Raw genomic sequence first — 69,707 nt, forward strand, 5'->3', positions numbered from 1 at the left:
GAAATGTCTTCCTAATGCCTAAGCTAAATGTACTCTCTTTAGGACTGAAGTTGTTACCACCTTGTCCTATTGCTGTACTCCCTTGTAAAAAGTCCCTCTGCAGGTTTCTTATAGGCACCCTTTACGTACCGTGAAGTCTGCTATAAGGTCTCCTGCAAAGCTGCATGCCGGTGAGGGGTCCTCGAAGGTGAGGCGGTTGTTGGCCGGGTCGGTGTTGAATAGCTAAGTGTTATGGGGCTGCTCGGTTAAGCATTTACCTTCTGTTCTGGAGGCGTTGTGTGGGCTATCTTTGAATTGGATGAGCGTTTGAGGTGAGCTGTGGATTAGTGAGGAGGAGCGGAGGGCTGTGGACTTCTCATGAGTGCCACACTAAGTTGGTGTCTCTCGGTACCTTAGGTACCACGAGTGAAGACGGCTGCAGGGCCTGAGACTGGAATGAGTGGGGAAGCGAACACAGCGGGACTTGTGAGGAGGGGGGAGATGGGGAAGTGGTTGGCGTTGGCCAGCGGGATGCTTACTCCCCTTTCTGATTTGTGGGTTTTTTTGTTTGTTTGTTTGTTACATTGCAGATGTTGAAGAGCAATGTGTCCCCTTGAGGAACATCCCGGTTAGCCCGTGTGTTTTTGTGGAGGATGGATTTGGACCCTCGGCCCTCTGAAAGCTAAGTTGAGGGACCCGGGCTGGGGAGCAGCTGGGAGGAAGGGACAAAGCTGGGAACTGCAGGGAGGGGTTTTACAGTTAGTGCAGGAGAGAGGGCTGTCCCAAACCAGTCACCTTTGCGCAGGTGAAGGGAGCGGGTTGCTTTTCAGCACGAGACCAGCGTGTGCCGGGCAGGACGGTTCCGGCCTGTGTGTGTGGTGGTGCGCGGTTTGTGTAGTCTGTCCTCCGTGGCTTAGACCTTCCTCAGATCTCAACGTCCTCGTCGCGCTTTGTGCCGGGGGAGCACGGCACGCGCTTTAGGCGCCGTCCCTAGGGTCTCGAATGCTCTTACTCATCGGCCCGGTGCCAATCGGGTGCTTCTTTTCTTGCATTTGGAGCTCTAAAGCATGGATTGGTCTCGGCAGATTCCAGTCGGTTCATTTTGTGGCGTTCTTTTGGGCCTCTTTGGCAGCTCCGCTCTCTAGCCGTCCGTTTTCTCAGACTGGGAGTTCTTCCCCGCATCCTGATGTTCCTAGGTCTTGATGACAGGCTTCTGGCGCATCCATCATCTCGGTTTTGACAGTACCATCTTGGTACAGGCTGTTACGTTGGACTCCTCGGGGGTCTGCCGTACAGCCTCCTCGCCTCAGCGTTTTGGACCCTCTAGGTCATCTTGCTGGACGGCACCTCCCGCTCGGGAGTCATTCTTCTTGCCGAGAGTGTCCTCTCTGAATCACCTTGTCTGTACTGTTCTGTCTTGTGTTGGTGTGTGCACAGGTGTGTTTGGCTTGGAGCCGCTCTGCCCGGGGCTGTAGAGTCGGGGTAGGTGGAACAGCGGTAAGAGTCTATGGGTGAAATGTTGATTTGCCTTAATTGTTTAGGCAAGGGTCGTACAGTCATCTGGGATCGAGCAGGCATTGGTGGGCTGTGTGGACGGCAACGTTGAGATTTCTTTATGGCAATGATTGTAGGCTTGTGGCAGAGGCTGTTGAGGGGTGGTGAAGTGGATTTGAGCCTCTAAGGTGTTGAGGCTTGCACGTGATGGGCTTAAATTTTGGCCCTGTTTTTTTTGTTGGTTTTGGGTTTTGTTTTTGAAAAAATGGCTGGTTGTAGCTGGAGTACTGGTATTCCTAGATGGAATCAATATCTCTGGAGTTGTTAGGCTCTTGCTCTGCATCCAGGATGACTCGTTCAATATGGGGTTTTTTTCAGATGTGGAGAGACAAGATGCGTGCCCCAGAGCGACGGAGGAGGGGAGCGGAGCGCCATAAGGAGGTGGGTCTGTGAGTGGAGTCGGAGGGAAGATGCGGCCGGTGGCTCTATGACTAGCTGATGGGGTTCTTTTTTTCTTTTATTTGGAAGGTGCAAAGCAAGGAGCGAAGCGGGCCATCAACACTGGAGGTGTCTCGGGCAAGGTGAGCTGTGACTACTGGGTTAAAGGAATCGTTCCTTTGGAGGTGTTGCATTGTTGGCAAAGTTGGAAGCATCCCTTGTTTGTTTTTTGCAGGTAGTACGTGTGCTTTGACATGGCAAGCTCTCGATGACAGAGCAGGGTAGTTTAGCGGCCAAGGTAAAGGAGAGGGAGTTGGGAATCGGTCTGGGCAGGCTGAGGGTTTCAGGCAGCCTCTCAGCATGCATATTCTGCTTTGGTTTTTGCAGGTGGCGCACGCAGCCTCAGAGGAGCCATGCCGCAGGCCAATGAGGAGTTTGAGAAGGTGAGCTGGTTGTGGGCTGAGTCGGTGTTGAATATCAAATATTACGTGGTTGCTTGGTTAAGCATTTATCTTTTGTGTTGCAGGCGCTATGCAGGCCACCTTTGGATTTGGATGAGCATTGGAGGTGAGCTGTGGATTAGGGAGGAGGAGAATGGGCCTGGTGAGTCTCACAACTGCTATGCTAATTTTGTGTGTCCTGCTGTCTCAGGTACCATGAGTGATGATGGCCGCAGGGTCTGACTCTGGAATAAGCAGGTAAGCATACCGCTGTGGTGTGTGTGATTAAGTGGGGGGTTGGGAAAGTAGTTGGTGTTGGCTGATGGGTTATTGCCTCTTCCGATTTTGTTGCTTTTTTTTTTTTTGTCTTTACTGCAGATGATGAAGAGGAGTCTGGCGACTGCCAGATCGTCCCAGTTAGCCCATGTGATTTTTGCGGAGGATGGATTCATACCCTTGGCCCTCTGAAAGTTAAGTTGAGGGACCCGGGCTGGGGAGAGGCTGGGAGGGAGGGACAAAGCTGGGAATTGACAGGAGGGGTTTTAAAGTTAGACTGGGAGGACAGGGCTGTCCAGGAGCAGTCCTGTTTGGGCAGATGAAGGGAGCGGGTTGCTCTTGAGCCCGAGACCAGCGTGTGCCAGGCAGGGCAGTTCCAGCCTGTGTCTGTGGTGGTGTGTAGTTTGTGTAGTCTGTCTTGTGTGCTTAGACCTTCCTCGGGTCTCAATGCCATGATCAGTCTTTGCGCTGGAGGAGCGTGGCATGCACTTCGGGCACCGTCCCTAGGGTCTCGAATGCCCTTACTCATCGGCACTGTGCCAGTCGGGTGCTTCTTTTCTTGCACTCGGAGCTCTAAAGCGTGGATTGGTGTTGGAAGGTTCCTGCTGGTTCTCTTTTGCGGCGCTCTTCCGGGCTGCTTTGGCAGCTCTGCTCTCTAGCTGTGTTTTGTCTTGGACTGGGAGTTCTTCCCTGCACCTTGATGTTCCTAGGTCTTGATGACAGGCTTCTGACGCATCCATCATCTTGGTTTTGACAGTACCATCTTGTAACGGGCTGTTACTTTTGCCTCTTCTTTGGGGCTGTTGTAGAGCCTCCTTGCTTCATGGTTTTGGGTGCTGTAGGTCAATTTGCCAGTTGGCACCTCCTGTCTGGGGGTCATTCTTCTTGTTGAGAGTTTTCTCTCTTTGAATCACCTTGTTGGTAGTGTTCTGTGTTGTGTTGGTCTGTGCACAGGTGCATTTGGCTTGGAGCTGCTCTGCCTGGGGCTGTAGAGTCAGGGGTAGGTGGAACAGCGATAAGAGTCTACGGGTGAAATGTTGATATGTGTAGATTGCTAGCATTGAGGGTTAAAAGATTTTTGAGTCATTGCATGCCAGTAGGGGAGTGGATTGCAAGTGGATTGTGAGGTAGAATATAGTAAGGCAGTAACTGGGCGTGGGTGTTTATGTGGACACTTTGTGGTAAGCTTCTCGAAATGGTTAAGGCATTGAGGTTTTTGTTTTTGGAATTGGTGGGAAGCAGGTGTTCGGAGCTGTGGAAGATTTCTTTTTATGCTGAGGGTGAAGTGCATATTCAAGAGTTTTGTGTGTTGGTTTTGCAGGGCATCACAGGCCACGAGGCGTTTGAAGGAACCTCGCATTTAGGTGATGTGGCTGCTACAGAGGTTGGACTGTGACATGCGCCGCTATGAAAGCTAAGTATCTGGTTGAAAATCTGTGTATGGTGCAGATGGTGTGTGTTGAAGCGTTGCTGTAATGGAAGGGTAGTTTGTGGGGAGCTTGGAAGGCGGTTGGGCTGGGGCTGGGGGTTTTGCAGGCAGGGTGATTTTTGAGGCCCCGGGTGCTGTGAGTAAGGGGCGATGGCCCCTTGACACCCTTTGGTGGTGGGATGGGTTAGTTGAGAGTGAGGGCTAGTGTGCATGTGATCTGAATGAGTGGTGTGTTGTGAATGTGTGTAACTTTGTGGGGTTACGTGGTTTAGCTTTTCAGTGGTCTCTTGCAGGGTGGATGTAGAGATGTTTGTTAGGCAATTAGGAAAAAAAAAATACAATTAGAATAAAAAATCCCCAGCCATGGGATTTTTTTTTCCCCCCAGCTGCGGTTTTTTTTTTTTCCCCCAGTTGTGGCCACTCTGTGAGGCGATGTTCATGGTCAATGTTCAGACCGGGGTTAGGCTTGGGCCAGGGTTTTGGCAGGCAGGGCGTTTTTTGAGGGCCCTGGTGCGGCAGGCACAGGGCAATGGCCCCTTGAGGGTGGCAGGCTGTTGGATGAGTTGAGAGTGAGGGCCGGTGTGCATGCGATGTCAATGTGTAGTGTGTTGTGAATGTGTGTAACCTTGTAGGGTTATGCGTTTTGACTTTTTAATGTTTTTTTTCCTTTCAGGTTGTACAGGTGAGATGGTTTCCAGGGAATTAGAATTGGAAAAAAAAAAATACAATTAGAATAAAAAAAAACTCTAGCTGAAGGATTTTTTTTTTTCCCCAGCCAGGGTTGTGGGTTTTGTTGTTCCCCCTGTCCCCGTCCCCCCCCCCCGTCCCTGCTGCGCTGTGAGGTGATGTTCATCGCCAATGTTCAGATGGGGGTCAGGCTCGGGCCGGGGTTTTGGCAGGCAGGGGGATTTTTTTCTAGGCGCCTGGGAACGGTGCTCCCCTGGAACATGGTCACTGCCAATTAGTGCAGGGAATTATGTTAGTCAGCGGATGGTCTTTGGAAGATAGTTGAGGATTTTGCGGGTGAAGGGTGGGGGGAGTTGGACTAGAGGGCTAGTATGGAGTAGGCCAGGGTTGTGAAGTGTGTGAGTGTAACTGTATTTTTCCTTGGTGTGTTTGTAAAATATTTGGGTGCTCTTTGTAGTTTGTGATGTAATGATATTTTTCGATTTCTGTTTTTGTGCCTAGGTGTGGAAGTGGACAGTCTGTGAAAAGGAGTGGAGCAACTCCTTTTCTATTTGAGAACAGGGCTTGTGGAGGTAATGTCACCTCGGGCAGTAAAACTTCTGGATGTGCAACAATGGAGATAATGGCAGTGAGGAATGTGGAAAAGACTGATATGTTGGAACATGGTTTGTGAACTCAGAACATGGTCTGTAAACTTTGTATTTAAATACCATGTGAAACAATAATAAAAAGGAGTAGGATATGGCACTGTCCCTGTGTGTAATTAAGAAAAAAAATAAAACATTTACCTTTATGGTGGAAGTCATTTTATATTGCAATTTTTGAATTTGCTGTTGTACAACTGTATTGTAAAACTGTATTGTAAAAATGTGAAGTTGCTATGGTGAAACTGTATTGTAAAACTTGAACACTGGTATAGCGAAACTTTGCAGTTGCTTTTGTGAAATCGTGTGGTGAAACTTGAACGTTGCTATCCTAAAACTGTACTGTGACAGTTGGACGTTGCCACTGTGACAGTTGGACGTTGCCACTGTGACAGTTGGACGTTGCCACTGTGACAGTTGGACGTTGCCACTGTGACAGTTGGACGTTGCCACTGTGACAGTTGGACGTTGCCACTGTGACAGTTGGACGTTGCCACTGTGACAGTTGGACGTTGCCACTGTGACAGTTGGACGTTGCCACTGTGACACTTAAATTTAAAACAAAAGAGCAGTAGCAGATGGTTCAGGCTCTGGGAGGAAAGAGTTATAAAATGAAGGTAAAAATTTACTCCCACGGCAGAAGCCATTTCCTACTGTAACTTTGCAGTACTGCTGCCCTTAACCTTAGATTTTGCAGTACTATAGCGCTTAAGCGCAGCAGTACTGCACAATCTGAACTTAACTGAAAATTAGCACTACTGCTGCGCTTAAATGTAATTTTAAGTTTAAAAGCAAACATTAAAAAAAAAAAAAAGCAGTAGAAATTGGTAAACTCCCTGGGAGCAGAAAGTTAAAAAAAAAAAAAAAAAACCAAAACAGGAAACACTTGCTCCTGGGCAGGAAGCCCATTTCTACTGCTGCACCAAACTTACATATTCTTAATATTTTTTTTTTATAGATTATCTCCACTTTCCCCACCTACCTACCACTTAATGAGGTAAGTCCACCCCCAAGCACCCACCCCTGGTGTTAGTGGGCTCCCCCAGCACCTGCCCTGGGATTAGCAGGCCCTGCCCCAAGCACCAGCCCCCTAATTAGCAGCCCCACCCCCAGTAGGTAATCCTTCCCCAACCCCCACCCCCTAATTAGGAGCCCTGCCCCCACTACCTACTCCCTCCCTGAGCCCCACCCCCTACTTTGCACACCTCTACACACCCCCCAATGCAATAATTAAAGTAAGCTAGAAGTCTCCCCATAGTAATCAATTAGGGTAATAGCTGCCACGTGCCCCACTCCTCCAGTTTTAGTTAGCTCAAGGTAGGGTTAGGGTACCATTGGGACCCAGAACCCCACCCTAACCCTACTGAGGGGGTACCCCCACATTACACCCCCTAGTGCTCTATGGTAAGGGGACCTCTTAGACGTAGAACCCCACCCTAACCCCAGTGGGGGACCCCCACTTAGGGCCCCCAATCCGTAGGGTTGTGGTTAGGGCTCTGCAGGGCTATGGTTAGGGGGGGTTAGGGGTCCCTGCGTTTGCAGGCACTCTAGACCCCAGGGACCCCTAACCCCAGACTGCCCTAACCCTACCTTGGGGCTCCCTGGCCACAACCCTAAACACCCATAATCCTAGCTTTGCGGAACCCCAGGCTGCACTACCCCATGTCCCCTGGAACCCTAGTCACTGGAAACCCTACTGTAGAGGAACCCTAATTAGGGTTACACCAAGTGGGCGGGGCCTCACTGGAGAGCAGTATGAGAGGTGGGACAGAGCCCTGTGGTGGCTGGATGTGGGTTAGGGATTAGGAGTTAGGGGCTAGGGTTAGTCTTAGGGCCGTTAGTGGTTAGGGTCAGAGTAGCGGGTTAGGGGTTATGGGGTCAAAGGTCACAGGGTCAAGGTCAAATATCATGGGGTCAAAGGTCATGGGGTTAAGTCAAAGGTCACTGGGCTCAGGTACCAAAGGTCAGAGGGCCAAAGGTAATGCTGCCAAGGGCTAAACTTCATGGAGGTCAGGGGTCCATGCTCACAGGTCAGGGGTCAAAGGGTTAGGATTAAGTTGTCAGTTTATGGTTAGGGGTTAGGGTTTAGGATTAGGATTACGGTGTCAGGTTAGGGTGTTGGGTTGTGTTGTGAGGTTAGGGTGTCGGGTTAGAGTTAGGGTGTTGTGTTAGGGTTAGGCTTAGGGGTTAGGGTGTTGGGTTAGGTGTTAGGGTGTCGGGTTAGGATTTAGGGTTAGAAGTTAGGGTTAATGTTAGCATATCACGTTACGTGTTAGGATGTCGGCTTAGGGTTAGAGCCATTAGGGTGTCAGGTTATGGTGTCGGTTTAGGGTCTTGGTTTACGGTATCGGGTTAGGGTGTCGGGTTAGGGTTAGGAGTTAGGGTAAGAGTTAAGGTTAGGGTTAGGACTTAGGGTTTGTATTAGGTTAGTTCTAAGGGCTAAGGTTAGGCTTAGGGTTAAGGTTGGGTTAGGATTAGGGTTAGGGTATGACTTAGGACTGGGGTTAGGCTTAGGGTTAGGGTTACAGTTAGGGGTTAGGGCTAGAGTTAGGGTTAGGAGTTAGGGTTAGGGTTTGTATTAGGTTAGTTTTAAGGGCTAAGGTTAGGATTAGGGTTAGGGTACGACTTAGGGTTAGGGTTTAGGGTTAGGGGTTAGGGTTACGGTTAGGGTTAGTGCTAGGGTTAGGGTAAGAGTTAGGGTTAGGTTAGGGTTAGGAGTTAGGGTTAGGGTTTGTATTAGGTTAGTTTTAAGGGCTAAGGTTAGGCTTAGGGTTAAGGTTGGGTTAGGGTTAGGATTAGGGTTAGTCTTAGGAGTTAGGGTTAGGGTGTTAGGGGTTAGGGTGTCGGGTTAGGGGTTAGGGCCCTGTCTTCCCTATTCCGCATTCTGGTCCCTCCCTGCCCCTCCCCGCCTCTCCCCTGGTCCCCTCTCTTTCCCACACCACTGCCTTTTTTGTTTGTTTGTTTGTTTGTTTTTCTTTCTTCCCTTGTACCCCTGATACTGAAAAGCCAGTCGAAGAAACTCCCTAAGACTCGTTTTGGAGTTTTAGAAAGCAGGCATTCTTCATTGCAGCGCTGGCTGCACGGGGGATAGTTCCACCTAGCGTGCATGCCACAGCTTTAGCACAAACAGGTTATACAGAATAACTAATTGCATGTTAATCAGATTAGTATACATATACATAAAAACGACGGCAACCGATTATCATAGTACTGCCTACGTCCGATCACGTGCAATGAAGGATCCATTTGAGACGAAGGGCTGCTTTTGCAACCACCGACCCATCTGAAGTTCTTGCTGGCTGTCCTCGAAGTCTTTATTCTTGTCCTTGTTCTTTGATCTTGAAGCTTAATGCAGGTTCAATCACACGTGGTCAGTTTCAGCATTGTTCTCATCCAGCGTACAGGAACATCTAGTCATAAGAGCAAAGAACTGCAAAACTTAGGAGTACCTACCTCTGCTAGTCGATTGCTTGGCTATACTTTTGTCTATTGTTTCAATCGTAGTGTTAGTGTAAGATTTCTAATAATTATTTACCAAATCTCACTTTTGCAGTCACCTAGCAGCAAACCAGTTTCCACAGCTGGTACAAAATATTAAAACCATCCCAATATTTAGACGTGCCATACAGAATGTATGGAAATAGGCTATCAGAGGTGTCCGAGGGGCAGAGGGAGCGCCGGGGGGCGCCCCGAGCCCCAGAGCAGACTCGCTGGCAGGACGCGATAGGCACGCGACTGACTGAATAAACGCTGGCCGCCCGTCCCCTTTGCCCTCCGGGCTGCGTTTGCGCTCCCTTTGCACGAGTGGAGGGGCCGTGAGGGAGCCCAGGGGAGGAGGAGGTGAGGCGCTGGGGGGGTCGGGCCGTGTCCCCCCTGTTCCTGCTGGGCTCCAGCTGTTGCAAATATTCCGGTAAAGAAATCAAAATTTAATCACATAGAAGAGTTAGGTTTGATTAAGAAGTAAAATTGTGAAGCATAACGTATAGGATCGTTAAGTTTGAAACGTAGCCATAGAAACTTTAGGAGGAGCTGTGTTACGCGTGACTCTAGGAACCTTAATATTGTTAAAGTTTGAAAGAGCTAACCCTAGAAACCTCACCAGGAAGTTACTGGTTCTCCTACCTTCTGTTTCAGGAAACTAAGGAAACCGTCGGGGACGCCAGTTTGCTGCTTGGAAACCCCCTTACCCTTCCCATCTCCATTTGAGGATCGAAGATGCCAGTCAGCAGAGCTAAGTGTAACTGACCAATGATTGTTTTTAAATAAGAATATTGATAAGGTTATATAATCAAAGGACCGATCATTATAAAGGTTAAATTTAAGAACGAGCATAGTATGCATTTTTACGGAAGGAGCTTAGGTAACAATGACCTGACAGGAAAAGTCTGTAAAAACTGATGGATTTTGATACTAAGCGGGACACGCCTTTGGAGGAGCGATCCCCCGTGTCCCCAGCGCTGCGATAAACAAAGTGCCCGCTGCTTAACTTCAGGTTGGTGTTAAGGAGTTTTATTCCGGATTTCGGGAACGGTTTTGGCGACCCAGATGGGACCTTGCGAGTGAGACTGGACGAGATCGAGTGTCGATCGAACTCCGGCCGGCACCGAGGTATTCTCGTGGAGAACCGTCACCCTCGACTCGCAAAGCTCCTCGCAGCGTTCCCTGGAAAAAAAGGTAAGGCGCCGCTGCTTTGGAATTTGTTTGGAAAGCCTGCCCGTGAGGCGCGGCGAAAGCTTCGCAGGGTTGGGGCTTGGAGGGTACCCGTCTGCAGTGGAAGCCTAGGCGTCTGCCCGTAAGTCATAAGCGAAAGCTATTGCTGGGTTGGACTTTGTGTATTATTTGGGACAACTGTCATTTGCATTTGTTTGGTATTTGGTATTTGAATGTATAGAAGTATAAAGGCATCAGCAAAATTGTTTAAGAATAAGAGTGCAGGAAATGGAACCGCTGATGAAAAGTTACCAAAACCATCACCGTTGGGACGTTTATTGGCACATTGGGGTGAATTGCAGGAAAAATGGTAAACAAACAGAACTTTGAGTTACAATACTATATTGCAATTACTGTTGTTTTGTAGGAGAGAGAGAGTAAATGGAATAAAGTGCCATAGGTAGATTTGTTCTTTTTAAGTGAACGTATCTGACGGGGAGTCTCCCAGCAGAACCTCTGGTTACAGCTAAACCGGGAGAACAGAAAATGGAATTTGAATTGACACTAGAGTCACCTTTTCAGTTTTAAATACCTTAGAGGGAGAGTTAAGTTTTGAAGAAATTGGTGGTGTCGGTGCAACAAGTGAACGAGAAACTAGACCCTTCTTTAAATCTTTAACAATGAAATTAGGAAAGCAATGGGTCACTCAGCAGTTTTTGTATGTGCCAGATTCTCCTAAAACCCTGTTAAGGAGAGATCTATTTGAGAACTTAGAGGCAGAAGTTAAATTAAAAAATGGAGAGATTAAAACTTCAATTCCAGAAACTAAACGTATCGAAGCAGTGGCTTTGTTGTTAACAGGATGGTTACCGAAAGCAGAAGATTATACCAGTCAAAGTCTAATGCTGTAATTCCAATCGTCTGGACTGGGAAGTTCCTGGTAAATCCAAAAAGCAGAACCTGTGAGAGTTGATTTAAAGCCAGGATGGAATCCGGTAAGAATTAAACAATACCCCCTAAGACCGGAAAGTCGGAAAGGGTTAGCAATGGTAATACAAACATTTTTAAGATACAAATTGTTAATAGAATGCGAATCCAGATATAACACCCCGATCTTGCCTGTTAAAAGGCTAATGAAAAAGATGGTAGATTAGTTCAAGACCTCCTCAGAGCAATAAATCAAATAGTACAAGATATTCATCCGGTAGTAGCAAATCCTTATACTTTGTTAGCAACCCTAACGGAGAAACAAGAATGGTTCACAGTGTTAGACCGAAAAGATGCCTTTTTCCGTATTCCCTTGGATCCCAGTAGTCAAGGGGTTTTTGCTTTGGAATGGGAAAATCCTGAGACTGGGAGAAAAACACAATATACGCGGACAGTCTTGCCTCAAGGCTTTAAGAATAGTCTTACCATTTTTGGAAATCAATTGGCACGAGAATTAGAGATTTGGAAGAAAGAAAATAATCAAGAAATCTTGCTGAAATATATGGATGATCTGTTAATTGTAGCTGAGACGGAAGAACAATGCACAAAGCTAACTATTAACTTTTTGAACTTTTGGGGAATCGGTGGATATCGAGCGTCAAAAGAAAAAAACCCAAATAACCCAGAAAGAAGAAACTTATTTAAATGAGTTTTAAAATCCTAAAAGGACAGAGACAATTGGGAACTGAGAGAAAAGAGGCAATTTGTCGTCTCCCCGAACCTAAGACGAAAAAAATTAATGACGAGCGTTGCCGGGAATGGTCGAGTGGTGTCACCTGTAGATTATAAATTGTGGCTTGCTGGCCCGACCTTTATAGGAGCAGCTCAAAACCTCAAACGATGGATTGGACCGATGCCGAGAAAGCTACTTTCCAAGAACTGAAACAGGCTGTAAGAGGGGTGCCAGCCCTAGGCCTGCCAGATCTCACAAAGAAGACACTTGAACTTTTTGCTCGTGAAAGAAGAGGTATAGCTCTGGGTATCCTGGCCCAATACGTAGGGCCAAGTGGGCGAGCTGTGGCCTACTTCTCGAAGCGATTAGGTAATGTGAGTCTGGGATGCTCTGGTCGTCCGAGAGCCGTCGCTGCAACTGTGCTACTGATCCAGGAAGCTCGTAAGTTCACCTGAGGACAAAGGATTAGAGGACAAAGGATTACTGTACGTTTCCCATATGATAACTGTTGTGCTAAAACAGAGAGGGGGGCATTGGGTAGCCCCTAGCAGGATGCTGAAATACCAAGTGGTGTGGCTGGAACAAGATGATGTTTACCTAAACACTACTACCACCGTTAACCCTGTTGCGTTTTCAACAACCGATCAAGTTAAAGGAGGAGAACTGGAACGTGACTGCTTGCAGACAATCGAAAGAGTTTACTCCAGCTGACTGGATCTCTGAGATGTGCCGCTAGAAGAAACAGATTGGGAACTGTATGCCGACGGAAGCGGTTCCATCTGTGAAGGAAAACGTTTATCAAGATAGACAATAACTACTGAGGAGGTAATTGTGTTGCCAACTTTGCCTTCGACGATATCTGCCCAAAAGGCTGAATTGATAGCTCTCATTCGAGCTCTGGAACTAAGTCAAGGAAAGCGAGTCAACACTTTTGGACAGACTCAAAGTATGCTTTTGGAGTAGTACGTGCGCATGGAGCGATACGGAGAGAAAGAGGACCGTTACCCGCGCAAGGAACCACCATTCAGCACGCAGAACAAGTACTGAAATTGTTAGAAACCATTCAAAAACCAACAGCAGTCACGATAATGCACTGTAAAGCACATCAGTTAGGTAAGACCGGTCCGAACGCAGGTAACCGACTGGCCGATAAAGCTGCTAAAGAGGCTGCGGAAAAAGGCATCCTAGCACTAGTTCCAGAGAAAAGTATAAAATTGCCTAAAGAAACTCCAAATTATAACGAAAAAGATGAAGAATTAATTATTAGATTGCAGGCTAACAAAATGAAACAGGATAGGCTGTAACACCGACAGGTCAAATAATAGTCCCACCCACAATAATAAGAGAAATTGCCCGAGCTGAACATCACAAAGTATATCGGGGAACAGAAAGTGAAATACGACAAAGATTGTTTAAACAATTAGAAGCGGATGTGAAATTTATATATAAAAATGTCCCCGAATCAGTAATAAGATCATCTTTGGGATTATGAAATAAGGAAATTTTTTAGGAGAATATTAGCAAATTGACTTTATAGAATTGCCTTGAAAAGAAGGATCTATCCTAGTTTTAGTTGATATCTTTACTGGGTGGCCCGAGGCTTTCCCTTGTCGCACCGAGAAAGCAAGGGAAGTAGTCAAAGTCTTGCTCAAAGAGATAATACCAAAATGTGGGGTGCCTGTAAGAATGTCATCTGACAATGGCCCTCATTTTATAGCAAAGATTATGAGACAAGCTGAGCAAAGTATTATCTATAGATTGAGACTATCACACCCCATACAGACCACAAGCGGGGGGGGGGGCGGGGGGGGGGGAAGAGAGGGAGGGGGGGAGAGAGAGAGAGAGAGAATGAACTATACCCTTAAGCAACAGTCGAGTAAAATTTGTCAGGAAACCTCACTCCTCACGTGGGTTAAAGCATTACCCATGGCTCTATTAAGAATCAGAGTATAGCCAGAAGAGAAAGAAAATTTAAGTCATTATGAAATGTTTTATGAAAGACCATATCAAGAGTCCTATGTTCTGAGTATCTTGAGTGCCTTTGGAGATAGGTTTTTAAAAGGTGTTATGATTTCTTTAAGCAATTCTTTTCAAGAACTTTGTCAGTATGTCTCCACAGCTGGACCCTTAGAATTGGACGTAGCAGCGCATCCCTTCCGACCAGGAGATTGAATGTATGTAAAATCACTGAGAAGTGGAAAGGACCGTATCGAGTCATTTTAACAACCCTTATAGCGGTAAAGGTCTGGGAGAAGAACCTTGGCTTCATTATTCAAGAATAAAGAAAGCACCAACAAGAAATTGGAAGTCTAAAGAAACTGGCCCTTTAAAACTGAAAATCTATAAGTAAGTTTCACATTATCTATTTGGGAAAACAGCTGTGTAAAGTTTATACTATTGGGGTTGCTATTAGGAATATTGTCGAGGGCAATAATCTTTTTGTGTGTTTAGAGGGTGTATGTATTTTTTTTTTGAGGGGTTCCAAACATGAGATAAACAAAATGAAACAATTATTGTTTGAGCTGTGTTAATCTTGATATTAACCGTTTTTGTAATTTGGTTTAAAAAACCAAAAATCTAGTTTTGTAACTGATTCAAAGTTTTGTAAAGACACAAAATTGAACCTCAGTAACAGCCTGCCTTCCGATTCCAAAGTCAGATGAAAATCTAGTTCCGTGGAGAATACTGACATTGAATTTAACCAAAACTTGAGAAAAGATGCAGAACAATGAGAATCATTTTAGCAAATTAAATGGGATGGATTTAAAAGGCAATTATTTTTTTTAAATTTGAAAGAAGGAATTAGAGCGTTGTGAATTATAACATTACCAAACCATCCACCTCATGGACAAAAGAATTAATTTACTCGCCCTTCGGGAGAAACTTGTACAGGCAGCCCTTGGGGCTGTCAGTTGCCAAAACCGTAGCGACAAGTGCAGGAAGGAACTTGGGATCATATTTAAAATATAAAACGATGTTTAGAATTTCCTGGAGTTCCAGGATCCTTGTTAGAGCCACCCAGAGTCGGGACCGTCTATGGAAATTTAGACTGGTTTAGACAACCAGAGAAAAATCACACATCCTAAACAGAGCTGAATGAAGGTTTATACTTGCAGCTCCTCTGACCCCAAACTCCAACGACTTTCTCTAGTAGCTAAAGCTCTCAGATGGGGATGTGTTTGTAGAAAGTATAATAATATTTTACATGATCTTTGGTCGCCTCTTAATAACGGAAAACATTTAGCTTGGAGTTGACTGTATTAAAGGACAGGTGAAAAGTTCAGGGTTAACTGTTTGGGTGACTAGTGATGATATATGATCCACTCACCTTTTCATGAAGGAGAAAGGCAAATCGTGGACTTCAGCCTTAATAACTCTCTCCTCTCTCTGGAAGAAATCTCCCTTGTGGCCTCGCTGGTGGACCCGGGTAAATGGAAAAGATGATACCTGGCAATCGCCAAGTCTTAGAACTAAAATAAGATGGGTATTCAAATCTGTATTTTGACCCCAGTTAACACCCCTTCCAAATGAGATGACTCTTGCCACCTTTCATTCAATCGAGGAAGTGCCTGCTGCTTAACTTCCCATGGGTGTTGAGAAGTTTTGTTCCGGGTTTCGGTCCCCCAGCTGCGGGCCGGGGCTGGAGGAGCCGCAGGTGCGGGCAGTGAGGCTGCTGGGGCCGTCCCCTCCCTGGAAAGGGGGGGCTGCCGGGGGAGGGGCCGGGGCGGGGCCGGTGGGAGCCGAGGCAGGAGCGGAGCGGAGCGGTGGCCGGGCTGCGGCTGCCCCTCGGGAGAAGGTGAGCGGGGCCGGGCGCCCCTCGGACGGCGAACGTCGGAGGCGGGGGTGGCCCGGGGGAGGTGGGGGCCGCCGGTGCAGAGGCCGGGGGGGAGCCCTGGGGGCTCACAGGGGGCTGGGACCACGTGCGCGCGGGGGGGGGGGGGGGGCTCACAGGGGGGCTGGGAGCAAGTGCGCGCGGGGGGGGGGCTCACAGGGGGGCTGGGAGCAAGTGCGCGCGGGGGGGGGGCGCAGGGCGGCTGGGACCACGTGCGCGCGGGGGGGGGAGTGCGCTCACAGGGCAGCTGGGAGCAAGTGCGCGCGGGGGGGCTGGGAGGAAGTGCGCACGGGGGAGGGGCTCACAGGGGGGCTGGGAGCAAGTGCGCGCGAGGGGGGGGGGGGCGCAGGGCGGCTGGGACCACGTGCGCGCGCGGGGGGGGGTGCTCACCGGGCCCCGTGGCGGGGCTGCGCAGCCGGCCGGCGGGTTCCGGGGAAAGCCCCGAGGAGGACGACGGGGTCTGTGTGGGACGCACGGAGCGGCGGCGGCGGCCGCTGCCCGGAGCCGGAGCCGGGCGGGGGGGTGCCGCGCCGCGCCGTGCCGGAGCCGGGCGGCGAAAGCGCGCCGGAGCTGCCCGGAGCGGCGCTGGGGGCTCGGCGGGAACTGCGGCTGCGCCGGCGTGGGGGTGGGCGGAAACGGAAGCGGCTTCCCCTCGGGGTCAGGCAGCAGGGCGGGCTGCCTCCCGGGGCATGCCGGGAGCTGTAGTTTTCGCGGACTCGGCGGCCGGGCGGCAGCGTGGCTCTCGGGCGCGGCGTAGTCCTTGCTGCCGCCGCGGCCCCCGGAGTCCGACCAGGTCAGACGCAGGAGCGTTGCCGGTTTCGTGTGGTTTTCCGCGGGCTTCCCGCTGCACCCGCTCCCCGACCAGCCGTGCGGACGCGCGACCCGGGCGCATGCGCCGTCCTGCGCGTGGGGCAGCCCGGCGTTCGCTCGTCGGCTCCGGCCCCTCCGGCGCATGCGCGGTGTCCGGGTGCAGCGTGGTGGCGCGCAGGGCGCGGGTCTGGGCGGCAGCGGGCGAGCGCCGGGACCGCGGGTGAGGCGAGCGATCCCCTCCGGCGGGGGCAGGGGCAGGGGCGGGGGCGGGGGGGGTGCCTCCTGCCCGCTGGCCGCCGGGCGCTGGCGGGACGGGAAGCTGCGAAGCGGCCGCCGCGGCAGGCTCCCGGTCCGCCGGAGGCGAGCCGGGCCAGGGCAGCGCCAGGCAGTTCCCCGAGAGCCGATAGAAGGGAAGAGGGGACGGAGGCGGGCACCCCCCAGGCGCGGCCAGCGGGCGCCTCCCCGAGTCGCCGGAGCTCCCCCGGCGCCTTCCCCCGGCCCCGCTCGGCCCGTGCGGCTGCCCCCAGCTCCAGCCCCTCCCCTGAAGCCTGTGCTGTAGCCGCAGGCAGCCCCCGAGCCCTGTCGTGAGGGCAGCAAGCTGGCCCTCCCATGTTCTCGAGTCTCCCTGAACGTGGGTGCCGTTAGCAGCGGCGCGGGGAACGAGCGGCGTCTGCGGAAGCCCCTGCGGAAGGAGGGGCTCTGGCCAGGGTCGAGCTACAGTAATAACGGTCACTGCTGCCTCTTTCCCTCTCCCAGAGGCCACGCTGTGAGTGCGGTTGTCTGTTCGTCCCCGGGGATGCCGTTGACTGCAGCAGCCTCAGGCTCGCGTGGGCTGTCTCTGCCTGGCCTCCCTCTCCTCGTGGCGCGGGAGCACAGAGGGACAGGCGGAGCGCTTGCTGGCTGTGGACGGGAGCTGCTGAAGCTGGAGAGGCCACAGAAAAGTAAAGAAGAAGAAACGGAAGGCCATCTGGCTGGCAGCTGCCTCCCGCTGCAGGCAAGAGAGAGCCTGCCTCTCTGGGTGTGGGAGGATCCCTCCTCGTAGTCCGCAGCAGGTCAGGCTGCCAGGGTCTGTATGCATGACCAGCAGCGCGGTACGGCCACGTAGTGAGCGAGCGAGCGAGGCTACGTGTCTAGGAGGCCTCATCTCGTAAGAGCCGCGAGACGCTCGCGTGTTCCGTTATGTGGAGGAGAGCCAAGCGACTGGAGTTACAGAAGAGGAAGGGAGGAGAGAAGGAGAAAGAAGCGTCTGCACTGGCAAGGTCTCCTGGCAGCTCCAAGAGCGAGAGCTGTGGTGAGTCCTGGGCCTCCGGGGCCCTGTCGCTCCTCTTGTGCCTCCCGGTCCCTCCCTCCCTCCCCCTCTCCTGACCCCCTCGCTTTCTCTTGCTGCTGTGACTTTTTTGTTTGTTTGGTTTTTTTTTATTATTTTTATTTTGCTTCCCTGTACCTCTCCTCTTCTGTCTATTCTCTTGTCCTGCTCCCTCTTCCCCCCCCCCTTTCCTTCGACTGCCCCCCTTTCTTTTTCTCTCTGCGTTCTTGTCCTGCTCCCTCTCCCTCTCCCCGCCCCGTCTTTGTCCTGCAGCCAGTCGCTGTTTTTTCCTTTTCCATCTCCTTGTCCTGATCTGCATCCGCCTCTTTCCCCGCCTCCCAATTTCTCTGGCCTGTTCCCCTAGTGTTCTTTTCCTCTCCGTACCTGTACGTGTCGCTCTGTGTCCCTGCCTTCCTATCTCTCTTCTTCCTACTTTCTGTTTCTGTCTCTATCCCTTTGTCTTGCTCGCCGTTGCTGTTTATTTTTGTCATTCTGGATCTCACTGTCCCCGTCCTCCTTCCTGTTCATCTCTTACTCTCTGTGACCCTTTGTGCTGCTTCCTGCCCCTTTTTTTATTCACCCTCCCTCTCTCTGCAGGGCTCCTGATACCTCTCTTTCTAAATTTCCCAACCCCCTGTGCTTCTCACGCGCACGCTCTCTCTCTCTCGTTGTCATTGTTCTTGTCTGTCGCGCTGTCTTGCTTCCTGTCCCGTCGTTTCTCGCTGTATCCCTTTGTCCCGCTCCCTGCTCGTATTCGTATTCCTCTCTGTCCTGAGGACCGTCCCAGTTTTTGATCTCCGTCCTGCCGCTGTCCTGATTTTTCCTTCTCTGCCATGTTCCCTGTCCCTCTTTCTGTCTCTTTTTCTCTGTCCCTGCTGCTTATTTCTCCACCTCTGTCCAGACCCCTGTCCCTTCCCCCCCCCCGCCCTGTTTGCTGTCCCTCTGCCTTGCTTTCTTTCGCTACCTTTTCTGTCTGTCTTTCTCTGCCCCGTTCCCTCTCCCGCCCTTTCTAACTGTGTCCCCCTGTCCAGCTAGCTGTCGCTTCTTTCTTTTTTCTGTTCCTCAGTATTTTTTTCTTTTTCCGTATCTCTCTCTCCCACTGCCCATCGCAGCTGGTTTTTTCCCCTCCGATGCTGGCCTGCTCTTTGTCCCTTTTGTCTGTCTCCTCTCTGTCCTTCTGTCATGCTCCCTGTGTCTATTGAATCCCTTCATCTCTGTCCTGCAGCCCGTTGCTATTTTTTTTTTCCTCTTCCGTCCCTTTGTCCTGCTCCCCATCCTTGTCTCTCTTTCCCTTGGTTCTGCCTCCCGTCCTTTTTTCCTTTCTTGCTCCATCTCTCTGTCCTGCTCCCTATCCCTCCCGCGCTCTCTCTGTTTCTGTGTCCTTCTCCTTGCCTTTCCCCACGGTCTCTGTCTTGTTCCCTCTTTGGTTTTCTTGTTTTCCGGGTGGCTTGGCCCGGCTACCCGCGGGGGTGCTTCGGCTGGGGGGTTTGGGGTGGGGGCCTGGCCGTGCCGCTGGTGGCGGGGAAATAAAGCCTGAAACGGCAATCGTGAAGCGACGCCCTGCCTGTGCTGGGGCTGCCCCGCAGAGGCGTGGGGCCGGGCCCTCCGCAGGTCCCGAGCACTCCCCGAAACTACGTGTGGGGCCCCGGGGGTGCAGGGCTGTGGGGTGGCTACGCTCGGCGTCGCCCGTGGGCACTGCAGGGTCAGAAATGGAGAACAAGTTTTCCGTTCCTGGGGCTTGACAACAGGCTCGCGTGGCTGATTTGGGGGCTCGGAAACAGACCGAGCTGCGCAGCTTTGGGCCCAGAAACAGAGGTCCGGCCCTGCGTGTTTGGGCCTTGAGAACAGGCTCAGCGGCCGGGTTTTTTGGCTCCCAAATGGGCCCCGAGTCAGCTGGTGTGGGGGCCAAAAGCGGGAGCCGGCTTGGCTGGTTTTGCAGGCGGGTGGGAGGGTGTTGGGGGCTGCGGGGGGAAGCGGGGGGCAGGCAGGGTGCGTGGTCCCTCCCCGGAGATGGGGGTCTGGTTGTGTCGGACGCCGAAGTGCGGGAGGCCGGCACGCAGCAGGCCGAACTCAACATCTGTGATGGTCTGCGGGGGGGAAAGGTGCTTTTCAGACCCCACGTGCCCTCTTTGAGTCCAGCTCTTCTTTCTGCGCCGCTCAGAATAGTCGTCAAGTAATTAATCGCCCAAACTAATGGATATTTACTTGGCGTGTAACTCTGATGTTTAATCCTAACGCTCCAGTGTTGACAGCAGTTGATAGATAACCTTATGGAAAGCCCAGACCGTTGCACATAGCTGGAGCTTGTAAGGAGAAGCAGCTGAAATCAGCCGGAGCTTCAGTGCGGAGCTGGGGCTTCAAGGAGCCAGAACTGTAGCAAGCGGGAGCTGGAACGAGGCGGGGTGTCCGCTGTCTGGAGCGTGCATTAGCCAGAGGCAAAAGTACCTGCAGCTGTAACGAGCAGGAGGCGCGATTAGCTGGAGCGTCTTTTCGCTGGGGCGTCTGTCGGCCGGACCGCGTTCCCAGCACGGCCGAAGAGCGGCCGGGCGCAGGCAGGGCTGTCCGCAGCAAGCAGCTCCGAGCAGCAGGGAGGCGAGTTGTCCTTCTGCCAGCGGGGAGCCCGGCCTCTTCCCTCGGGCATGCAATCCACGCCACGCTCCTCTCTCTGCGTGGAGTGTCTCTCCCGGTCCGTTCCCGCGGGCAGAAGCGAGGTGGGGGTCCCCCGGCTCACCTGGGGCAGCCCCCCCCGCGAGGGGACGCGCGCGAGGTGTCGTCATCCCCTCGGTACCGGGCAAAGGGGAGAGAAACCGGCCGGCGGGAGCTCCTGGGGTGCAGAGCCCTTCCGGCAGAATCCTCCCCTGCCTTTTCACCGTTGGCTGGGTGTGACAAGCAGGTTCATTTCTTTGTCTCCTCTTCTCCCAGTGTCACCTTCCGCGTCGCACGAAGAAAATCCTGCGTGGTTAATTCCGCTTGCTGCTCAGGTAATCGCACGTATCGGGCTGGGGGGGCGGAGAGAAACACTTGCGAGTTCGAGGGCACTACAGGTGCTCCACGTTAAACCCACAGGGAAGGCAAATTTGCTGCTAGTGCAGAAAAGACGATGGAAAAATTGCTGTTAACAGATCGCGCCCTGTTCCTGAACTGGTCCCTTGATGTGTTTTTGTTTCAGGGGAAAGAATGAAATTTCCCGTCTGGTAAATTCAGAGCTGCCTGTTAGCTTCTTCAGGGTCGAGTGTTTCTCTTCTCTCTGTTCATACTGATTTTTATGGGCAAGTTGGAAATAGCCTTTTACTTTTTTATGTATAACTGAATTTTTAGGAATATGTGGTGTCCCTGTAGTTCATTTTTGAGCACCTAGATGCCAGTAGAAATGTAATGAGTGAAACGTGATGGGAACTGGTACTTAAACTTGATTTTTATTTGGGGTTTTTTTTTTTTCCTTCCCCATTAAGAGTGTTGACGGCATGTTGTCCCGTGGGACAATCCCCATTCCGTTCAGCGGAGTCTTCAGTCTAGGACTTTTAAGTGAAAAAGTTTGTCCTTCCAAAAAGGGACTAGTCATTCCTAGGACCGAGGCATAGACTTGCAAGGAGAGTCGCTTAAGTACGTGATCGGAATGAAAGCCAACTTCCAGTTGACGTTGCTGCTGTTGGTCTTTGCTTTCATTGATTTCTCCACCGCTCCCTCGTGGTTGGGAGCTCTGAATTGTAATGTTTTTCAGTCTCTAACACATTTCCACCCCCCCCCACCCCCCCAAAAAAAGGAGAGGCAGTGTCTAAAAGTTAATTAGTTTCCTCGCAAATGCGTGAGTAAATAAAATGTGAGTTATGATGATTAAAACCATAGAAATGACACCAGTCTTGCAGATCTGGACTATTTCTGAACAGGCATTCATCACACGCAGAAGTCGTCAGGGTACGGATCACCTGCGCTTCGTGCTCTGACAAGACAAAATGCTGAGGCAGGGATGAGCTCTGAAAGAAGAAGGAAAAAAAAAAAAAAAAGAAGGATACAGGGTCACGGTTTTGTTTTGTTGTTGTTTGGTTTTAGAGAGTGCAATATTGACTGGTGCCAGCCTGCAGAGCTCTTCTGCTGCCTGACCTCTCCTTCTCTTTCATGGCTGTAATTGTCGTTTGGATAACTGTAGAAGAGCAATTAAGTTACTTGCCTCTGTGAATGTGCTGGTAATACCAGGAAGGCAAATGCTTGAACCAGTAGTGAATAACTGGGCGACGAGTAGAATTTCTGAAGGAAGAACAGCAGCAGCAACAGGAAGCAAATAGCAAGTGACCAAAAACTTGCGTGTGTCAAACGCATCAAAGCTTTCTTGCCGAATGTTGTTTGGCAATATGTTCCAAATGGCTTTTTTGGTAAACGTAAATTTTCAGGAAGTTCAGGGCTGCGTGTGGCAAAACGCGTCCCTCTGCTTACGCGTCCTGCTACGTAAATAGCATGGGTCAGCGGCAAGTCCGGTGGCAGGGCTGCTGTTCCCTACTCTCGACGTTGCCGTAGTAGTGTTGCGGTATTTAGACCTTCACGGACGGGCTGAGGAACGGAAGGAGAATGCCCGTTTTCTGTAAGGGCTCAGAATGCCGACCCTTTTCTCTGCCTGCCGCTCCCCTGTGCGTGAGATGAAGCTGTTTTGTTTTTCTCCCTTGTTCCTGGTCTAAATATTTCTGGAGCTGTTGCTGCTGTGGGTTTGCAATTGGTGTTACTGCGTTTTTGTCGCGTTCTGGCGATGGGTCGTTTCTGCTGTGGCGAAGTGTCGAGATACGGTTTTCAGTTTAAAGCGTCAGAAACTACGTTCACCGAAACCGGTAACTCGCGGCGTAGGGGAAACCGATCTGGCGCGTGCAGCTGTGCTCGCAGGGATGCTGGGTGGCTCCTCATCAAAACGGCAGGCTGTGTGCGTGGACATCCGTAGGGTTGCGCTCTGGGTCCGAGAGCGTTAGCGTATTTTTGCTGTTGGAAGATGGAATGGAGCGTGTGCCTGTTAAATCTCAGGGCGGTCAAAAGCTAGGAGGGACCCTGAGCGGGTTTGGTGGCACAACTGCGGTTTTAAAAGATCTTGCCCGTTTGGAGCAACGGCCTGGAAAAAATGATTCCTTTTTTGCAACGAGGCAGTTCACAAGGACAGATGCGTTGCTGTGCTCTTTAGCAAAAATACTCAACTTGGGACGTATAGGGTGATGAAGCCTCGGCTATACTAAGGCTTGAGAAAATGTAGGTAGGTCTCTATGTCTGTCACCTGCGTGTATCTAGGAAAGTGAGTTCTAGTGAAAGTAAAGTTGCCGATGAGTCAAAAAAAGAAAGGAAAAAAAAAAGGGCGCGGTTGTCTGAAAAATGCAAAAGCTCTAGTGGCCTGTGTCAACAACTGTACCGTAGATGACGCAAAAATACTTTTTCCTCCGCTCAGTCGTACTGTCTTCACAAACCTTCACAAAAAAAAAGGGCAGCTTTGGGTTCCTACCCAGCTTTGTGCTAATGTTTTTTTTTCTTCTCTCAGCTGGATGTCAGCTGGCACCGTTTCGCCGTGGTTGCCCTTTCTTCTGCCGTGACGGTACGAGACGGATGGAAAGATTCCGTAGTGGCCTGCAAGTACAAGGTACGCCTACGATGTGTGTCTGCATTTTTCCAAAGGTACTTGCGGTACGGACTTTAACGTTGAGAGTGTGCCAACTCTCCTTCTACTTTTTTTTACATGAAATATTTTAACAGAAATACTAAAAATAAGTTCTGTTCCGGAGCATGTTACACCTATACAAAGTTTACTTCCCGCAGTTTATTTTCTCTTCCTGAAAGCATAATCTTCTGTTGCTGTGTGCTTGCTAGTAAATGATACTGTGAAAATAATTTTGTCCTAAAAGAGGGAAGGAACTGTTCGTAAGAGTTCAGCTGTTCAGAAGAAACAGCCTTTGTTTTCATGATAAAAGCTTTATGCTTTTACAGTCAATGATTTTTTTTTAAATATCTTCTAGTAGTACTCAAAAACGTTACGGAGATAATTAGCATCTGTACTAAAAGCAATCAAGGTCAAAGAAGAGACGTGGACAAAACAGGACAAAACGGGCGTCGCATCTGTGTGTTTTCCAGGCTTTCCCAGGAAGCGTTAGCAGCCTTGTAACTAGTGACAGTGAGTCCTGAGGTGTTTTTGATGAGTTACTGCTTCAGTAATGTATTTTTTCCTTGAACCTACAGTGTGTAATTTTGACTTCAGTTGGAAAGAGATTTTCCAAAATGGAAGTCTTTCTCTCTCAAAGAGATTTTGTTTTAGGAACTTCCCATCAGAGTGGATCTTCAGAGGTGATCGACTTGACAGTAGAAGTCATCAGTAACGAGACTTTTCACTCTCTTTTAAAAAAAGAAGAAAAAAAAAAAAGTCAATTTCCTTCCAAAGACCCAAGCACAGCCCATCTTCCTAAAGTTGGTGGCATCACTGGTCTTTGGTTTCTCAGTTGTAACAGTCGAGATAACATGAAAACGTGTTGCTCTGCCTGCTTCAGTACTGCCAAAAGCATTAGGAAACCCGCCAGTCCTTTTTGGTAGTCTGAGGTATTGCAGCCCTGGGGATTTTACAAATTGACTTGCATTGTTTAAACTAACTGCCAAATAGCTGTAGTATTTGATTTGTTAGGTGTATGTAAGCAGTTAGGTATTTTTCTAAACGTTTAAAAAGAGAGGCAACTGAATGTTATGGGTTTTTTTTCCTGATGTTTTGACGGAGTGCTCTGAAGTACTTTCTTTCTGTCTGGCTTTCAATGGTGCGTTTCCCTGGCAGTTCAGTAGCACCTCTCTTGGGCAGCTCAGCTGGCCAGGTGTCCCTCCGCGTTCTGTAACACGCACAAAAACCCCTAGTCCCATTATAACTGTGTACTTTGGAGAGAGATAATTTAATGGTATGTATTCAGAGCTGTGCAAGTTAAGGTAATGGGAAAGGAAAATGAAATACTTTTACAGTATAAGTATTTTTATTGGACGTATATAAGCATGGGCACGCCTTTTTAGTGTAAAGTGAATGATTGAGATTTATTCTTTATTTTTCCTTTTGCTCTTTGGAGTTTTCCACTTCACTTTCAGCTTTATTCACCAAACGAGCAAGATGCAAAGCAGCAGCAGCAGCAGCGCAAGGGCTGTAGCTGTTGTGGTGGATCCGTAAGCGTAGATTCTGATTGCGTACGACCTCGTCCCGCAGCCTCCCAGGGTTATCTCCCTGCAGCGGTGCTGTAAGGAAGGGAGGAGACGTTTTCCAACACCGGCAAGAGTGTTTACTTGTATGCTAAGAAGGTGTTCAAAATGGTATCGATTAGCCTAAATGCTGATTTTAAGTGTTCAAATCGCTCTTAACTTTTAAAGGAGGTGGTGTATTTCGAGCTGACCTGTTTACCTGGAATCCTGCTTTAGCTCAGCGACTCTTCTTGTGCGCCCCCAGCCTCTGCTGGCAGGGCGGTATGAGGAGATGGAAGGTCCCTGACTTAGTATAAACACTGCTTAGCAACAACTACAGCATCGGGGTGTTGTCAACGTTATTCTCACCCTAAATCCAAAATGGCCCTGTACCAGCTACTCGGAAGAAAATGAACTTTATTCCAGCTGAAACCAGGACAACCCCAAACCCCCTGATTCTGGGTCTGCAACGGGGAAAAAACAAACGACTTTGGGACTCCTGGGAAAGCCAAATCCGCCTGGATTGGTGCAGCTGCAAAGCAAAAAACCCACCCCATTTTCATGCACAAACCCACAACCAAAAGATCACCCCTTTTTATGTTGTGGAAAAGCACTGAAACACACCCCAAACTGAGTATTTTGAAAAAGCAAAAAACTCCCCAGTTTGGGGAAGACTGGGGGTGAAGCACAAGCAGTTTGAGGGGCGTTGCTGGGGGTCCTCCCAGTGTGGATGATCTGGTGTGGATGCTCTGTTGCGGGTTATCCCAGGTGAGTTACCTGCTGTGGATCATCCTGGGTGGGCTCCCTGGGGTAGGTCATCTCCCCCCCGTGTCCCCCCATGCACCTCTGTACCCTCACCTACCCTCTCCCCGGCGTGTGTTTCTCCCCCATATATGCCCCCTGCTGCTCCAGCCCGCCCCCTTCACCCATTCGAGTTTTTAACCCACGCGAGTTGTTTCCCCCCGCATCCCCTGCTCTTCTATCTCCTGTCCCATCCCCCCCGTCGTCCCCCCCGCTTCCTTTCCCTCCTCCACATTCCACCCCCCGCTCCCCATCATCCGTCAGGCTCCAGACCCCTGGCATGCTGCCTGCACCCCATTCTCTGTCATTTTTTTTTCTTCTTTTCCTTACAAGTTGTTGTTGTTGTTGTTGTTGTTGTTGTTGTTTCTTTTAAATGATTAGACTGTTTTCGTTTCAAGCCACGAGTTTTCTCACTTTCGCCCTTCCGATTGTCTCCCCGTCCCACTGGGGGCGGGGGAGCGAGCGAGCGGTCGCGTGGGGCTTTCTTGCTGGCTGGCGTTAAACCACGACACGAGGTGAGTTGCAAGCCCTGCCTGGCTAATGCTGGAGGCTCTCTATGTTCGTCCTGCCATCTTGACGGGCCGTCCTTGTTCTTCATTGCCGCTTTATAGCGAGCGCCTCTCGCTCTGTAAGCGGCATTACTGGGGCCGTGCAGGTACTGCCTGTTGCAGGCAGCAAAGGGCAATTGTGTCGCTTGCCGGCGGGAGCGGCAAGGAGTGCGGAGCCACGCTCCTGTAGGGAGCAAAGATGGAACCTCGAGGGCTCTACGGTCGTCTGCTGAGGACTACTAATATCCCGACAGGCCTCTTTGCTATCCCTGCTTCACGGCTGATTCCTTTGCACGCCGGAGGGCGGGGCGGTAAGTAACACCGTGCAGCGTCTCTTCGATAAGAGACGAGCCCCGCACAAGAAGCCTTGCGTGCGTGTAGGATTGGGAGAGCAGAGTTCTGATGGCTCAGAGGTGAGGAAAGGTGCGCCCACCCCAACCGAGCCCCAGGGTCGCCAGGGTATCGCTGGCTTGCAGGTGGGCCGCTGGCATCTGGTGCGCTGGGACGCGGCGTTTCCTGCTGGACAGAGCTGCCCCTCTGGCACAGAGCAGCTTTGGGTCTCTTGTGGCCTGCCTTCAGGCTGTCACCGGAACCAGGCGTTATTTTTTTTTTTTAAATCTCTCGCCAGCATCTGTTGGCTGGCTGCTGTCGCTCCCGCAACCCTGATGCCACATTCAGAGGGGATACAGCAGTCCTTGGGGCTTGCTCCAGGGGACCCCCTCCCCCCCCCCCCCCATTTGCAGGTTCCCTGTGCTGCTTCTCCTCTGTAGATAACGGGGTGGGGAGGGCAGGGGCAGAAGCGACCACCCGAATGGTCTGTTCTTTGCACTTGACTGCTGTAAACGCTCCAGCCACTCGGGTGCTCTTTGGAACGGAGACGATGAAGATGACTGCCCGGGCTGCGAGTGGGGAAAGGGCAGGGCAACGTAATCCCTGTGCCCCCAGTAAGTAGTTGCCGCCTGTGTCTGGTCTCTACTGGTCTGAGCTGTCAGTCGTCCCTCGTGCAGCTGATGCTCCGAAGAGGATCGTTACGGGGATGCGGCTGCTGCTGCCCGGTGACCGAAGGTGGGAAGTGGCGTTGGGGAGGGGCGCATGCGCGGTGGAGTGCGTCGGTGGGGGGGGGGGGGGGTCGTCCAGCTGTTGCCGGGCAGCCGAGGCGCTTTACGGCTGCTCGGCAAGCGCGCATGCGTGGTTCGACTTTTACGGCGCTGGCCCCTGTTGCCTGGCAACCGAGGCGCGACACGACGCCTCGGCTATCGCGCATGCGCGGCGGCGCGGTTTACGGCCTGCTCCTGTTGCCTAGCAACCGAAACGCGTTACGGCAGCTCGGCAAGGGCGCATGCGCGCTGCGGTTTTTACGGCGCTCGCCGCTGTTGCCTGGCAACCAAAACGCGACATGGCGCCTCGGCAACCGCGCATGCGCGGCGGCGCGGTTGACGGCGCTCCTGCTGTTGCCTGGCAACCAAAACGCGGCCCTGGCGGTCGGGAGCCGCGCATGCGCGGTGGCGCCTTTTGCCGCCCTCCTGCTGTTGCCTAGCAACCGAAACGCGGTACAGCAGCGCGGAGCCGCGCACGCGCGGTGGCGGCGCGTTTCGCCAGCGCTCTCTTCCGCCACCTGTTGAACAGACTTCGGTACTGCAGCTGGGGTGCCGCGCATGCGCGCTGGCGCGTTGTGCCAAGCGCTCGCCGCTGCCACCCGGCGACCAATGTTCGGTACTGCAGCTCGGAGGCTGCGAGTGCGCGGGGCTGCCGCGGTCCTGCACGTGCCGTCCGACGGTAACGGTAATGCGGCACCGGCGGGAGGTGCCGCCGCGCTCGTTGCTTCCTCCCGGTAAGGAAACGCCGCCGGCAAGGAAAGCTCGCACGGGCTGTCTCTGCCCGGCCTCCCTCTCCTCGCGGCGCGCGAGCACAAAGGGACAGGCGGGGCGCTTACCGGCTGCGGGCAGGAGCTGCTGCGGCTGAAGCTGGAGAGGCCAGAGAAAGGTAGAGAAGAAGAAATGGAAGGCTGGCCGGCCGGCAGCTGCCTCCCGCTGCAGGCAAGAGAGAGCCTGCCTCTCTGGGTGTGGGAGGATCCCTCCTCGTAGTCCGCAGCAGGTCAGGCTGCCAGGGTCTGTATGCATGACCAGCAGCGCGGTACGGCCACGTAGTGAGCGAGCGAGCGAGGCTCCGTGCCTAGGAGGCCTCGTCTCGCAAGACCTATGAGACGCGTGTTCTCCTAGGGGGAGGACGGCCGCGCCGCCGGAGTTACAGAAGAGGAGGGGAGCGGGAGAGGAGCAGAAAGAAGCGTCTCAACTGGCAAATTCTCCTGGCAGTGCCAAGAGCTGTGGTGAGCCCCGGGCCCTCGGGGCCCTGTCTCCCCTCTTCCGCGTTCTGGTCCCTCCCTGCCCCTTCCCCTGGTCCCCTCTCTTTCCCACACCGCTGCCTTTTTTTTTTTTTTTTTTTTTTCCTTTCCTCCCTTGTACCCCTGATACTGAAAAGCCAGTCGAAGAAACTCCCTAAGACTCGTTTTGGAGTTTTAGAAAGCAGGCATTCTTCATTGCAGCGCTGGCTGCACGGGGGATAGTTCCACCTAGCGTGCATGCCACAGCTTTAGCACAAACAGGTTATACAGAATAACTAATTGCATGTTAATCAGATTAGTATACATATACATAAAAACGACGGCAACCGATTATCATAGTACTGCCTACGTCCGATCACGTGCAATGAAGGATCCATTTGAGACGAAGGGGTGCTTTTGCAACCACCGACCCATCTGAAGTTCTTGCTGGCTGTCCTCGAAGTCTTTATTCTTGTCCTTGTTCTTTGATCTTGAAGCTTAATGCAGGTTCAATCACACGTGGTCAGTTTCAGCATTGTTCTCATCCAGCGTACAGGAACATCTAGTCATAAGAGCAAAGAACTGCAAAACTTAGGAGTACCTACCTCTGCTAGTCGATTGCTTGGCTATACTTTTGTCTATTGTTTCAATCGTAGTGTTAGTGTAAGATTTCTAATAATTATTTACCAAATCTCACTTTTGCAGTCACCTAGCAGCAAACCAGTTTCCACAGCTGGTACAAAATATTAAAACCATCCCAATATTTAGACGTGCCATACAGAATGTATGGAAATAGGCTATCAGAGGTGTCCGAGGGGCAGAGGGAGCGCCGGGGGGCGCCCCGAGCCCCAGAGCAGACTCGCTGGCAGGACTCGATAGGCACGCGACTGACTGAATAAACGCTGGCCGCCCGTCCCCTTTGCCCTCCGGGCTGCGTTTGCGCTCCCTTTGCACGAGTGGAGGGGCCGTGAGGGAGCCCAGGGGAGGAGGAGGTGAGGCGCTGGTGGGGTCGGGCCGTGTCCCCCCTGTTCCTGCTGGGCTCCAGCTGTTGCAAATATTCCGGTAAAGAAATCAAAATTTAATCACATAGAAGAGTTAGGTTTGATTAAGAAGTAAAATTGTGAAGCATAACGTATAGGATCGTTAAGTTTGAAACGTAGCCATAGAAACTTTAGGAGGAGCTGTGTTACGCGTGACTCTAGGAACCTTAATATTGTTAAAGTTTGAAAGAGCTAACCCTAGAAACCTCACCAGGAAGTTACTGGTTCTCCTACCTTCTGTTTCAGGAAACTAAGGAAACCGTCGGGGACGCCAGTTTGCTGCTTGGAAACCCCCTTACCCTTCCCATCTCCATTTGAGGATCGAAGATGCCAGTCAGCAGAGCTAAGTGTAACTGACCAATGATTGTTTTTAAATAAGAATATTGATAAGGTTATATAATCAAAGGACCGATCATTATAAAGGTTAAATTTAAGAACGAGCATAGTATGCATTTTTACGGAAGGAGCTTAGGTAACAATGACCTGACAGGAAAAGTCTGTAAAAACTGATGGATTTTGATACTAAGCGGGACACGCCTTTGGAGGAGCGATCCCCCGTGTCCCCAGCGCTGCGATAAACAAAGTGCCCGCTGCTTAACTTCAGGTTGGTGTTAAGGAGTTTTATTCCGGATTTCGGGAACGGTTTTGGCGACCCAGATGGGACCTTGCGAGTGAGACTGGACGAGATCGAGTGTCGATCGAACTCCGGCCGGCACCGAGGTATTCTCGTGGAGAACCGTCACCCTCGACTCGCAAAGCTCCTCGCAGCGTTCCCTGGAAAAAAAGGTAAGGCGCCGCTGCTTTGGAATTTGTTTGGAAAGCCTGCCCGTGAGGCGCGGCGAAAGCTTCGCAGGGTTGGGGCTTGGAGGGTACCCGTCTGCAGTGGAAGCCTAGGCGTCTGCCCGTAAGTCATAAGCGAAAGCTATTGCTGGGTTGGACTTTGTGTATTATTTGGGACAACTGTCATTTGCATTTGTTTGGTATTTGGTATTTGAATGTATAGAAGTATAAAGGCATCAGCAAAATTGTTTAAGAATAAGAGTGCAGGAAATGGAACCGCTGATGAAAAGTTACCAAAACCATCACCGTTGGGACGTTTATTGGCACATTGGGGTGAATTGCAGGAAAAATGGTAAACAAACAGAACTTTGAGTTACAATACTATATTGCAATTACTGTTGTTTTGTAGGAGAGAGAGAGTAAATGGAATAAAGTGCCATAGGTAGATTTGTTCTTTTTAAGTGAACGTATCTGACGGGGAGTCTCCCAGCAGAACCTCTGGTTACAGCTAAACCGGGAGAACAGAAAATGGAATTTGAATTGACACTAGAGTCACCTTTTCAGTTTTAAATACCTTAGAGGGAGAGTTAAGTTTTGAAGAAATTGGTGGTGTCGGTGCAACAAGTGAACGAGAAACTAGACCCTTCTTTAAATCTTTAACAATGAAATTAGGAAAGCAATGGGTCACTCAGCAGTTTTTGTATGTGCCAGATTCTCCTAAAACCCTGTTAAGGAGAGATCTATTTGAGAACTTAGAGGCAGAAGTTAAATTAAAAAATGGAGAGATTAAAACTTCAATTCCAGAAACTAAACGTATCGAAGCAGTGGCTTTGTTGTTAACAGGATGGTTACCGAAAGCAGAAGATTATACCAGTCAAAGTCTAATGCTGTAATTCCAATCGTCTGGACTGGGAAGTTCCTGGTAAATCCAAAAAGCAGAACCTGTGAGAGTTGATTTAAAGCCAGGATGGAATCCGGTAAGAATTAAACAATACCCCCTAAGACCGGAAAGTCGGAAAGGGTTAGCAATGGTAATACAAACATTTTTAAGATACAAATTGTTAATAGAATGCGAATCCAGATATAACACCCCGATCTTGCCTGTTAAAAGGCTAATGAAAAAGATGGTAGATTAGTTCAAGACCTCCTCAGAGCAATAAATCAAATAGTACAAGATATTCATCCGGTAGTAGCAAATCCTTATACTTTGTTAGCAACCCTAACGGAGAAACAAGAATGGTTCACAGTGTTAGACCGAAAAGATGCCTTTTTCCGTATTCCCTTGGATCCCAGTAGTCAAGGGGTTTTTGCTTTGGAATGGGAAAATCCTGAGACTGGGAGAAAAACACAATATACGCGGACAGTCTTGCCTCAAGGCTTTAAGAATAGTCTTACCATTTTTGGAAATCAATTGGCACGAGAATTAGAGATTTGGAAGAAAGAAAATAATCAAGAAATCTTGCTGAAATATATGGATGATCTGTTAATTGTAGCTGAGACGGAAGAACAATGCACAAAGCTAACTATTAACTTTTTGAACTTTTGGGGAATCGGTGGATATCGAGCGTCAAAAGAAAAAAACCCAAATAACCCAGAAAGAAGAAACTTATTTAAATGAGTTTTAAAATCCTAAAAGGACAGAGACAATTGGGAACTGAGAGAAAAGAGGCAATTTGTCGTCTCCCCGAACCTAAGACGAAAAAAATTAATGACGAGCGTTGCCGGGAATGGTCGAGTGGTGTCACCTGTAGATTATAAATTGTGGCTTGCTGGCCCGACCTTTATAGGAGCAGCTCAAAACCTCAAACGATGGATTGGACCGATGCCGAGAAAGCTACTTTCCAAGAACTGAAACAGGCTGTAAGAGGGGTGCCAGCCCTAGGCCTGCCAGATCTCACAAAGAAGACACTTGAACTTTTTGCTCGTGAAAGAAGAGGTATAGCTCTGGGTATCCTGGCCCAATACGTAGGGCCAAGTGGGCGAGCTGTGGCCTACTTCTCGAAGCGATTAGGTAATGTGAGTCTGGGATGCTCTGGTCGTCCGAGAGCCGTCGCTGCAACTGTGCTACTGATCCAGGAAGCTCGTAAGTTCACCTGAGGACAAAGGATTAGAGGACAAAGGATTACTGTACGTTTCCCATATGATAACTGTTGTGCTAAAACAGAGAGGGGGGCATTGGGTAGCCCCTAGCAGGATGCTGAAATACCAAGTGGTGTGGCTGGAACAAGATGATGTTTACCTAAACGCTACTACCACCGTTAACCCTGTTGCGTTTTCAACAACCGATCAAGTTAAAGGAGGAGAACTGGAACGTGACTGCTTGCAGACAATCGAAAGAGTCTACTCCAGCTGACTGGATCTCTGAGATGTGCCGCTAGAAGAAACAGATTGGGAACTGTATGCCGACGGAAGCGGTTCCATCTGTGAAGGAAAACGTTTATCAAGATAGACAATAACTACTGAGGAGGTAATTGTGTTGCCAACTTTGCCTTCGACGATATCTGCCCAAAAGGCTGAATTGATAGCTCTCATTCGAGCTCTGGAACTAAGTCAAGGAAAGCGAGTCAACACTTTTGGACAGACTCAAAGTATGCTTTTGGAGTAGTACGTGCGCATGGAGCGATACGGAGAGAAAGAGGACCGTTACCCGCGCAAGGAACCACCATTCAGCACGCAGAACAAGTACTGAAATTGTTAGAAACCATTCAAAAACCAACAGCAGTCACGATAATGCACTGTAAAGCACATCAGTTAGGTAAGACCGGTCCGAACGCAGGTAACCGACTGGCCGATAAAGCTGCTAAAGAGGCTGCGGAAAAAGGCATCCTAGCACTAGTTCCAGAGAAAAGTATAAAATTGCCTAAAGAAACTCCAAATTATAACGAAAAAGATGAAGAATTAATTATTAGATTGCAGGCTAACAAAATGAAACAGGATAGGCTGTAACACCGACAGGTCAAATAATAGTCCCACCCACAATAATAAGAGAAATTGCCCGAGCTGAACATCACAAAGTATATCGGGGAACAGAAAGTGAAATACGACAAAGATTGTTTAAACAATTAGAAGCGGATGTGAAATTTATATATAAAAATGTCCCCGAATCAGTAATAAGATCATCTTTGGGATTATGAAATAAGGAAATTTTTTAGGAGAATATTAGCAAATTGACTTTATAGAATTGCCTTGAAAAGAAGGATCTATCCTAGTTTTAGTTGATATCTTTACTGGGTGGCCCGAGGCTTTCCCTTGTCGCACCGAGAAAGCAAGGGAAGTAGTCAAAGTCTTGCTCAAAGAGATAATACCAAAATGTGGGGTGCCTGTAAGAATGTCATCTGACAATGGCCCTCATTTTATAGCAAAGATTATGAGACAAGCTGAGCAAAGTATTATCTATAGATTGAGACTATCACACCCCATACAGACCACAAGCGGGGGGGGGGGCGGGGGGGGGGGGGAAGAGAGGGAGGGGGGGAGAGAGAGAGAGAGAGAATGAACTATACCCTTAAGCAACAGTCGAGTAAAATTTGTCAGGAAACCTCACTCCTCACGTGGGTTAAAGCATTACCCATGGCTCTATTAAGAATCAGAGTATAGCCAGAAGAGAAAGAAAATTTAAGTCATTATGAAATGTTTTATGAAAGACCATATCAAGAGTCCTATGTTCTGAGTATCTTGAGTGCCTTTGGAGATAGGTTTTTAAAAGGTGTTATGATTTCTTTAAGCAATTCTTTTCAAGAACTTTGTCAGTATGTCTCCACAGCTGGACCCTTAGAATTGGACGTAGCAGCGCATCCCTTCCGACCAGGAGATTGAATGTATGTAAAATCACTGAGAAGTGGAAAGGACCGTATCGAGTCATTTTAACAACCCTTATAGCGGTAAAGGTCTGGGAGAAGAACCTTGGCTTCATTATTCAAGAATAAAGAAAGCACCAACAAGAAATTGGAAGTCTAAAGAAACTGGCCCTTTAAAACTGAAAATCTATAAGTAAGTTTCACATTATCTATTTGGGAAAACAGCTGTGTAAAGTTTATACTATTGGGGTTGCTATTAGGAATATTGTCGAGGGCAATAATCTTTTTGTGTGTTTAGAGGGTGTATGTATTTTTTTTTTTGAGGGGTTCCAAACATGAGATAAACAAAATGAAACAATTATTGTTTGAGCTGTGTTAATCTTGATATTAACCGTTTTTGTAATTTGGTTTAAAAAAACAAAAATCTAGTTTTGTAACTGATTCAAAGTTTTGTAAAGACACAAAATTGAACCTCAGTAACAGCCTGCCTTCCGATTCCAAAGTCAGATGAAAATCTAGTTCCGTGGAGAATACTGACATTGAATTTAACCAAAACTTGAGAAAAGATGCAGAACAATGAGAATCATTTTAGCAAATTAAATGGGATGGATTTAAAAGGCAATTATTTTTTTTAAATTTGAAAGAAGGAATTAGAGTGTTGTGAATTATAACATTACCAAACCATCCACCTCATGGACAAAAGAATTAATTTACTCGCCCTTCGGGAGAAACTTGTACAGGCAGCCCTTGGGGCTGTCAGTTGCCAAAACCGTAGCGACAAGTGCAGGAAGGAACTTGGGATCATATTTAAAATATAAAACGATGTTTAGAATTTCCTGGAGTTCCAGGATCCTTGTTAGAGCCACCCAGAGTCGGGACCGTCTATGGAAATTTAGACTGGTTTAGACAACCAGAGAAAAATCACACATCCTAAACAGAGCTGAATGAAGGTTTATACTTGCAGCTCCTCTGACCCCAAACTCCAACGACTTTCTCTAGTAGCTAAAGCTCTCAGATGGGGATGTGTTTGTAGAAAGTATAATAATATTTTACATGATCTTTGGTCGCCTCTTAATAACGGAAAACATTTAGCTTGGAGTTGACTGTATTAAAGGACAGGTGAAAAGTTCAGGGTTAACTGTTTGGGTGACTAGTGATGATATATGATCCACTCACCTTTTCATGAAGGAGAAAGGCAAATCGTGGACTTCAGCCTTAATAACTCTCTCCTCTCTCTGGAAGAAATCTCCCTTGTGGCCTCGCTGGTGGACCCGGGTAAATGGAAAAGATGATACCTGGCAATCGCCAAGTCTTAGAACTAAAATAAGATGGGTATTCAAATCTGTATTTTGACCCCAGTTAACACCCCTTCCAAATGAGATGACTCTTGCCACCTTTCATTCAATCGAGGAAGTGCCTGCTGCTTAACTTCCCATGGGTGTTGAGAAGTTTTGTTCCGGGTTTCCGTCCCCCAGCTGCGGGCCGGGGCTGGAGGAGCCGCAGGTGCGGGCAGTGAGGCTGCTGGGGCCGTCCCCTCCCTGGAAAGGGGGGGCTGCCGGGGGAGGGGCCGGGGCGGGGCCGGTGGGAGCCGAGGCAGGAGCGGAGCGGAGCGGTGGCCGGGCTGCGGCTGCCCCTCGGGAGAAGGTGAGCGGGGCCGGGCGCCCCTCGGACGGCGAACGTCGGAGGCGGGGGTGGCCCGGGGGAGGTGGGGGCCGCCGGTGCAGAGGCCGGGGGGGAGCCCTGGGGGCTCACAGGGGGCTGGGACCACGTGCGCGCGGGGGGGGGGGGTGGGCTCACAGGGGGGCTGGGAGCAAGTGCGCGCGGGGGGGGGGGCTCACAGGGGGGCTGGGAGCAAGTGCGCGCGGGGGGGGGGGCTCACAGGGGGGCTGGGAGCAAGTGCGCGCGGGGGGGGGGGGGCTCACAGGGGGGCTGGGAGCAAGTGCGCGCGGGGGGGGGGCGCAGGGCGGCTGGGACCACGTGCGCGCGGGGGGGGGAGTGCGCTCACAGGGCAGCTGGGAGCAAGTGCGCGCGGGGGGGCTGGGAGGAAGTGCGCACGGGGGAGGGGCTCACAGGGGGGCTGGGAGCAAGTGCGCGCGAGGGGGGGGGGGCGCAGGGCGGCTGGGACCACGTGCGCGCGCGGGGGGGGTGCTCACCGGGCCCCGTGGCGGGGCTGCGCAGCCGGCCGGCGGGTTCCGGGGAAAGCCCCGAGGAGGACGGCGGGGTCTGTGTGGGACGCACGGAGCGGCGGCGGCGGCCGCTGCCCGGAGCCGGAGCCGGGCGGGGGGGTGCCGCGCCGCGCCGTGCCGGAGCCGGGCGGCGAAAGCGCGCCGGAGCTGCCCGGAGCGGCGCTGGGGGCTCGGCGGGAACTGCGGCTGCGCCGGCGTGGGGGTGGGCGGAAACGGAAGCGGCTTCCCCTCGGGGTCAGGCAGCAGGGCGGGCTGCCTCCCGGGGCATGCCGGGAGCTGTAGTTTTCGCGGACTCGGCGGCGGGGCGGCAGCGTGGCTCTCGGGCGCGGCGTAGTCCTTGCTGCCGCCGCGGCCCCCGGAGTCCGACCAGGTCAGACGCAGGAGCGTTGCCGGTTTCGTGTGGTTTTCCGCGGGCTTCCCGCTGCACCCGCTCCCCGACCAGCCGTGCGGACGCGCGACCCGGGCGCATGTGCCGTCCTGCGCGTGGGGCAGCCCGGCGTTCGCTCGTCGGCTCCGGCCCCTCCGGCGCATGCGCGGTGTCCGGGTGCAGCGTGGTGGCGCGCAGGGCGCGGGTCTGGGCGGCAGCGGGCGAGCGCCGGGACCGCGGGTGAGGCGAGCGATCCCCTCCGGCGGGGGCAGGGGCAGGGGCGGGGGCGGGGGCGGGGGCGGGGGGGGTGCCTCCTGCCCGCTGGCCGCCGGGCGCTGGCGGGACGGGAAGCTGCGAAGCGGCCGCCGCGGCAGGCTCCCGGTCCGCCGGAGGCGAGCCGGGCCAGGGCAGCGCCAGGCAGTTCCCCGAGAGCCGATAGAAGGGAAGAGGGGACGGAGGCGGGCACCCCCCAGGCGCGGCCAGCGGGCGCCTCCCCGAGTCGCCGGAGCTCCCCCGGCGCCTTCCCCCGGCCCCGCTCGGCCCGTGCGGCTGCCCCCAGCTCCAGCCCCTCCCCTGAAGCCTGTGCTGTAGCCGCAGGCAGCCCCCGAGCCCTGTCGTGAGGGCAGCAAGCTGGCCCTCCCATGTTCTCGAGTCTCCCTGAACGTGGGTGCCGTTAGCAGCGGCGCGGGGAACGAGCGGCGTCTGCGGAAGCCCCTGCAGAAGGAGGGGCTCTGGCCAGGGTCGAGCTACAGTAATAACGGTCACTGCTGCCTCTTTCCCTCTCCCAGAGGCCACGCTGTGAGTGCGGTTGTCTGTTCGTCCCCGGGGATGCCGTTGACTGCAGCAGCCTCAGGCTCGCGTGGGCTGTCTCTGCCTGGCCTCCCTCTCCTCGTGGCGCGGGAGCACAGAGGGACAGGCGGAGCGCTTGCTGGCTGTGGACGGGAGCTGCTGAAGCTGGAGAGGCCACAGAAAAGTAAAGAAGAAGAAACGGAAGGCCATCTGGCTGGCAGCTGCCTCCCGCTGCAGGCAAGAGAGAGCCTGCCTCTCTGGGTGTGGGAGGATCCCTCCTCGTAGTCCGCAGCAGGTCAGGCTGCCAGGGTCTGTATGCATGACCAGCAGCGCGGTACGGCCACGTAGTGAGCGAGCGAGCGAGGCTACGTGTCTAGGAGGCCTCATCTCGTAAGAGCCGCGAGACGCTCGCGTGTTCCGTTATGTGGAGGAGAGCCAAGCGACTGGAGTTACAGAAGAGGAAGGGAGGAGAGAAGGAGAAAGAAGCGTCTGCACTGGCAAGGTCTCCTGGCAGCTCCAAGAGCGAGAGCTGTGGTGAGTCCTGGGCCTCCGGGGCCCTGTCGCTCCTCTTGTGCCTCCCGGTCCCTCCCTCCCTCCCCCTCTCCTGACCCCCTCGCTTTCTCTTGCTGCTGTGACTTTTTTGTTTGTTTGGTTTTTTTTTATTATTTTTATTTTGCTTCCCTGTACCTCTCCTCTTCTGTCTATTCTCTTGTCCTGCTCCCTCTTCCCCCCCCCCCTTTCCTTCGACTGCCCCCCTTTCTTTTTCTCTCTGCGTTCTTGTCCTGCTCCCTCTCCCTCTCCCCGCCCCGTCTTTGTCCTGCAGCCAGTCGCTGTTTTTTCCTTTTCCATCTCCTTGTCCTGATCTGCATCCGCCTCTTTCCCCGCCTCCCAATTTCTCTGGCCTGTTCCCCTAGTGTTCTTTTCCTCTCCGTACCTGTACGTGTCGCTCTGTGTCCCTGCCTTCCTATCTCTCTTCTTCCTACTTTCTGTTTCTGTCTCTATCCCTTTGTCTTGCTCGCCGTTGCTGTTTATTTTTGTCATTCTGGATCTCACTGTCCCCGTCCTCCTTCCTGTTCATCTCTTACTCTCTGTGACCCTTTGTGCTGCTTCCTGCCCCTTTTTTTATTCACCCTCCCTCTCTCTGCAGGGCTCCTGATACCTCTCTTTCTAAATTTCCCAACCCCCTGTGCTTCTCACGCGCACGCTCTCTCTCTCTCGTTGTCATTGTTCTTGTCTGTCGCGCTGTCTTGCTTCCTGTCCCGTCGTTTCTCGCTGTATCCCTTTGTCCCGCTCCCTGCTCGTATTCGTATTCCTCTCTGTCCTGAGGACCGTCCCAGTTTTTGATCTCCGTCCTGCCGCTGTCCTGATTTTTCCTTCTCTGCCATGTTCCCTGTCCCTCTTTCTGTCTCTTTTTCTCTGTCCCTGCTGCTTATTTCTCCACCTCTGTCCAGACCCCTGTCCCTTCCCCCCCCCCGCCCTGTTTGCTGTCCCTCTGCCTTGCTTTCTTTCGCTACCTTTTCTGTCTGTCTTTCTCTGCCCCGTTCCCTCTCCCGCCCTTTCTAACTGTGTCCCCCTGTCCAGCTAGCTGTCGCTTCTTTCTTTTTTCTGTTCCTCAGTATTTTTTTCTTTTTCCGTATCTCTCTCTCCCACTGCCCATCGCAGCTGGTTTTTTCCCCTCCGATGCTGGCCTGCTCTTTGTCCCTTTTGTCTGTCTCCTCTCTGTCCTTCTGTCATGCTCCCTGTGTCTATTGAATCCCTTCATCTCTGTCCTGCAGCCCGTTGCTATTTTTTTTTTCCTCTTCCGTCCCTTTGTCCTGCTCCCCATCCTTGTCTCTCTTTCCCTTGGTTCTGCCTCCCGTCCTTTTTTCCTTTCTTGCTCCATCTCTCTGTCCTGCTCCCTATCCCTCCCGCGCTCTCTCTGTTTCTGTGTCCTTCTCCTTGCCTTTCCCCACGGTCTCTGTCTTGTTCCCTCTTTGGTTTTCTTGTTTTCCGGGTGGCTTGGCCCGGCTACCCGCGGGGGTGCTTCGGCTGGGGGGTTTGGGGTGGGGGCCTGGCCGTGCCGCTGGTGGCGGGGAAATAAAGCCTGAAACGGCAATCGTGAAGCGACGCCCTGCCTGTGCTGGGGCTGCCCCGCAGAGGCGTGGGGCCGGGCCCTCCGCAGGTCCCGAGCACTCCCCGAAACTACGTGTGGGGCCCCGGGGGTGCAGGGCTGTGGGGTGGCTACGCTCGGTGTCGCCCGTGGGCACTGCAGGGTCAGAAATGGAGAACAAGTTTTCCGTTCCTGGGGCTTGACAACAGGCTCGCGTGGCTGATTTGGGGGCTCGGAAACAGACCGAGCTGCGCAGCTTTGGGCCCAGAAACAGAGGTCCGGCCCTGCGTGTTTGGGCCTTGAGAACAGGCTCAGCGGCCGGGTTTTTTGGCTCCCAAATGGGCCCCGAGTCAGCTGGTGTGGGGGCCAAAAGCGGGAGCCGGCTTGGCTGGTTTTGCAGGCGGGTGGGAGGGTGTTGGGGGCTGCGGGGGGAAGCGGGGGGCAGGCAGGGTGCGTGGTCCCTCCCCGGAGATGGGGGTCTGGTTGTGTCGGACGCCGAAGTGCGGGAGGCCGGCACGCAGCAGGCCGAACTCAACATCTGTGATGGTCTGCGGGGGGGAAAGGTGCTTTTCAGACCCCACGTGCCCTCTTTGAGTCCAGCTCTTCTTTCTGCGCCGCTCAGAATAGTCGTCAAGTAATTAATCGCCCAAACTAATGGATATTTACTTGGCGTGTAACTCTGATGTTTAATCCTAACGCTCCAGTGTTGACAGCAGTTGATAGATAACCTTATGGAAAGCCCAGACCGTTGCACATAGCTGGAGCTTGTAAGGAGAAGCAGCTGAAATCAGCCGGAGCTTCAGTGCGGAGCTGGGGCTTCAAGGAGCCAGAACTGTAGCAAGCGGGAGCTGGAACGAGGCGGGGTGTCCGCTGTCTGGAGCGTGCATTAGCCAGAGGCAAAAGTACCTGCAGCTGTAACGAGCAGGAGGCGCGATTAGCTGGAGCGTCTTTTCGCTGGGGCGTCTGTCGGCCGGACCGCGCTCCCAGCACGGCCGAAGAGCGGCCGGGCGCAGGCAGGGCTGTCCGCAGCAAGCAGCTCCGAGCAGCAGGGAGGCGAGTTGTCCTTCTGCCAGCGGGGAGCCCGGCCTCTTCCCTCGGGCATGCAATCCACGCCACGCTCCTCTCTCTGCGTGGAGTGTCTCTCCCGGTCCGTTCCCGCGGGCAGAAGCGAGGTGGGGGTCCCCCGGCTCACCTGGGGCAGCCCCCCCCGCGAGGGGACGCGCGCGAGGTGTCGTCATCCCCTCGGTACCGGGCAAAGGGGAGAGAAACCGGCCGGCGGGAGCTCCTGGGGTGCAGAGCCCTTCCGGCAGAATCCTCCCCTGCCTTTTCACCGTTGGCTGGGTGTGACAAGCAGGTTCATTTCTTTGTCTCCTCTTCTCCCAGTGTCACCTTCCGCGTCGCACGAAGAAAATCCTGCGTGGTTAATTCCGCTTGCTGCTCAGGTAATCGCACGTATCGGGCTGGGGGGGCGGAGAGAAACACTTGCGAGTTCGAGGGCACTACAGGTGCTCCACGTTAAACCCACAGGGAAGGCAAATTTGCTGCTAGTGCAGAAAAGACGATGGAAAAATTGCTGTTAACAGATCGCGCCCTGTTCCTGAACTGGTCCCTTGATGTGTTTTTGTTTCAGGGGAAAGAATGAAATTTCCCGTCTGGTAAATTCAGAGCTGCCTGTTAGCTTCTTCAGGGTCGAGTGTTTCTCTTCTCTCTGTTCATACTGATTTTTATGGGCAAGTTGGAAATAGCCTTTTACTTTTTTATGTATAACTGAATTTTTAGGAATATGTGGTGTCCCTGTAGTTCATTTTTGAGCACCTAGATGCCAGTAGAAATGTAATGAGTGAAACGTGATGGGAACTGGTACTTAAACTTGATTTTTATTTGGGGTTTTTTTTTTTTCCTTCCCCATTAAGAGTGTTGACGGCATGTTGTCCCGTGGGACAATCCCCATTCCGTTCAGCGGAGTCTTCAGTCTAGGACTTTTAAGTGAAAAAGTTTGTCCTTCCAAAAAGGGACTAGTCATTCCTAGGACCGAGGCATAGACTTGCAAGGAGAGTCGCTTAAGTACGTGATCGGAATGAAAGCCAACTTCCAGTTGACGTTGCTGCTGTTGGTCTTTGCTTTCATTGATTTCTCCACCGCTCCCTCGTGGTTGGGAGCTCTGAATTGTAATGTTTTTCAGTCTCTAACACATTTCCACCCCCCCCCACCCCCCCAAAAAAAGGAGAGGCAGTGTCTAAAAGTTAATTAGTTTCCTCACAAATGCGTGAGTAAATAAAATGTGAGTTATGATGATTAAAACCATAGAAATGACACCAGTCTTGCAGATCTGGACTATTTCTGAACAGGCATTCATCACACGCAGAAGTCGTCAGGGTACGGATCACCTGCGCTTCGTGCTCTGACAAGACAAAATGCTGAGGCAGGGATGAGCTCTGAAAGAAGAAGGAAAAAAAAAAAAAAAAGAAGGATACAGGGTCACGGTTTTGTTTTGTTGTTGTTTGGTTTTAGAGAGTGCAATATTGACTGGTGCCAGCCTGCAGAGCTCTTCTGCTGCCTGACCTCTCCTTCTCTTTCATGGCTGTAATTGTCGTTTGGATAACTGTAGAAGAGCAATTAAGTTACTTGCCTCTGTGAATGTGCTGGTAATACCAGGAAGGCAAATGCTTGAACCAGTAGTGAATAACTGGGCGACGAGTAGAATTTCTGAAGGAAGAACAGCAGCAGCAACAGGAAGCAAATAGCAAGTGACCAAAAACTTGCGTGTGTCAAACGCATCAAAGCTTTCTTGCCGAATGTTGTTTGGCAATATGTTCCAAATGGCTTTTTTGGTAAACGTAAATTTTCAGGAAGTTCAGGGCTGCGTGTGGCAAAACGCGTCCCTCTGCTTACGCGTCCTGCTACGTAAATAGCATGGGTCAGCGGCAAGTCCGGTGGCAGGGCTGCTGTTCCCTACTCTCGACGTTGCCGTAGTAGTGTTGCGGTATTTAGACCTTCACGGACGGGCTGAGGAACGGAAGGAGAATGCCCGTTTTCTGTAAGGGCTCAGAATGCCGACCCTTTTCTCTGCCTGCCGCTCCCCTGTGCGTGAGATGAAGCTGTTTTGTTTTTCTCCCTTGTTCCTGGTCTAAATATTTCTGGAGCTGTTGCTGCTGTGGGTTTGCAATTGGTGTTACTGCGTTTTTGTCGCGTTCTGGCGATGGGTCGTTTCTGCTGTGGCGAAGTGTCGAGATACGGTTTTCAGTTTAAAGCGTCAGAAACTACGTTCACCGAAACCGGTAACTCGCGGCGTAGGGGAAACCGATCTGGCGCGTGCAGCTGTGCTCGCAGGGATGCTGGGTGGCTCCTCATCAAAACGGCAGGCTGTGTGCGTGGACATCCGTAGGGTTGCGCTCTGGGTCCGAGAGCGTTAGCGTATTTTTGCTGTTGGAAGATGGAATGGAGCGTGTGCCTGTTAAATCTCAGGGCGGTCAAAAGCTAGGAGGGACCCTGAGCGGGTTTGGTGGCACAACTGCGGTTTTAAAAGATCTTGCCCGTTTGGAGCAACGGCCTGGAAAAAATGATTCCTTTTTTGCAACGAGGCAGTTCACAAGGACAGATGCGTTGCTGTGCTCTTTAGCAAAAATACTCAACTTGGGACGTATAGGGTGATGAAGCCTCGGCTATACTAAGGCTTGAGAAAATGTAGGTAGGTCTCTATGTCTGTCACCTGCGTGTATCTAGGAAAGTGAGTTCTAGTGAAAGTAAAGTTGCCGATGAGTCAAAAAAAGAAAGGAAAAAAAAAAGGGCGCGGTTGTCTGAAAAATGCAAAAGCTCTAGTGGCCTGTGTCAACAACTGTACCGTAGATGACGCAAAAATACTTTTTCCTCCGCTCAGTCGTACTGTCTTCACAAACCTTCACAAAAAAAAAGGGCAGCTTTGGGTTCCTACCCAGCTTTGTGCTAATGTTTTTTTTTCTTCTCTCAGCTGGATGTCAGCTGGCACCGTTTCGCCGTGGTTGCCCTTTCTTCTGCCGTGACGGTACGAGACGGATGGAAAGATTCCGTAGTGGCCTGCAAGTACAAGGTACGCCTACGATGTGTGTCTGCATTTTTCCAAAGGTACTTGCGGTACGGACTTTAACGTTGAGAGTGTGCCAACTCTCCTTCTACTTTTTTTTACATGAAATATTTTAACAGAAATACTAAAAATAAGTTCTGTTCCGGAGCATGTTACACCTATACAAAGTTTACTTCCCGCAGTTTATTTTCTCTTCCTGAAAGCATAATCTTCTGTTGCTGTGTGCTTGCTAGTAAATGATACTGTGAAAATAATTTTGTCCTAAAAGAGGGAAGGAACTGTTCGTAAGAGTTCAGCTGTTCAGAAGAAACAGCCTTTGTTTTCATGATAAAAGCTTTATGCTTTTACAGTCAATGATTTTTTTTTAAATATCTTCTAGTAGTACTCAAAAACGTTACGGAGATAATTAGCATCTGTACTAAAAGCAATCAAGGTCAAAGAAGAGACGTGGACAAAACAGGACAAAACGGGCGTCGCATCTGTGTGTTTTCCAGGCTTTCCCAGGAAGCGTTAGCAGCCTTGTAACTAGTGACAGTGAGTCCTGAGGTGTTTTTGATGAGTTACTGCTTCAGTAATGTATTTTTTCCTTGAACCTACAGTGTGTAATTTTGACTTCAGTTGGAAAGAGATTTTCCAAAATGGAAGTCTTTCTCTCTCAAAGAGATTTTGTTTTAGGAACTTCCCATCAGAGTGGATCTTCAGAGGTGATCGACTTGACAGTAGAAGTCATCAGTAACGAGACTTTTCACTCTCTTTTAAAAAAAGAAAAAAAAAAAAAAAGTCAATTTCCTTCCAAAGACCCAAGCACAGCCCGTCTTCCTAAAGTTGGTGGCATCACTGGTCTTTGGTTTCTCAGTTGTAACAGTCGAGATAACATGAAAACGTGTTGCTCTGCCTGCTTCAGTACTGCCAAAAGCATTAGGAAACCCGCCAGTCCTTTTTGGTAGTCTGAGGTATTGCAGCCCTGGGGATTTTACAAATTGACTTGCATTGTTTAAACTAACTGCCAAATAGCTGTAGTATTTGATTTGTTAGGTGTATGTAAGCAGTTAGGTATTTTTCTAAACGTTTAAAAAGAGAGGCACCTGAATGTTATGGGGTTTTTTTCCTGATGTTTTGACGGAGTGCTCTGAAGTACTTTCTTTCTGTCTGGCTTTCAATGGTGCGTTTCCCTGGCAGTTCAGTAGCACCTCTCTTGGGCAGCTCAGCTGGCCAGGTGTCCCTCCGCGTTCTGTAACACGCACAAAAACCCCTAGTCCCATTATAACTGTGTACTTTGGAGAGAGATAATTTAATGGTATGTATTCAGAGCTGTGCAAGTTAAGGTAATGGGAAAGGAAAATGAAATACTTTTACAGTATAAGTAGTTTTATTGGACGTATATAAACATGGGCACGCCTTTTTAGTGTAAAGTGAATGATTGAGATTTATTCTTTATTTTTCCTTTTGCTCTTTGGAGTTTTCCACTTCACTTTCAGCTTTATTCACCAAACGAGCAAGATGCAAAGCAGCAGCAGCAGCAGCGCAAGGGCTGTAGCTGTTGTGGTGGATCCGTAAGCGTAGATTCTGATTGCGTACGACCTCGTCCCGCAGCCTCCCAGGGTTATCTCCCTGCAGCGGTGCTGTAAGGAAGGGAGGAGACGTTTTCCAACACCGGCAAGAGTGTTTACTTGTATGCTAAGAAGGTGTTCAAAATGGTATCGATTAGCCTAAATGCTGATTTTAAGTGTTCAAATCGCTCTTAACTTTTAAAGGAGGTGGTGTATTTCGAGCTGACCTGTTTACCTGGAATCCTGCTTTAGCTCAGCGACTCTTCTTGTGCGCCCCCAGCCTCTGCTGGCAGGGCGGTATGAGGAGATGGAAGGTCCCTGACTTAGTATAAACACTGCTTAGCAACAACTACAGCATCGGGGTGTTGTCAACGTTATTCTCACCCTAAATCCAAAATGGCCCTGTACCAGCTACTCGGAAGAAAATGAACTTTATTCCAGCTGAAACCAGGACAACCCCAAACCCCCTGATTCTGGGTCTGCAACGGGGAAAAAACAAACGACTTTGGGACTCCTGGGAAAGCCAAATCCGCCTGGATTGGTGCAGCTGCAAAGCAAAAAACCCACCCCATTTTCATGCACAAACCCACAACCGAAAGATCACCCCTTTTTATGTTGTGGAAAAGCACTGAAACACACCCCAAACTGAGTATTTTGAAAAAGCAAAAAACTCCCCAGTTTGGGGAAGACTGGGGGTGAAGCACAAGCAGTTTGAGGGGCGTTGCTGGGGGTCCTCCCAGTGTGGATGATCTGGTGTGGATGCTCTGTTGCGGGTTATCCCAGGTGAGTTACCTGCTGTGGATCATCCTGGGTGGGCTCCCTGGGGTAGGTCATCTCCCCCCCGTGTCCCCCCATGCACCTCTGTACCCTCACCTACCCTCTCCCCGGCGTGTGTTTCTCCCCCATATATGCCCCCTGCTGCTCCAGCCCGCCCCCTTCACCCATTCGAGTTTTTAACCCACGCGAGTTGTTTCCCCCCGCATCCCCTGCTCTTCTATCTCCTGTCCCATCCCCCCCGTCGTCCCCCCCGCTTCCTTTCCCTCCTCCACATTCCACCCCCCGCTCCCCATCATCCGTCAGGCTCCAGACCCCTGGCATGCTGCCTGCACCCCATTCTCTGTCATTTTTTTTTCTTCTTTTCCTTACAAGTTGTTGTTGTTGTTGTTGTTGTTGTTGTTGTTTCTTTTAAATGATTAGACTGTTTTCGTTTCAAGCCACGAGTTTTCTCACTTTCGCCCTTCCGATTGTCTCCCCGTCCCACTGGGGGCGGGGGAGCGAGCGAGCGGTCGCGTGGGGCTTTCTTGCTGGCTGGCGTTAAACCACGACACGAGGTGAGTTGCAAGCCCTGCCTGGCTAATGCTGGAGGCTCTCTATGTTCGTCCTGCCATCTTGACGGGCCGTCCTTGTTCTTCATTGCCGCTTTATAGCGAGCGCCTCTCGCTCTGTAAGCGGCATTACTGGGGCCGTGCAGGTACTGCCTGTTGCAGGCAGCAAAGGGCAATTGTGTCGCTTGCCGGCGGGAGCGGCAAGGAGTGCGGAGCCACGCTCCTGTAGGGAGCAAAGATGGAACCTCGAGGGCTCTACGGTCGTCTGCTGAGGACTACTAATATCCCGACAGGCCTCTTTGCTATCCCTGCTTCACGGCTGATTCCTTTGCACGCCGGAGGGCGGGGCGGTAAGTAACACCGTGCAGCGTCTCTTCGATAAGAGACGAGCCCCGCACAAGAAGCCTTGCGTGCGTGTAGGATTGGGAGAGCAGAGTTCTGATGGCTCAGAGGTGAGGAAAGGTGCGCCCACCCCAACCGAGCCCCAGGGTCGCCAGGGTATCGCTGGCTTGCAGGTGGGCCGCTGGCATCTGGTGCGCTGGGACGCGGCGTTTCCTGCTGGACAGAGCTGCCCCTCTGGCACAGAGCAGCTTTGGGTCTCTTGTGGCCTGCCTTCAGGCTGTCACCGGAACCAGGCGTTATTTTTTTTTTTTAAATCTCTCGCCAGCATCTGTTGGCTGGCTGCTGTCGCTCCCGCAACCCTGATGCCACATTCAGAGGGGATACAGCAGTCCTTGGGGCTTGCTCCAGGGGACCCCCTCCCCCCCCCCCCCCATTTGCAGGTTCCCTGTGCTGCTTCTCCTCTGTAGATAACGGGGTGGGGAGGGCAGGGGCAGAAGCGACCACCCGAATGGTCTGTTCTTTGCACTTGACTGCTGTAAACGCTCCAGCCACTCGGGTGCTCTTTGGAACGGAGACGATGAAGATGACTGCCCGGGCTGCGAGTGGGGAAAGGGCAGGGCAACGTAATCCCTGTGCCCCCAGTAAGTAGTTGCCGCCTGTGTCTGGTCTCTACTGGTCTGAGCTGTCAGTCGTCCCTCGTGCAGCTGATGCTCCGAAGAGGATCGTTACGGGGATGCGGCTGCTGCTGCCCGGTGACCGAAGGTGGGAAGTGGCGTTGGGGAGGGGCGCATGCGCGGTGGAGTGCGTCGGTGGGGGGGGGGGGGTCGTCCAGCTGTTGCCGGGCAGCCGGGGCGCTTTACGGCTGCTCGGCAAGCGCGCATGCGTGGTTCGACTTTTACGGCGCTGGCCCCTGTTGCCTGGCAACCGAGGCGCGACACGACGCCTCGGCTATCGCGCATGCGCGGCGGCGCGGTTTACGGCCTGCTCCTGTTGCCTAGCAACCGAAACGCGTTACGGCAGCTCGGCAAGGGCGCATGCGCGCTGCGGTTTTTACGGCGCTCGCCGCTGTTGCCTGGCAACCAAAACGCGACATGGCGCCTCGGCAACCGCGCATGCGCGGCGGCGCGGTTGACGGCGCTCCTGCTGTTGCCTGGCAACCAAAACGCGGCCCTGGCGGTCGGGAGCCGCGCATGCGCGGTGGCGCCTTTTGCCGCCCTCCTGCTGTTGCCTAGCAACCGAAACGCGGTACAGCAGCGCGGAGCCGCGCACGCGCGGTGGCGGCGCGTTTCGCCAGCGCTCTCTTCCGCCACCTGTTGAACAGACTTCGGTACTGCAGCTGGGGTGCCGCGCATGCGCGCTGGCGCGTTGTGCCAAGCGCTCGCCGCTGCCACCCGGCGACCAATGTTCGGTACTGCAGCTCGGAGGCTGCGAGTGCGCGGGGCTGCCGCGGTCCTGCACGTGCCGTCCGACGGTAACGGTAATGCGGCACCGGCGGGAGGTGCCGCCGCGCTCGTTGCTTCCTCCCGGTAAGGAAACGCCGCCGGCAAGGAAAGCTCGCACGGGCTGTCTCTGCCCGGCCTCCCTCTCCTCGCGGCGCGGGAGCACAAAGGGACAGGCGGGGCGCTTACCGGCTGCGGGCAGGAGCTGCTGCGGCTGAAGCTGGAGAGGCCAGAGAAAGGTAGAGAAGAAGAAATGGAAGGCTGGCCGGCCGGCAGCTGCCTCCCGCTGCAGGCAAGAGAGAGCCTGCCTCTCCGCGTGTGGAAGGATCCCTCTTCGTAGTCCGCAGCAGGTCAGACCGCCGAGGTGCACCGCAGGGTCCGGATGCGGCACCGACGGTGCGGTACGGCCACGTAGTGTGCGAGCGAGCGAGGCTCCGTGCCTAGGAGGCCTCGTCTCGCAAGACCTATGAGACGCGTGTTCTCCTAGGGGGAGGACGGCCGCGCCGCCGGAGTTACAGAAGAGGAGGGGAGCGGGAGAGGAGCAGAAAGAAGCGTCTCAACTGGCAAATTCTCCTGGCAGTGCCAAGAGCTGTGGTGAGCCCCGGGCCCTCGGGGCCCTGTCTCCCCTCTTCCGCGTTCTGGTCCCTCCCTGCCCCTTCCCCTGGTCCCCTCTCTTTCCCACACCGCTGCCTTTTTTTTTTTTTTTTTTTTTTCCTTTCCTCCCTTGTACCCCTGATACTGAAAAGCCAGTCGAAGAAACTCCCTAAGACTCGTTTTGGAGTTTTAGAAAGCAGGCATTCTTCATTGCAGCGCTGGCTGCACGGGGGATAGTTCCACCTAGCGTGCATGCCACAGCTTTAGCACAAACAGGTTATACAGAATAACTAATTGCATGTTAATCAGATTAGTATACATATACATAAAAACGACGGCAACCGATTATCATAGTACTGCCTACGTCCGATCACGTGCAATGAAGGATCCATCTGAGACGAAGGGCTGCTTTTGCAACCACCGACCCATCTGAAGTTCTTGCTGGCTGTCCTCGAAGTCTTTATTCTTGTCCTTGTTCTTTGATCTTGAAGCTTAACGCAGGTTCAATCACACGTGGTCAGTTTCAGCATTGTTCTCATCCAGCGTACAGGAACATCTAGTCATAAGAGCAAAGAACTGCAAAACTTAGGAGTACCTACCTCTGCTAGTCGATTGCTTGGCTATACTTTTGTCTATTGTTTCAATCGTAGTGTTAGTGTAAGATTTCTAATAATTATTTACCAAATCTCACTTTTGCAGTCACCTAGCAGCAAACCAGTTTCCACAGCTGGTACAAAATATTAAAACCATCCCAATATTTAGACGTGCCATACAGAATGTATGGAAATAGGCTATCAGAGGTGTCCGAGGGGCAGAGGGAGCGCCGGGGGGCGCCCCGAGCCCCAGAGCAGACTCGCTGGCAGGACTCGATAGGCACGCGACTGACTGAATAAACGCTGGCCGCCCGTCCCCTTTGCCCTCCGGGCTGCGTTTGCGCTCCCTTTGCACGAGTGGAGGGGCCGTGAGGGAGCCCAGGGGAGGAGGAGGTGAGGCGCTGGTGGGGTCGGGCCGTGTCCCCCCTGTTCCTGCTGGGCTCCAGCTGTTGCAAATATTCCGGTAAAGAAATCAAAATTTAATCACATAGAAGAGTTAGGTTTGATTAAGAAGTAAAATTGTGAAGCATAACGTATAGGATCGTTAAGTTTGAAACGTAGCCATAGAAACTTTAGGAGGAGCTGTGTTACGCGTGACTCTAGGAACCTTAATATTGTTAAAGTTTGAAAGAGCTAACCCTAGAAACCTCACCAGGAAGTTACTGGTTCTCCTACCTTCTGTTTCAGGAAACTAAGGAAACCGTCGGGGACGCCAGTTTGCTGCTTGGAAACCCCCTTACCCTTCCCATCTCCATTTGAGGATCGAAGATGCCAGTCAGCAGAGCTAAGTGTAACTGACCAATGATTGTTTTTAAATAAGAATATTGATAAGGTTATATAATCAAAGGACCGATCATTATAAAGGTTAAATTTAAGAACGAGCATAGTATGCATTTTTACGGAAGGAGCTTAGGTAACAATGACCTGACAGGAAAAGTCTGTAAAAACTGATGGATTTTGATACTAAGCGGGACACGCCTTTGGAGGAGCGATCCCCCGTGTCCCCAGCGCTGCGATAAACAAAGTGCCCGCTGCTTAACTTCAGGTTGGTGTTAAGGAGTTTTATTCCGGATTTCGGGAACGGTTTTGGCGACCCAGATGGGACCTTGCGAGTGAGACTGGACGAGATCGAGTGTCGATCGAACTCCGGCCGGCACCGAGGTATTCTCGTGGAGAACCGTCACCCTCGACTCGCAAAGCTCCTCGCAGCGTTCCCTGGAAAAAAAGGTAAGGCGCCGCTGCTTTGGAATTTGTTTGGAAAGCCTGCCCGTGAGGCGCGGCGAAAGCTTCGCAGGGTTGGGGCTTGGAGGGTACCCGTCTGCAGTGGAAGCCTAGGCGTCTGCCCGTAAGTCATAAGCGAAAGCTATTGCTGGGTTGGACTTTGTGTATTATTTGGGACAACTGTCATTTGCATTTGTTTGGTATTTGGTATTTGAATGTATAGAAGTATAAAGGCATCAGCAAAATTGTTTAAGAATAAGAGTGCAGGAAATGGAACCGCTGATGAAAAGTTACCAAAACCATCACCGTTGGGACGTTTATTGGCACATTGGGGTGAATTGCAGGAAAAATGGTAAACAAACAGAACTTTGAGTTACAATACTATATTGCAATTACTGTTGTTTTGTAGGAGAGAGAGAGTAAATGGAATAAAGTGCCATAGGTAGATTTGTTCTTTTTAAGTGAACGTATCTGACGGGGAGTCTCCCAGCAGAACCTCTGGTTACAGCTAAACCGGGAGAACAGAAAATGGAATTTGAATTGACACTAGAGTCACCTTTTCAGTTTTAAATACCTTAGAGGGAGAGTTAAGTTTTGAAGAAATTGGTGGTGTCGGTGCAACAAGTGAACGAGAAACTAGACCCTTCTTTAAATCTTTAACAATGAAATTAGGAAAGCAATGGGTCACTCAGCAGTTTTTGTATGTGCCAGATTCTCCTAAAACCCTGTTAAGGAGAGATCTATTTGAGAACTTAGAGGCAGAAGTTAAATTAAAAAATGGAGAGATTAAAACTTCAATTCCAGAAACTAAACGTATCGAAGCAGTGGCTTTGTTGTTAACAGGATGGTTACCGAAAGCAGAAGATTATACCAGTCAAAGTCTAATGCTGTAATTCCAATCGTCTGGACTGGGAAGTTCCTGGTAAATCCAAAAAGCAGAACCTGTGAGAGTTGATTTAAAGCCAGGATGGAATCCGGTAAGAATTAAACAATACCCCCTAAGACCGGAAAGTCGGAAAGGGTTAGCAATGGTAATACAAACATTTTTAAGATACAAATTGTTAATAGAATGCGAATCCAGATATAACACCCCGATCTTGCCTGTTAAAAGGCTAATGAACAAGATGGTAGATTAGTTCAAGACCTCCTCAGAGCAATAAATCAAATAGTACAAGATATTCATCCGGTAGTAGCAAATCCTTATACTTTGTTAGCAACCCTAACGGAGAAACAAGAATGGTTCACAGTGTTAGACCGAAAAGATGCCTTTTTCCGTATTCCCTTGGATCCCAGTAGTCAAGGGGTTTTTGCTTTGGAATGGGAAAATCCTGAGACTGGGAGAAAAACACAATATACGCGGACAGTCTTGCCTCAAGGCTTTAAGAATAGTCTTACCATTTTTGGAAATCAATTGGCACGAGAATTAGAGATTTGGAAGAAAGAAAATAATCAAGAAATCTTGCTGAAATATATGGATGATCTGTTAATTGTAGCTGAGACGGAAGAACAATGCACAAAGCTAACTATTAACTTTTTGAACTTTTGGGGAATCGGTGGATATCGAGCGTCAAAAGAAAAAAACCCAAATAACCCAGAAAGAAGAAACTTATTTAAATGAGTTTTAAAATCCTAAAAGGACAGAGACAATTGGGAACTGAGAGAAAAGAGGCAATTTGTCGTCTCCCCGAACCTAAGACGAAAAAAATTAATGACGAGCGTTGCCGGGAATGGTCGAGTGGTGTCACCTGTAGATTATAAATTGTGGCTTGCTGGCCCGACCTTTATAGGAGCAGCTCAAAACCTCAAACGATGGATTGGACCGATGCCGAGAAAGCTACTTTCCAAGAACTGAAACAGGCTGTAAGAGGGGTGCCAGCCCTAGGCCTGCCAGATCTCACAAAGAAGACACTTGAACTTTTTGCTCGTGAAAGAAGAGGTATAGCTCTGGGTATCCTGGCCCAATACGTAGGGCCAAGTGGGCGAGCTGTGGCCTACTTCTCGAAGCGATTAGGTAATGTGAGTCTGGGATGCTCTGGTCGTCCGAGAGCCGTCGCTGCAACTGTGCTACTGATCCAGGAAGCTCGTAAGTTCACCTGAGGACAAAGGATTAGAGGACAAAGGATTACTGTACGTTTCCCATATGATAACTGTTGTGCTAAAACAGAGAGGGGGGCATTGGGTAGCCCCTAGCAGGATGCTGAAATACCAAGTGGTGTGGCTGGAACAAGATGATGTTTACCTAAACGCTACTACCACCGTTAACCCTGTTGCGTTTTCAACAACCGATCAAGTTAAAGGAGGAGAACTGGAACGTGACTGCTTGCAGACAATCGAAAGAGTCTACTCCAGCTGACTGGATCTCTGAGATGTGCCGCTAGAAGAAACAGATTGGGAACTGTATGCCGACGGAAGCGGTTCCATCTGTGAAGGAAAACGTTTATCAAGATAGACAATAACTACTGAGGAGGTAATTGTGTTGCCAACTTTGCCTTCGACGATATCTGCCCAAAAGGCTGAATTGATAGCTCTCATTCGAGCTCTGGAACTAAGTCAAGGAAAGCGAGTCAACACTTTTGGACAGACTCAAAGTATGCTTTTGGAGTAGTACGTGCGCATGGAGCGATACGGAGAGAAAGAGGACCGTTACCCGCGCAAGGAACCACCATTCAGCACGCAGAACAAGTACTGAAATTGTTAGAAACCATTCAAAAACCAACAGCAGTCACGATAATGCACTGTAAAGCACATCAGTTAGGTAAGACCGGTCCGAACGCAGGTAACCGACTGGCCGATAAAGCTGCTAAAGAGGCTGCGGAAAAAGGCATCCTAGCACTAGTTCCAGAGAAAAGTATAAAATTGCCTAAAGAAACTCCAAATTATAACGAAAAAGATGAAGAATTAATTATTAGATTGCAGGCTAACAAAATGAAACAGGATAGGCTGTAACACCGACAGGTCAAATAATAGTCCCACCCACAATAATAAGAGAAATTGCCCGAGCTGAACATCACAAAGTATATCGGGGAACAGAAAGTGAAATACGACAAAGATTGTTTAAACAATTAGAAGCGGATGTGAAATTTATATATAAAAATGTCCCCGAATCAGTAATAAGATCATCTTTGGGATTATGAAATAAGGAAATTTTTTAGGAGAATATTAGCAAATTGACTTTATAGAATTGCCTTGAAAAGAAGGATCTATCCTAGTTTTAGTTGATATCTTTACTGGGTGGCCCGAGGCTTTCCCTTGTCGCACCGAGAAAGCAAGGGAAGTAGTCAAAGTCTTGCTCAAAGAGATAATACCAAAATGTGGGGTGCCTGTAAGAATGTCATCTGACAATGGCCCTCATTTTATAGCAAAGATTATGAGACAAGCTGAGCAAAGTATTATCTATAGATTGAGACTATCACACCCCATACAGACCACAAGCGGGGGGGGGGGCGGGGGGGGGGGGAAGAGAGGGAGGGGGGGAGAGAGAGAGAGAGAGAATGAACTATACCCTTAAGCAACAGTCGAGTAAAATTTGTCAGGAAACCTCACTCCTCACGTGGGTTAAAGCATTACCCATGGCTCTATTAAGAATCAGAGTATAGCCAGAAGAGAAAGAAAATTTAAGTCATTATGAAATGTTTTATGAAAGACCATATCAAGAGTCCTATGTTCTGAGTATCTTGAGTGCCTTTGGAGATAGGTTTTTAAAAGGTGTTATGATTTCTTTAAGCAATTCTTTTCAAGAACTTTGTCAGTATGTCTCCACAGCTGGACCCTTAGAATTGGACGTAGCAGCGCATCCCTTCCGACCAGGAGATTGAATGTATGTAAAATCACTGAGAAGTGGAAAGGACCGTATCGAGTCATTTTAACAACCCTTATAGCGGTAAAGGTCTGGGAGAAGAACCTTGGCTTCATTATTCAAGAATAAAGAAAGCACCAACAAGAAATTGGAAGTCTAAAGAAACTGGCCCTTTAAAACTGAAAATCTATAAGTAAGTTTCACATTATCTATTTGGGAAAACAGCTGTGTAAAGTTTATACTATTGGGGTTGCTATTAGGAATATTGTCGAGGGCAATAATCTTTTTGTGTGTTTAGAGGGTGTATGTATTTTTTTTTTTGAGGGGTTCCAAACATGAGATAAACAAAATGAAACAATTATTGTTTGAGCTGTGTTAATCTTGATATTAACCGTTTTTGTAATTTGGTTTAAAAAAACAAAAATCTAGTTTTGTAACTGATTCAAAGTTTTGTAAAGACACAAAATTGAACCTCAGTAACAGCCTGCCTTCCGATTCCAAAGTCAGATGAAAATCTAGTTCCGTGGAGAATACTGACATTGAATTTAACCAAAACTTGAGAAAAGATGCAGAACAATGAGAATCATTTTAGCAAATTAAATGGGATGGATTTAAAAGGCAATTATTTTTTTTAAATTTGAAAGAAGGAATTAGAGCGTTGTGAATTATAACATTACCAAACCATCCACCTCATGGACAAAAGAATTAATTTACTCGCCCTTCGGGAGAAACTTGTACAGGCAGCCCTTGGGGCTGTCAGTTGCCAAAACCGTAGCGACAAGTGCAGGAAGGAACTTGGGATCATATTTAAAATATAAAACGATGTTTAGAATTTCCTGGAGTTCCAGGATCCTTGTTAGAGCCACCCAGAGTCGGGACCGTCTATGGAAATTTAGACTGGTTTAGACAACCAGAGAAAAATCACACATCCTAAACAGAGCTGAATGAAGGTTTATACTTGCAGCTCCTCTGACCCCAAACTCCAACGACTTTCTCTAGTAGCTAAAGCTCTCAGATGGGGATGTGTTTGTAGAAAGTATAATAATATTTTACATGATCTTTGGTCGCCTCTTAATAACGGAAAACATTTAGCTTGGAGTTGACTGTATTAAAGGACAGGTGAAAAGTTCAGGGTTAACTGTTTGGGTGACTAGTGATGATATATGATCCACTCACCTTTTCATGAAGGAGAAAGGCAAATCGTGGACTTCAGCCTTAATAACTCTCTCCTCTCTCTGGAAGAAATCTCCCTTGTGGCCTCGCTGGTGGACCCGGGTAAATGGAAAAGATGATACCTGGCAATCGCCAAGTCTTAGAACTAAAATAAGATGGGTATTCAAATCTGTATTTTGACCCCAGTTAACACCCCTTCCAAATGAGATGACTCTTGCCACCTTTCATTCAATCGAGGAAGTGCCTGCTGCTTAACTTCCCATGGGTGTTGAGAAGTTTTGTTCCGGGTTTCCGTCCCCCAGCTGCGGGCCGGGGCTGGAGGAGCCGCAGGTGCGGGCAGTGAGGCTGCTGGGGCCGTCCCCTCCCTGGAAAGGGGGGGCTGCCGGGGGAGGGGCCGGGGCGGGGCCGGTGGGAGCCGAGGCAGGAGCGGAGCGGAGCGGTGGCCGGGCTGCGGCTGCCCCTCGGGAGAAGGTGAGCGGGGCCGGGCGCCCCTCGGACGGCGAACGTCGGAGGCGGGGGTGGCCCGGGGGAGGTGGGGGCCGCCGGTGCAGAGGCCGGGGGGGAGCCCTGGGGGCTCACAGGGGGCTGGGACCACGTGCGCGCGGGGGGGGGGGGTGGGCTCACAGGGGGGCTGGGAGCAAGTGCGCGCGGGGGGGGGGGCTCACAGGGGGGCTGGGAGCAAGTGCGCGCGGGGGGGGGGGCTCACAGGGGGGCTGGGAGCAAGTGCGCGCGGGGGGGGGGGGCTCACAGGGGGGCTGGGAGCAAGTGCGCGCGGGGGGGGGGCGCAGGGCGGCTGGGACCACGTGCGCGCGGGGGGGGGAGTGCGCTCACAGGGCAGCTGGGAGCAAGTGCGCGCGGGGGGGCTGGGAGGAAGTGCGCACGGGGGAGGGGCTCACAGGGGGGCTGGGAGCAAGTGCGCGCGAGGGGGGGGGGGCGCAGGGCGGCTGGGACCACGTGCGCGCGCGGGGGGGGTGCTCACCGGGCCCCGTGGCGGGGCTGCGCAGCCGGCCGGCGGGTTCCGGGGAAAGCCCCGAGGAGGACGGCGGGGTCTGTGTGGGACGCACGGAGCGGCGGCGGCGGCCGCTGCCCGGAGCCGGAGCCGGGCGGGGGGGTGCCGCGCCGCGCCGTGCCGGAGCCGGGCGGCGAAAGCGCGCCGGAGCTGCCCGGAGCGGCGCTGGGGGCTCGGCGGGAACTGCGGCTGCGCCGGCGTGGGGGTGGGCGGAAACGGAAGCGGCTTCCCCTCGGGGTCAGGCAGCAGGGCGGGCTGCCTCCCGGGGCATGCCGGGAGCTGTAGTTTTCGCGGACTCGGCGGCGGGGCGGCAGCGTGGCTCTCGGGCGCGGCGTAGTCCTTGCTGCCGCCGCGGCCCCCGGAGTCCGACCAGGTCAGACGCAGGAGCGTTGCCGGTTTCGTGTGGTTTTCCGCGGGCTTCCCGCTGCACCCGCTCCCCGACCAGCCGTGCGGACGCGCGACCCGGGCGCATGCGCCGTCCTGCGCGTGGGGCAGCCCGGCGTTCGCTCGTCGGCTCCGGCCCCTCCGGCGCATGCGCGGTGTCCGGGTGCAGCGTGGTGGCGCGCAGGGCGCGGGTCTGGGCGGCAGCGGGCGAGCGCCGGGACCGCGGGTGAGGCGAGCGATCCCCTCCGGCGGGGGCAGGGGCAGGGGCGGGGGCGGGGGCGGGGGCGGGGGGGGTGCCTCCTGCCCGCTGGCCGCCGGGCGCTGGCGGGACGGGAAGCTGCGAAGCGGCCGCCGCGGCAGGCTCCCGGTCCGCCGGAGGCGAGCCGGGCCAGGGCAGCGCCAGGCAGTTCCCCGAGAGCCGATAGAAGGGAAGAGGGGACGGAGGCGGGCACCCCCCAGGCGCGGCCAGCGGGCGCCTCCCCGAGTCGCCGGAGCTCCCCCGGCGCCTTCCCCCGGCCCCGCTCGGCCCGTGCGGCTGCCCCCAGCTCCAGCCCCTCCCCTGAAGCCTGTGCTGTAGCCGCAGGCAGCCCCCGAGCCCTGTCGTGAGGGCAGCAAGCTGGCCCTCCCATGTTCTCGAGTCTCCCTGAACGTGGGTGCCGTTAGCAGCGGCGCGGGGAACGAGCGGCGTCTGCGGAAGCCCCTGCGGAAGGAGGGGCTCTGGCCAGGGTCGAGCTACAGTAATAACGGTCACTGCTGCCTCTTTCCCTCTCCCAGAGGCCACGCTGTGAGTGCGGTTGTCTGTTCGTCCCCGGGGATGCCGTTGACTGCAGCAGCCTCAGGCTCGCGTGGGCTGTCTCTGCCTGGCCTCCCTCTCCTCGTGGCGCGGGAGCACAGAGGGACAGGCGGAGCGCTTGCTGGCTGTGGACGGGAGCTGCTGAAGCTGGAGAGGCCACAGAAAAGTAAAGAAGAAGAAACGGAAGGCCATCTGGCTGGCAGCTGCCTCCCGCTGCAGGCAAGAGAGAGCCTGCCTCTCTGGGTGTGGGAGGATCCCTCCTCGTAGTCCGCAGCAGGTCAGGCTGCCAGGGTCTGTATGCATGACCAGCAGCGCGGTACGGCCACGTAGTGAGCGAGCGAGCGAGGCTACGTGTCTAGGAGGCCTCATCTCGTAAGAGCCGCGAGACGCTCGCGTGTTCCGTTATGTGGAGGAGAGCCAAGCGACTGGAGTTACAGAAGAGGAAGGGAGGAGAGAAGGAGAAAGAAGCGTCTGCACTGGCAAGGTCTCCTGGCAGCTCCAAGAGCGAGAGCTGTGGTGAGTCCTGGGCCTCCGGGGCCCTGTCGCTCCTCTTGTGCCTCCCGGTCCCTCCCTCCCTCCCCCTCTCCTGACCCCCTCGCTTTCTCTTGCTGCTGTGACTTTTTTGTTTGTTTGGTTTTTTTTTATTATTTTTATTTTGCTTCCCTGTACCTCTCCTCTTCTGTCTATTCTCTTGTCCTGCTCCCTCTTCCCCCCCCCCCTTTCCTTCGACTGCCCCCCTTTCTTTTTCTCTCTGCGTTCTTGTCCTGCTCCCTCTCCCTCTCCCCGCCCCGTCTTTGTCCTGCAGCCAGTCGCTGTTTTTTCCTTTTCCATCTCCTTGTCCTGATCTGCATCCGCCTCTTTCCCCGCCTCCCAATTTCTCTGGCCTGTTCCCCTAGTGTTCTTTTCCTCTCCGTACCTGTACGTGTCGCTCTGTGTCCCTGCCTTCCTATCTCTCTTCTTCCTACTTTCTGTTTCTGTCTCTATCCCTTTGTCTTGCTCGCCGTTGCTGTTTATTTTTGTCATTCTGGATCTCACTGTCCCCGTCCTCCTTCCTGTTCATCTCTTACTCTCTGTGACCCTTTGTGCTGCTTCCTGCCCCTTTTTTTATTCACCCTCCCTCTCTCTGCAGGGCTCCTGATACCTCTCTTTCTAAATTTCCCAACCCCCTGTGCTTCTCACGCGCACGCTCTCTCTCTCTCGTTGTCATTGTTCTTGTCTGTCGCGCTGTCTTGCTTCCTGTCCCGTCGTTTCTCGCTGTATCCCTTTGTCCCGCTCCCTGCTCGTATTCGTATTCCTCTCTGTCCTGAGGACCGTCCCAGTTTTTGATCTCCGTCCTGCCGCTGTCCTGATTTTTCCTTCTCTGCCATGTTCCCTGTCCCTCTTTCTGTCTCTTTTTCTCTGTCCCTGCTGCTTATTTCTCCACCTCTGTCCAGACCCCTGTCCCTTCCCCCCCCCCGCCCTGTTTGCTGTCCCTCTGCCTTGCTTTCTTTCGCTACCTTTTCTGTCTGTCTTTCTCTGCCCTGTTCCCTCTCCCGCCCTTTCTAACTGTGTCCCCCTGTCCAGCTAGCTGTCGCTTCTTTCTTTTTTCTGTTCCTCAGTATTTTTTTCTTTTTCCGTATCTCTCTCTCCCACTGCCCATCGCAGCTGGTTTTTTCCCCTCCGATGCTGGCCTGCTCTTTGTCCCTTTTGTCTGTCTCCTCTCTGTCCTTCTGTCATGCTCCCTGTGTCTATTGAATCCCTTCATCTCTGTCCTGCAGCCCGTTGCTATTTTTTTTTTCCTCTTCCGTCCCTTTGTCCTGCTCCCCATCCTTGTCTCTCTTTCCCTTGGTTCTGCCTCCCGTCCTTTTTTCCTTTCTTGCTCCATCTCTCTGTCCTGCTCCCTATCCCTCCCGCGCTCTCTCTGTTTCTGTGTCCTTCTCCTTGCCTTTCCCCACGGTCTCTGTCTTGTTCCCTCTTTGGTTTTCTTGTTTTCCGGGTGGCTTGGCCCGGCTACCCGCGGGGGTGCTTCGGCTGGGGGGTTTGGGGTGGGGGCCTGGCCGTGCCGCTGGTGGCGGGGAAATAAAGCCTGAAACGGCAATCGTGAAGCGACGCCCTGCCTGTGCTGGGGCTGCCCCGCAGAGGCGTGGGGCCGGGCCCTCCGCAGGTCCCGAGCACTCCCCGAAACTACGTGTGGGGCCCCGGGGGTGCAGGGCTGTGGGGTGGCTACGCTCGGCGTCGCCCGTGGGCACTGCAGGGTCAGAAATGGAGAACAAGTTTTCCGTTCCTGGGGCTTGACAACAGGCTCGCGTGGCTGATTTGGGGGCTCGGAAACAGACCGAGCTGCGCAGCTTTGGGCCCAGAAACAGAGGTCCGGCCCTGCGTGTTTGGGCCTTGAGAACAGGCTCAGCGGCCGGGTTTTTTGGCTCCCAAATGGGCCCCGAGTCAGCTGGTGTGGGGGCCAAAAGCGGGAGCCGGCTTGGCTGGTTTTGCAGGCGGGTGGGAGGGTGTTGGGGGCTGCGGGGGGAAGCGGGGGGCAGGCAGGGTGCGTGGTCCCTCCCCGGAGATGGGGGTCTGGTTGTGTCGGACGCCGAAGTGCGGGAGGCCGGCACGCAGCAGGCCGAACTCAACATCTGTGATGGTCTGCGGGGGGGAAAGGTGCTTTTCAGACCCCACGTGCCCTCTTTGAGTCCAGCTCTTCTTTCTGCGCCGCTCAGAATAGTCGTCAAGTAATTAATCGCCCAAACTAATGGATATTTACTTGGCGTGTAACTCTGATGTTTAATCCTAACGCTCCAGTGTTGACAGCAGTTGATAGATAACCTTATGGAAAGCCCAGACCGTTGCACATAGCTGGAGCTTGTAAGGAGAAGCAGCTGAAATCAGCCGGAGCTTCAGTGCGGAGCTGGGGCTTCAAGGAGCCAGAACTGTAGCAAGCGGGAGCTGGAACGAGGCGGGGTGTCCGCTGTCTGGAGCGTGCATTAGCCAGAGGCAAAAGTACCTGCAGCTGTAACGAGCAGGAGGCGCGATTAGCTGGAGCGTCTTTTCGCTGGGGCGTCTGTCGGCCGGACCGCGCTCCCAGCACGGCCGAAGAGCGGCCGGGCGCAGGCAGGGCTGTCCGCAGCAAGCAGCTCCGAGCAGCAGGGAGGCGAGTTGTCCTTCTGCCAGCGGGGAGCCCGGCCTCTTCCCTCGGGCATGCAATCCACGCCACGCTCCTCTCTCTGCGTGGAGTGTCTCTCCCGGTCCGTTCCCGCGGGCAGAAGCGAGGTGGGGGTCCCCCGGCTCACCTGGGGCAGCCCCCCCCGCGAGGGGACGCGCGCGAGGTGTCGTCATCCCCTCGGTACCGGGCAAAGGGGAGAGAAACCGGCCGGCGGGAGCTCCTGGGGTGCAGAGCCCTTCCGGCAGAATCCTCCCCTGCCTTTTCACCGTTGGCTGGGTGTGACAAGCAGGTTCATTTCTTTGTCTCCTCTTCTCCCAGTGTCACCTTCCGCGTCGCACGAAGAAAATCCTGCGTGGTTAATTCCGCTTGCTGCTCAGGTAATCGCACGTATCGGGCTGGGGGGGCGGAGAGAAACACTTGCGAGTTCGAGGGCACTACAGGTGCTCCACGTTAAACCCACAGGGAAGGCAAATTTGCTGCTAGTGCAGAAAAGACGATGGAAAAATTGCTGTTAACAGATCGCGCCCTGTTCCTGAACTGGTCCCTTGATGTGTTTTTGTTTCAGGGGAAAGAATGAAATTTCCCGTCTGGTAAATTCAGAGCTGCCTGTTAGCTTCTTCAGGGTCGAGTGTTTCTCTTCTCTCTGTTCATACTGATTTTTATGGGCAAGTTGGAAATAGCCTTTTACTTTTTTATGTATAACTGAATTTTTAGGAATATGTGGTGTCCCTGTAGTTCATTTTTGAGCACCTAGATGCCAGTAGAAATGTAATGAGTGAAACGTGATGGGAACTGGTACTTAAACTTGATTTTTATTTGGGGTTTTTTTTTTTTCCTTCCCCATTAAGAGTGTTGACGGCATGTTGTCCCGTGGGACAATCCCCATTCCGTTCAGCGGAGTCTTCAGTCTAGGACTTTTAAGTGAAAAAGTTTGTCCTTCCAAAAAGGGACTAGTCATTCCTAGGACCGAGGCATAGACTTGCAAGGAGAGTCGCTTAAGTACGTGATCGGAATGAAAGCCAACTTCCAGTTGACGTTGCTGCTGTTGGTCTTTGCTTTCATTGATTTCTCCACCGCTCCCTCGTGGTTGGGAGCTCTGAATTGTAATGTTTTTCAGTCTCTAACACATTTCCACCCCCCCCCACCCCCCCAAAAAAAGGAGAGGCAGTGTCTAAAAGTTAATTAGTTTCCTCGCAAATGCGTGAGTAAATAAAATGTGAGTTTTGATGATTAAAACCATAGAAATGACACCAGTCTTGCAGATCTGGACTATTTCTGAACAGGCATTCATCACACGCAGAAGTCGTCAGGGTACGGATCACCTGCGCTTCGTGCTCTGACAAGACAAAATGCTGAGGCAGGGATGAGCTCTGAAAGAAGAAGGAAAAAAAAAAAAAAAAGAAGGATACAGGGTCACGGTTTTGTTTTGTTGTTGTTTGGTTTTAGAGAGTGCAATATTGACTGGTGCCAGCCTGCAGAGCTCTTCTGCTGCCTGACCTCTCCTTCTCTTTCATGGCTGTAATTGTCGTTTGGATAACTGTAGAAGAGCAATTAAGTTACTTGCCTCTGTGAATGTGCTGGTAATACCAGGAAGGCAAATGCTTGAACCAGTAGTGAATAACTGGGCGACGAGTAGAATTTCTGAAGGAAGAACAGCAGCAGCAACAGGAAGCAAATAGCAAGTGACCAAAAACTTGCGTGTGTCAAACGCATCAAAGCTTTCTTGCCGAATGTTGTTTGGCAATATGTTCCAAATGGCTTTTTTGGTAAACGTAAATTTTCAGGAAGTTCAGGGCTGCGTGTGGCAAAACGCGTCCCTCTGCTTACGCGTCCTGCTACGTAAATAGCATGGGTCAGCGGCAAGTCCGGTGGCAGGGCTGCTGTTCCCTACTCTCGACGTTGCCGTAGTAGTGTTGCGGTATTTAGACCTTCACGGACGGGCTGAGGAACGGAAGGAGAATGCCCGTTTTCTGTAAGGGCTCAGAATGCCGACCCTTTTCTCTGCCTGCCGCTCCCCTGTGCGTGAGATGAAGCTGTTTTGTTTTTCTCCCTTGTTCCTGGTCTAAATATTTCTGGAGCTGTTGCTGCTGTGGGTTTGCAATTGGTGTTACTGCGTTTTTGTCGCGTTCTGGCGATGGGTCGTTTCTGCTGTGGCGAAGTGTCGAGATACGGTTTTCAGTTTAAAGCGTCAGAAACTACGTTCACCGAAACCGGTAACTCGCGGCGTAGGGGAAACCGATCTGGCGCGTGCAGCTGTGCTCGCAGGGATGCTGGGTGGCTCCTCATCAAAACGGCAGGCTGTGTGCGTGGACATCCGTAGGGTTGCGCTCTGGGTCCGAGAGCGTTAGCGTATTTTTGCTGTTGGAAGATGGAATGGAGCGTGTGCCTGTTAAATCTCAGGGCGGTCAAAAGCTAGGAGGGACCCTGAGCGGGTTTGGTGGCACAACTGCGGTTTTAAAAGATCTTGCCCGTTTGGAGCAACGGCCTGGAAAAAATGATTCCTTTTTTGCAACGAGGCAGTTCACAAGGACAGATGCGTTGCTGTGCTCTTTAGCAAAAATACTCAACTTGGGACGTATAGGGTGATGAAGCCTCGGCTATACTAAGGCTTGAGAAAATGTAGGTAGGTCTCTATGTCTGTCACCTGCGTGTATCTAGGAAAGTGAGTTCTAGTGAAAGTAAAGTTGCCGATGAGTCAAAAAAAGAAAGGAAAAAAAAAAAGGGCGCGGTTGTCTGAAAAATGCAAAAGCTCTAGTGGCCTGTGTCAACAACTGTACCGTAGATGACGCAAAAATACTTTTTCCTCCGCTCAGTCGTACTGTCTTCACAAACCTTCACAAAAAAAAAGGGCAGCTTTGGGTTCCTACCCAGCTTTGTGCTAATGTTTTTTTTTCTTCTCTCAGCTGGATGTCAGCTGGCACCGTTTCGCCGTGGTTGCCCTTTCTTCTGCCGTGACGGTACGAGACGGATGGAAAGATTCCGTAGTGGCCTGCAAGTACAAGGTACGCCTACGATGTGTGTCTGCATTTTTCCAAAGGTACTTGCGGTACGGACTTTAACGTTGAGAGTGTGCCAACTCTCCTTCTACTTTTTTTTACATGAAATATTTTAACAGAAATACTAAAAATAAGTTCTGTTCCGGAGCATGTTACACCTATACAAAGTTTACTTCCCGCAGTTTATTTTCTCTTCCTGAAAGCATAATCTTCTGTTGCTGTGTGCTTGCTAGTAAATGATACTGTGAAAATAATTTTGTCCTAAAAGAGGGAAGGAACTGTTCGTAAGAGTTCAGCTGTTCAGAAGAAACAGCCTTTGTTTTCATGATAAAAGCTTTATGCTTTTACAGTCAATGATTTTTTTTTAAATATCTTCTAGTAGTACTCAAAAACGTTACGGAGATAATTAGCATCTGTACTAAAAGCAATCAAGGTCAAAGAAGAGACGTGGACAAAACAGGACAAAACGGGCGTCGCATCTGTGTGTTTTCCAGGCTTTCCCAGGAAGCGTTAGCAGCCTTGTAACTAGTGACAGTGAGTCCTGAGGTGTTTTTGATGAGTTACTGCTTCAGTAATGTATTTTTTCCTTGAACCTACAGTGTGTAATTTTGACTTCAGTTGGAAAGAGATTTTCCAAAATGGAAGTCTTTCTCTCTCAAAGAGATTTTGTTTTAGGAACTTCCCATCAGAGTGGATCTTCAGAGGTGATCGACTTGACAGTAGAAGTCATCAGTAACGAGACTTTTCACTCTCTTTTAAAAAAAGAAAAAAAAAAAAAAAGTCAATTTCCTTCCAAAGACCCAAGCACAGCCCATCTTCCTAAAGTTGGTGGCATCACTGGTCTTTGGTTTCTCAGTTGTAACAGTCGAGATAACATGAAAACGTGTTGCTCTGCCTGCTTCAGTACTGCCAAAAGCATTAGGAAACCCGCCAGTCCTTTTTGGTAGTCTGAGGTATTGCAGCCCTGGGGATTTTACAAATTGACTTGCATTGTTTAAACTAACTGCCAAATAGCTGTAGTATTTGATTTGTTAGGTGTATGTAAGCAGTTAGGTATTTTTCTAAACGTTTAAAAAGAGAGGCAACTGAATGTTATGGGTTTTTTTTCCTGATGTTTTGACGGAGTGCTCTGAAGTACTTTCTTTCTGTCTGGCTTTCAATGGTGCGTTTCCCTGGCAGTTCAGTAGCACCTCTCTTGGGCAGCTCAGCTGGCCAGGTGTCCCTCCGCGTTCTGTAACACGCACAAAAACCCCTAGTCCCATTATAACTGTGTACTTTGGAGAGAGATAATTTAATGGTATGTATTCAGAGCTGTGCAAGTTAAGGTAATGGGAAAGGAAAATGAAATACTTTTACAGTATAAGTATTTTTATTGGACGTATATAAACATGGGCACGCCTTTTTAGTGTAAAGTGAATGATTGAGATTTATTCTTTATTTTTCCTTTTGCTCTTTGGAGTTTTCCACTTCACTTTCAGCTTTATTCACCAAACGAGCAAGATGCAAAGCAGCAGCAGCAGCAGCGCAAGGGCTGTAGCTGTTGTGGTGGATCCGTAAGCGTAGATTCTGATTGCGTACGACCTCGTCCCGCAGCCTCCCAGGGTTATCTCCCTGCAGCGGTGCTGTAAGGAAGGGAGGAGACGTTTTCCAACACCGGCAAGAGTGTTTACTTGTATGCTAAGAAGGTGTTCAAAATGGTATCGATTAGCCTAAATGCTGATTTTAAGTGTTCAAATCGCTCTTAACTTTTAAAGGAGGTGGTGTATTTCGAGCTGACCTGTTTACCTGGAATCCTGCTTTAGCTCAGCGACTCTTCTTGTGCGCCCCCAGCCTCTGCTGGCAGGGCGGTATGAGGAGATGGAAGGTCCCTGACTTAGTATAAACACTGCTTAGCAACAACTACAGCATCGGGGTGTTGTCAACGTTATTCTCACCCTAAATCCAAAATGGCCCTGTACCAGCTACTCGGAAGAAAATGAACTTTATTCCAGCTGAAACCAGGACAACCCCAAACCCCCTGATTCTGGGTCTGCAACGGGGAAAAAACAAACGACTTTGGGACTCCTGGGAAAGCCAAATCCGCCTGGATTGGTGCAGCTGCAAAGCAAAAAACCCACCCCATTTTCATGCACAAACCCACAACCGAAAGATCACCCCTTTTTATGTTGTGGAAAAGCACTGAAACACACCCCAAACTGAGTATTTTGAAAAAGCAAAAAACTCCCCAGTTTGGGGAAGACTGGGGGTGAAGCACAAGCAGTTTGAGGGGCGTTGCTGGGGGTCCTCCCAGTGTGGATGATCTGGTGTGGATGCTCTGTTGCGGGTTATCCCAGGTGAGTTACCTGCTGTGGATCATCCTGGGTGGGCTCCCTGGGGTAGGTCATCTCCCCCCCGTGTCCCCCCATGCACCTCTGTACCCTCACCTACCCTCTCCCCGGCGTGTGTTTCTCCCCCATATATGCCCCCTGCTGCTCCAGCCCGCCCCCTTCACCCATTCGAGTTTTTAACCCACGCGAGTTGTTTCCCCCCGCATCCCCTGCTCTTCTATCTCCTGTCCCATCCCCCCCGTCGTCCCCCCCGCTTCCTTTCCCTCCTCCACATTCCACCCCCCGCTCCCCATCATCCGTCAGGCTCCAGACCCCTGGCATGCTGCCTGCACCCCATTCTCTGTCATTTTTTTTTCTTCTTTTCCTTACAAGTTGTTGTTGTTGTTGTTGTTGTTGTTGTTGTCTTTTAAATGATTAGACTGTTTTCGTTTCAAGCCACGAGTTTTCTCACTTTCGCCCTTCCGATTGTCTCCCCGTCCCACTGGGGGCGGGGGAGCGAGCGAGCGGTCGCGTGGGGCTTTCTTGCTGGCTGGCGTTAAACCACGACACGAGGTGAGTTGCAAGCCCTGCCTGGCTAATGCTGGAGGCTCTCTATGTTCGTCCTGCCATCTTGACGGGCCGTCCTTGTTCTTCATTGCCGCTTTATAGCGAGCGCCTCTCGCTCTGTAAGCGGCATTACTGGGGCCGTGCAGGTACTGCCTGTTGCAGGCAGCAAAGGGCAATTGTGTCGCTTGCCGGCGGGAGCGGCAAGGAGTGCGGAGCCACGCTCCTGTAGGGAGCAAAGATGGAACCTCGAGGGCTCTACGGTCGTCTGCTGAGGACTACTAATATCCCGACAGGCCTCTTTGCTATCCCTGCTTCACGGCTGATTCCTTTGCACGCCGGAGGGCGGGGCGGTAAGTAACACCGTGCAGCGTCTCTTCGATAAGAGACGAGCCCCGCACAAGAAGCCTTGCGTGCGTGTAGGATTGGGAGAGCAGAGTTCTGATGGCTCAGAGGTGAGGAAAGGTGCGCCCACCCCAACCGAGCCCCAGGGTCGCCAGGGTATCGCTGGCTTGCAGGTGGGCCGCTGGCATCTGGTGCGCTGGGACGCGGCGTTTCCTGCTGGACAGAGCTGCCCCTCTGGCACAGAGCAGCTTTGGGTCTCTTGTGGCCTGCCTTCAGGCTGTCACCGGAACCAGGCGTTATTTTTTTTTTTTAAATCTCTCGCCAGCATCTGTTGGCTGGCTGCTGTCGCTCCCGCAACCCTGATGCCACATTCAGAGGGGATACAGCAGTCCTTGGGGCTTGCTCCAGGGGACCCCCTCCCCCCCCCCCCCCATTTGCAGGTTCCCTGTGCTGCTTCTCCTCTGTAGATAACGGGGTGGGGAGGGCAGGGGCAGAAGCGACCACCCGAATGGTCTGTTCTTTGCACTTGACTGCTGTAAACGCTCCAGCCACTCGGGTGCTCTTTGGAACGGAGACGATGAAGATGACTGCCCGGGCTGCGAGTGGGGAAAGGGCAGGGCAACGTAATCCCTGTGCCCCCAGTAAGTAGTTGCCGCCTGTGTCTGGTCTCTACTGGTCTGAGCTGTCAGTCGTCCCTCGTGCAGCTGATGCTCCGAAGAGGATCGTTACGGGGATGCGGCTGCTGCTGCCCGGTGACCGAAGGTGGGAAGTGGCGTTGGGGAGGGGCGCATGCGCGGTGGAGTGCGTCGGTGGGGGGGGGGGGTCGTCCAGCTGTTGCCGGGCAGCCGGGGCGCTTTACGGCTGCTCGGCAAGCGCGCATGCGTGGTTCGACTTTTACGGCGCTGGCCCCTGTTGCCTGGCAACCGAGGCGCGACACGACGCCTCGGCTATCGCGCATGCGCGGCGGCGCGGTTTACGGCCTGCTCCTGTTGCCTAGCAACCGAAACGCGTTACGGCAGCTCGGCAAGGGCGCATGCGCGCTGCGGTTTTTACGGCGCTCGCCGCTGTTGCCTGGCAACCAAAACGCGACATGGCGCCTCGGCAACCGCGCATGCGCGGCGGCGCGGTTGACGGCGCTCCTGCTGTTGCCTGGCAACCAAAACGCGGCCCTGGCGGTCGGGAGCCGCGCATGCGCGGTGGCGCCTTTTGCCGCCCTCCTGCTGTTGCCTAGCAACCGAAACGCGGTACAGCAGCGCGGAGCCGCGCACGCGCGGTGGCGGCGCGTTTCGCCAGCGCTCTCTTCCGCCACCTGTTGAACAGACTTCGGTACTGCAGCTGGGGTGCCGCGCATGCGCGCTGGCGCGTTGTGCCAAGCGCTCGCCGCTGCCACCCGGCGACCAATGTTCGGTACTGCAGCTCGGAGGCTGCGAGTGCGCGGGGCTGCCGCGGTCCTGCACGTGCCGTCCGACGGTAACGGTAATGCGGCACCGGCGGGAGGTGCCGCCGCGCTCGTTGCTTCCTCCCGGTAAGGAAACGCCGCCGGCAAGGAAAGCTCGCACGGGCTGTCTCTGCCCGGCCTCCCTCTCCTCGCGGCGCGGGAGCACAAAGGGACAGGCGGGGCGCTTACCGGCTGCGGGCAGGAGCTGCTGCGGCTGAAGCTGGAGAGGCCAGAGAAAGGTAGAGAAGAAGAAATGGAAGGCTGGCCGGCCGGCAGCTGCCTCCCGCTGCAGGCAAGAGAGAGCCTGCCTCTCCGCGTGTGGAAGGATCCCTCTTCGTAGTCCGCAGCAGGTCAGACCGCCGAGGTGCACCGCAGGGTCCGGATGCGGCACCGACGGTGCGGTACGGCCACGTAGTGTGCGAGCGAGCGAGGCTCCGTGCCTAGGAGGCCTCGTCTCGCAAGACCTATGAGACGCGTGTTCTCCTAGGGGGAGGACGGCCGCGCCGCCGGAGTTACAGAAGAGGAGGGGAGCGGGAGAGGAGCAGAAAGAAGCGTCTCAACTGGCAAATTCTCCTGGCAGTGCCAAGAGCTGTGGTGAGCCCCGGGCCCTCGGGGCCCTGTCTCCCCTCTTCCGCGTTCTGGTCCCTCCCTGCCCCTTCCCCTGGTCCCCTCTCTTTCCCACACCGCTGCCTTTTTTTTTTTTTTTTTTTTTTTCCTTTCCTCCCTTGTACCCCTGATACTGAAAAGCCAGTCGAAGAAACTCCCTAAGACTCGTTTTGGAGTTTTAGAAAGCAGGCATTCTTCATTGCAGCGCTGGCTGCACGGGGGATAGTTCCACCTAGCGTGCATGCCACAGCTTTAGCACAAACAGGTTATACAGAATAACTAATTGCATGTTAATCAGATTAGTATACATATACATAAAAACGACGGCAACCGATTATCATAGTACTGCCTACGTCCGATCACGTGCAATGAAGGATCCATCTGAGACGAAGGGCTGCTTTTGCAACCACCGACCCATCTGAAGTTCTTGCTGGCTGTCCTCGAAGTCTTTATTCTTGTCCTTGTTCTTTGATCTTGAAGCTTAATGCAGGTTCAATCACACGTGGTCAGT

At 51.9% G+C, this 69,707-nt stretch overlaps 2 long non-coding RNA genes across 2 annotated transcripts in view; both read right to left on the bottom strand.

The window, feature by feature from the left end:
- Window positions 1-8,433: 8,433 nt before the first annotated feature.
- Window positions 8,434-16,107, bottom strand: LOC142028049 (uncharacterized). Its single transcript, XR_012649370.1, has 3 exons — window positions 15,920-16,107; window positions 15,026-15,167; window positions 8,434-8,797 (listed from the first exon to the last, which is right to left on the bottom strand). It is a non-coding gene; the product is annotated as an uncharacterized LOC142028049 (long non-coding RNA).
- A 53,193-nt stretch (window positions 16,108-69,300) lies between these two features.
- The window catches only part of LOC142028048 (uncharacterized), a 7,916-nt gene continuing 7,509 nt past the window's right edge, over window positions 69,301-69,707 (bottom strand). Inside the window, exon 3 of the long non-coding RNA XR_012649369.1 lies at window positions 69,301-69,707. This exon is cut by the window's right edge and continues 34 nt beyond it. This is a non-coding gene — a long non-coding RNA (uncharacterized LOC142028048).

Source organism: Buteo buteo, unplaced genomic scaffold, assembly GCF_964188355.1.
Source record: "Buteo buteo unplaced genomic scaffold, bButBut1.hap1.1 HAP1_SCAFFOLD_120, whole genome shotgun sequence".
In the NCBI taxonomy this organism is placed as follows: domain Eukaryota; kingdom Metazoa; phylum Chordata; class Aves; order Accipitriformes; family Accipitridae; genus Buteo; species Buteo buteo.